The sequence below is a fragment of the Pecten maximus genome, chromosome 12 (genome assembly GCF_902652985.1).
Source record: "Pecten maximus chromosome 12, xPecMax1.1, whole genome shotgun sequence".
Classification (NCBI taxonomy): Eukaryota; Metazoa; Mollusca; class Bivalvia; order Pectinida; family Pectinidae; genus Pecten; species Pecten maximus.
The window spans coordinates 23,008,336-23,080,424 of NC_047026.1; the positions used below are offsets into that span (position 1 = coordinate 23,008,336).

Consider the following 72,089-nt stretch of genomic DNA (forward strand, 5'->3'; position numbering starts at 1 on the left):
ACCAAGCTTCACTGGGGAGAAAAAAGAAAACATAAATCTTACGTAGCAACAAGAAATAATTTTATATTATACAGAAATTAACAAGAAACCGCTTTTAAACATGATAATGAATTATCATTGTTCATTAAAATGACAGATTTAATATAAACAGTATTTCATTCATAATTTAACATTAACTTTATAACAACACATAATACAGTACGAAAGAATAGGATCTGGAAACAAGCTATAGTAACTTCTATAAATCCGTTTCCTGACACTATCTTATTTACTTTGGATGGACTCGACAATCTTAGGATCTATTACAACATTCTTATAATTAAATATACTGTAACAGAATTTATAATTAAAGTAACAATGTGATGGTAGTCTCGCTGCACGGGTAGTTTTAAGTAACATAGCGACCCCATACTGAAGGAACTACTTTATGAGGATAAAAATAAAAAGCGCTGTCACGTTTTGACAAGGTAACGAAAAGCAAATTTGAAATTTAATAAATTCATGTGAAAATGCACCATGTAATGCCCTGGAAAAGTTATAGCTACCACTTTGAACACAATCATAACCAGAAATTACTATTACTTCTAAATGCATATGCAAGGTGATTTTTCATGAATAATTATTGTATACATAGTATTATTATCGGAGTAGTATGAAAGAAGAACTTTTGAAAGCCATTATTTAGACTTATTTAAAGTCTAGACTGTACTACCGAAGGGCAGTTTACGTTCCCAGGTGGACATCGCCCACGTCATAAAATAAAACAAGTATCAAATTATACAGATATATTTTGCCCCCAGACGTCCATTCCCTGGGCTTCATTTGATAGTCTAGTGTCCGGCTTGAATAGTCCCTTTAAAAGACTTTATTTGAGGGTGTGCCGCATAATAGTGATATTTTGTCTTACTCAAAATGTATAATTATTCCCCTACAGTAGACATCAGGCGCCATAGTGATTACTTCTGCAGGAAAGAAGTAGTACTTTGTGTAAAGTGGGTCGAGTTGGTCTCGCCCCTGTTTAAAGTCCATTGTTCAGAGGTCAGTGGCTAGATATTCGGACACTTTTCAATGGGTATTTGTTAAGAATATTCTTGGGACTCAATTGTGGTTTTCGCGCGCTAAAGTCATTCATTTGACATCTCCACAACTGATAAATAGTTTTTTCCACTCCCATCGACCCAAGAATGTTTTTTTTCTCTGAGTGATTGTTTTTTCGTTCAGTATTACTACTTGCTAAAGTAATTTTGTATAGATTATATATATATAAGTATGGCATTTGTTTAATATCTATATTCAGATGGATTTATTATCATATTTAAATTCATGATTAAAGTCATTAAACTAAAGTCATTGTGTCATAAGGATTATCTATTTATTATAATTTATGGAAGATATTTATATATTTATGACTTGTACTTATTTGGCAATATGATATAGGTTATGGGAATTGGTCATAGCAGAGACTTGTATACAAGTCTCTGGTCATAGGCCTAATTTATTTGTTGCATGTATTAGTACTTTTTCGTTGTAAGTGTGTAACTTGATTGTGTGTGCTTTGTATATGTGATTGTAATATTTTATTTTATTGTAGATTGTGATTGTGATATGCTAAAGAGGTGTGTTGAGTACATAATGAATTATCGCATGTGCATTGTCATGTTTATTTGTAATGAATTCAGCCAAAAACATTTCTCATTTGTTTGTGTCTTGTTGCGGTGGTCAGTGTAATTTCGAAAGCAAGCGAGACTACTGTGTAGTATTGATAGGCCCAGGCAAGATCAATCTTTAATTTGTACTTTATTTAAAGTAATCAGATAATGTAATTAGCGTCGGCGGTGACCACTTTTAATGAACTATTAGTGAAATATAACGATAAATCTTGTGTAATCTTTCTAACCGTTCAAAATGGCCAGATATCAACACGTGACGATGCTAACCTTTACAAATCTTGAAGGAGACAATTTGTATAACATCGTTACAAATCCTGTCATAATGTCCATAATTATGATAAAATGATAATTTGATGCTTGTGTATCACATGCCCTTGACTACATATATACATTCTGTCAAGTCACGCACTTGAGTACTCCTTATATGTAAATACCGGTATACTCCAAATGGCTAATCCCTGATCCTAGTCCATTACTTTCTTGCTTTAATCAAACATCAGTTTGTACCTTCTAATCGACTGACTCAATACAAAATCCTTTTGTACCTTTTACAGTTTGAGTCGTAAATCAAGTGACACATGAGTGATGTTTGATAGCAAATACTGATGAGAAATTAGTACTAAGTTCAACCTTGATGATTATCTTATGAAAATCAAATTGTAAACAATGCTAATTAAAAATCCGGCAGAACGATTTCCTCCAAAACACCCAAAACAACATAAAAAACCACCTCAAAACTTCCTAAAAAGCATCCTATCCAAGCACCACGAAAGGAAAATATTAAGATGAGCAAAAAGGTAACTTTGTACCCACGGCTTTTCAGCAGCTGATGTAGACCTAGCGGCTTTAGTTAATACATGGGAGATAACCCCTTACATAATGTAACAATCAACTATAAATCTAATAACATACCATTTTTTATTTTGTTAAAGCTGATAAAAAAGAACTAGTTGTGTTTATTTGGCCTGAGAACTCTATGCCGTAGCTATGACTTTCAGATCTATATTAAAGAGTTATCTTCCGTACATATCGTATTACTATTGACAACGGTACATCCTAAATGAATGTGCTCAATTTATCGTTCAAAAAAACTATTATATCGATTTCTTATTTCCTATGTGGTATTTTGGGTAAAAAGTTCTGTCCTCATAACATAATTCTTGTACATGTAATAACTAAGGGAGAAGCAATATCAGAGATAAACCATTACAACAGAACCGTAATGTTAATAGATAGAAATAAATATGACAGACTTGAACACATATTGTACAGGTCCTCATTTGTAATCATCTCGCTGGATAAATCCTATCATCAGGAGGAACCGCTCACACACAAACTTTGTGAGGGCGACTTCATTCCTGCCAGCCTTCCTGCTGAGTCTGTAGGCCTCCAGAATGATAGCTACAAACACGGACAATAGAATATACTGGACTATGAACGCAAACATGAGGAAAAATACGGGTCCAAGCAAAGAGTGAGCCTCCTCGATATTTGCGTAGTCTGAAACGCCAACAAGGAAATGAGTTAGGGTTATAATGCTGCTTCCAATATCTTTGTAGTCTTCAAGCCAGTAACCAAACGTTAAGTTAGCAAATAAGGAAAATGCAAAAAAACAAATGAAAAATAGGAATCCAAAACTAAGCAGACTTCCCTTTGCACTGGCCAATGTTTGCATAATGATAGTTGTCTTTGGGTTGAAGCGGAACAGTTTGAAAACTTTCAGAATAACTACCATAACAAGTGTCGCCAATACATACGTCAAAACAAAGTCCCAAAATACAGCAGTGTAGAAACTGGTGAATTTGTTGGGTCCGTTTCTTTCATAGTCTGCCAAAACACTGTCAACTGTAACAAGCCTCTGAAAAAATAAGCCTATACTGCAATATCCTAGTGCAATTATTGTAATTTCGAAATAACTCCATGTGTCTGAAAAATATTCAGCTTTACGCAATCTTTTAAATTTTTTAACTTCAAAATAAGTGAAGCCTATAAGGTACAGTATGAAGAGCGACTCGCATGCAGCCACAAACTTACCCAAGTCAGTATCATAGTGATTCAGTTTTGAGGAGAAAAACTGATAATAAGTCATGATATTGCCTACATTAGATAGTTCGAATAAGATCACTGCTACTGTTAATACATCAACATTTGGGTTGTAGCATGTGAACTCCAAGAAAATAACTCTGGTGTACTCGTCAATCCAGTGGTCGGAAATAAGGTTATCGAGTGTAATGTTTGCATCATTTCTATCATGTGGCAGTTCTGTAACATAGCCTCCACCTGAATACGAAGCTAATCTCCCAACAAAAGGAATTGTTTTTAGTTCCCATGACGACTGATACTTCCAAGAGCTACTGAGAGTACTATTGGCTTCAGACAGTGGCCAATCCCACGACTTGTTAAATGATCCCCACTCTTCGTCACTGGTTGAAAATGGTACCTTGCATTCTAAGTTAGGGAAAAGTTCGGTAAAAGTATGAGTGTTAACTCTGGAGCACGGAGAGTCTAAAAGAAAAGGAGAAAAATACATTATTTAAGGTATTAGTTTACGCTCACTGTATATTCCTACACTTCGAAATCAAAGACCACTCCCCTCATAATATATGCATATACAACAATTGCAATAGAAGGTAAGCTATTGTCAACGAACATAGGTCATCAAATCTAATTCAGTGATGATATAAAACAATACGAAATTTGCGAGTTCTGAGGTATCACCCCTGAGATTTAACCCATTTTGTTGGGGGATGTAGCGCACCAAAGCAGGATGAAGGGCTAGAACTCATTGCTGTGATGATGTCGGCACATTTCTACTGTTTGCCGGGGTGCAATCCGGCCCCCAGAAATCTTATTAAATTCTTCAAATATCCAGGAAGGGAAGGTGCAAAATTTGTGATTTCACTTCCAAACAAGAAAAATATGAATATTCAGAGAAAGTGGACCTCGCTGACCGCGACTGGCCCCTGAATAAAATCTGGCAAATTGCTCGATATTCTGTGGACGGGAAACAAACCGAGACAAGTCGCGACCCAACAATATTCCTTTACAATTAACTAGAGATTGACACGTACACGGTACTTCGGAATCTTTCTTATTTGCTCATTGTTTAGTAATGTTTTGTGTACAAATACTTATTGATATTGTTTAGTTCTCTGTACGTAAAAAGGAATGTATAACTGAGATGTGTTACGCAACAAGCTTATATGTTTACTTCTACTGTGATCCTGCAGTATGCATTCACAGTATATTATATTGTTCTGGCCCTAGCTGCCAAGTGGCAAATTGGTATCTATTTCCTTATTTGAAATCTCGCAATGGCAGACTAAATAGGAAATTGCGTATTTGTAGAAACTGAAGAAAGAACAAATGGTTTCATGACATTTAAGAAGATGTTACAGTTAACAAATATTGTTTGTAAAAATTGTTTGTAATAAATAGATATGAAGTATGTTAAGTTCATCATCATGCACATGAGAATAAAACACAAAAGATAGAGATTATCCAGTAAATAATTAACATTTTCCTGACTCGAAATTAATACATTCAGGAAATTTCAGAAAAGGGTTCATATTCGGGGTGCATTTATTTATGTTATTTACAACGATTCATATGAGAATGGTTCAGGTAATTAATGGTAGTTGATTAATTTGTAACACACTTGTTATATCTATGAAATTATAGTGATAAGAAAATTGATAAAATCAGTATTAAATGTACTTTCCTTTATATATCATTCTAACATCTTAGGTCCCTTTCTTTTTTCATTACTACTCCCCTAGATGTCCCACCATTTCGGACCCTGCTAGCATTATGGACGAGTCCTAGAAGCCAGAGTGGATATGTAGCTATATGGTGCTGTTCTTTTTTCAGACAGATATGAGTGTTCAACATTTAACGAACTTTTAATATTGATAAAACATTTAATTGTTATAAGTAGGGGGCATCCGTGTCGCAAATTCAGTAAAAACTATATTTCAAAATTCGTCAAAAATTCTACTATGACGCAATTAAACAGCTTGATCAACTTTCATATGTCATGGTAAACCTTGGGCCTTGCAGCTATTGACATGTAATTTGTCAAGTTGTTTGTAAGTTTCATGAAAATATGCGAAAAATGTATGTTTAAGGGGGACACAATTAGCTCATCTAGCTGTATCGCATAAAATGCACAAAATAGCAATGGTTTTGCTCACAAGTGTATATTAATAGCCCACAAAAGGAGCATTGGTTTAACAAGATTTGACTTTGTAATACATACATATATTGAGCGGGCTGAAGTAAGCAGCGGATTCGTTATTCGTTACTGGGTATTCGAATAACGAATCCGCTAGCAGCGGATTTGGGATTCAGTTTTTTTTATGTTTAAATGATATTTCTTTTTATCGACATTTTGACGTTTGGATTCAAATAACGAATCCGTTGCAGCAGTGGATTGGGGATTCAGTTACGTATTAGTATTTTTTCTTATAATATATTTTTAGGGATTCGAATAACTAATCCGCTGCAGCAGCGGATTGGGGATTCGAATAACGAATCCGTTGCCGATATTGGATTCAGTTTTTTATGTTTAAATGATTTTTCTTTTTATTGACATTTCGATTCAAATAACGAATCCGCTGCAGGAGTGGATTGGGGATTCAGTTACATATTAGTCATTTTTCTTATAATTTATGATTGGGGATTCGGATAACGAATCCGCTGCAGTGGATTGGGGATTCGAATAACCAATCCGATTCAGTTTCTTATGTCCAATTGCTATTTTATACCCCCGCCATGAGGAGGATACCTAACAGTCTTCAGTAATACCAATTATATTTCACGAGTGTGGCTAATTTTTTGATATTTTTGAAAAAATATTAGCAACACGAGTGAAATATATTTGGTATTACTGAAGATACTGTTAGATATTATGTTTATTTCATTTTATAGCAAAATATACCGCGGCAGCTCAATCTCTCCCAGAATTCATTACGGTCCCTTGTCAACGGCTCACAAATGTACGCCAAATTGTGACGTTATATATAGCGTCATATAATATCAAATCTTAATTTTCCGAATTGCGTTTGTAAGCAGTGTTCTGATTGGTCATATCAGAAGAAGTGATATTTTTCACTAATAAAACATATCAGAAAATGTGATATATTTCACTAGTGAAAAATATCACTTTTGTAGAATGAATTATTCTCGATATTTCACTGGTAAAAATGTAATGAATAGTGTTACCCGTGTACGTCCCGTCCCGTCCCACTTAAATATAGAACTAGCATATCTATAAAACTACCAATGTGATTGTTATCAAACTTGCAGCGGATTTGTTATTCGAATCCCCAATCCGCGGATTCATTATTCGAATCCCCAATAACGAATAACGAATCTGCTGCTAACTTCCGCCCGCTCATATGTTGTTCAAGGTCATTCATTTGAACAAACTTGGTAGTCCTTTATCCCAGCATGCTACAGACCCAATATCAACTCCCTTGGTCCTTTAGTTATTGAGAAGACGTTTAAAGATTTTAGTACATTTAATCCCTGTGGCTATGCATGAAAGTCAAAGTAATTCATTTACGAAAAATGTTTAACCGAGTTTGGGAAAAAAGATGCATATTTCTGTAAAAGACCCCAAACTCACCAGTTAAACAATCTAGCTGTCTTAAAAACGATTTTCTTACTGTTAGCAGAGGTCTTAAGGTATGATACAGCAGCATTTGTATTTCAGAGTCAGTACAAAGTATTTAAATACCTACATAAAGTCAAATCCGTACAAATGCTCCTTTCGTGTGCTATAGACACTTGTTAGCATAACAGCATGGCTACTTTTAGGTTGGATCATTTGTGACTTAGAATTATTCCATGCTATATCTTACCACTAAGTAAGTCTATAGAAGAAAGTATTCACAGCAAATCATTTGTAATTTTACGAAACTACAGGTCAAAAAAATTTGGTTTCTTACATGACTATTTTTGTGCAAATTTATAGATATTTATTCGTGCTTCAACACTATTCTCTTACAAAGATGACCCTTAATTCGTTGAAAAGACATGTATAGTTACAAATTTTGTTTGTAAATGACTATAATCGGCAGCTAATAATAAATGCTGCGATCTAGGAATGTACTGGGTATTTTAAATGGTGTATAGTAATATTACGTTTTCAATCCTTATGGTTTATTTTCACAGCTATCTATAAACTCTGTATCTGTGCAGGGTAAAACCTGTCTGATCATTAAATTTAAAATTATTTATAACATATTTCTGTCTTTCTGCATTACACTTTTCATATAAAACACTTAAAGTGATAGCAGGTCTCCCTCATGATCTATAAACAAGTTTTGACCTTTCACATGACTAATCACTTTTACATATCCAATCATAACTCCCTAGATGAGGTTTTGTTGATTATGATGGTTGTCTACTCACTCTTCTCGATTCGTTTCTGTCGCAGTCTGACAGTTCCTATCAGGTAACTGACATCGTTGGCCAATCTGCCCGTGTCACTGTACAGCATTGGGACAGCGGTAGTCTGGAGGTACTTCCACATATCCTCAACCTTCTTTACCTGTAAATATTAGACCGTGTTACACAGTTATGCTGAAACGTGTGTTACACAGTTATGCTGAAACGTTTGGTTTGAACATTGTCATCAGACAAAACCCGTTTTCTAACCACAACTGTTAATAAGTGGCTTGTGCAGCAAATTTTTTTAGTTTATGAAGAGAAGCATGTGGTTTTGAAAGTTCACTTCGATTTGGATTCAAAATTAAGCCATTCTTTCCAGTCATATTACACAAATATCATTAGTTACCGTTGTTATACAAAAGTCAAGAAGATTTTTCACATAACAGTGAGATGTCCAAGGTCATTAATTTGAACAAGCTTCATTATACTTTATCACGGCATGCTATTGGCTCAATAGTAAACTCTAAACCTCATTTATTGAGAACTCATGTGAAGGATGATGATAAGTTGCATGCCTCCTGGTGTAATGTGTCAATTGATAATTGAGTAAGTGCAATATATCTATATATACTCACTTCAGCAAGTGTGACTGGTGTGTATTTTCCGTACACTAACATATCCTCTGTATTTTTTGTTGAGCCATAGTTGGTTTCCACATCCTGATGACCATGTACTATGAATAGGACGATGGCCACAAAAGTGAAGTACATGATCATCTCCCTAATGATTGTAGTGATTCGCTCCTCAAGCTGGAGTCTTTCTCTGATTGCTTGGAGAGCCTTTTGTGCATGGCTGGCCGTATCGCCTGCTTTACTGGTGCTATTGAGGACAGTGCTATCCCCTTCCTCCTCAGCAGCTCTGATTGGCTGTTATCCTTGCCTAGTTTTGGAACATATAGTAGAAATCTGATACAAAATTGATCAAGCATTATCCGATTCCAATTACACAATTTAGTGTTTTCCCTTGTTCATACAAGTTACAAAGACACTAAAAAAGAGGCTACTTGGTTCTGTATCTTTCACAAGACTACTAATCCAATCTTTATAAGAAGAAATGTCTTTCTTGAAAGATGTTATATCATTGTTTAAGAGCAGACTTTCGAATTTGGTCTAGGTGATTTTTGATATACGTATCCTCTATATACATATTAAATACAACATATCATGAGCCTATGTCTCTTTGTTATTCAAAAGAAATTGTGTAAAGGAAATACAATTCTACACTACAGAGTCGTTAGACTCATCCGCTATGGGAAATTTTGTTCATTTGGTGAGGACATTCATGAATTAGGTATACAAAATGTACAGATCTTGGTAATCTGGCTTTAAATATGAGATAAACATTTTCAATTGGGAATGGGGTCCATTATTTATCAGCTCCAAAAGTCCTCAAAGTTGGTCTAGATAATTAATTTGATTTAACTTATGAGCCATTCATCCTAGTACAATACTTTTACTCTATGCATTTTGGTAATTACTTTGGTAATTCAGTAGAGTTAGCTTTAAGTATTTTCATACATTTTACCATGGTGGCCTTAAAAAAGTTAAAGGTAATAATTCATTTTAACAAACCTGATATTCTTCATCCATGTTTACACTTGGATAGTTGTTATAAAGATGGAAGGAACAAGTTTACTTATATGATGAAAGAAAGACCTTTCAGATAACTAAGCAACATTGTGGAGATTATACTGAGAGATGAATGGCTGAATTAAATTCTACTGGCTCAGGGGAACACATCTGCCCAGCTATATTTATATGCATTAATTATCAAACACTCCAGATTGTATCCTGACTAAATATTTGAAATTTCTTCATTAAAATGTGCAGCAGGTATACATCTGTCATTACGCCTATTGTGACAATTCATGGATATGGACATTTCAGTTGCAAAGTCCAAAACTAGCTTGTGTGGCTATGTGGTTTAATGTCCTGTCCGGAATAAAGCAACGCCAGCTGTATCCCCACTGAATGTTACACTATGCTCCAAGATTTCTAGAGTAAACAGACATATAAGGAGTGATTGTGCAAGTTATTTTTTAAAAACATCTTGGTATCTTGAACAATACCTTATGTCCTATATATTGTGTATAATTACCTAATACCATATTGTCCCTTTGGCTCAGAACTTCAAATTCAACTGGTTTCTTGAATATGAAGGCGAGAAGAACTGCAATGAGGAACACTTTGAGGGGCTCAGTGACAAAGGCACTCTGAAAGAATGCTGTAAAGAATGACACAAGCCATTCAATGGACGCCTGGTAGCCATACATCAGACCATATAACATGACAAAGTAGGAAGATATCAGAGTAGTGGACACAACCAATGTCCAGGCAATGTAAACCACCCACCAAGGAAACCTGCAACAATCAAACATCCAGATAAATATCAATATAAGAGTCTATATGTATAGTAAGTAAATAATAAATGTGTTAAACGATTGTTCAAAACTCCTTTACACAGAAGGCATAGTGGATGCAACAATTCTTCCTTGCATTAAACTTTTGAAACTGGTTACACAGTCAAATTTAAGTCGGTTAAAATAAGTACAATGTTTATTTACAACATCAATAGAATTTCAGCAATTCAGCAGTTATTGCCTGGAGATGGAATTTAAAAATTGATCTCTGCGACCCTCATTATTTTGTTTATGTATTCAACCGCTGTGACACTTTGGGCTATAGCAAAAGCTTAAGATGATGATGTAGACATACCGGAAAGGCTGTGTTTTGCTGCTGCTTTTTGATTTACTTTTGTCTGTACTTGTACTTGTATGAGGTTCGATTAGTTGGTCCTCTTCGTCAGGGCAGTTGATCTGAGAGTTTTTCCATCTGGAAGGTCTGGGGTTAAGTCTAGTGAACAATTGCATGATGATGAAGTTGACTGGGAACATGATGAGTCCACTTTCTATGCCGATGACGATGTCAGACAGAGAAAAGGTAATACCACTTGTGCTGACCTGGTCTGCAGGATCATCTGTGGGCACCCCATGGAACATCAAACTGGCAAGCATAGTTGTAAGGAGGAGGGACAGAGCACAGGATAATCGCTGAACGCGAGTAAAAGGGCTGGAAATACACATCCCCATAGATTATTAAATAAAACTCATTACAAGGTAATATACTGACTATGTGACCGTTAGTTCCTCAAAATTGGGTGAAATCAGTTACACAGTGTTTATAGCAGTATTGCCCTTGACCCGATACCATGCTTCATATGTAGTACCCCTTACATGTAACTTCTCTCCAGGCATGTATAGCCAGGCAGTATGACCAAATACAGGTTTCTACGCTACGACAGAGACTGAACTTGTGTACCAAGTTTCATCAAAATTCAGAGAAAATAAGTACTACTTCAAATAAAAGTTGTCTTCAGATGGGCAGACACCCTGATTACAGACTATATTATTAATGGATATCACACCAAACTATGATAATTAGATGATGACATTTATACATTGTGTTGGTTTGAAGCTACCAATGTTACCAATGTCAATAAATATTAAACAAAAACCTGTAAGCTGGACATGAGATGATACTAATCCAAAGGTGGTTATTCTGTAAGTCTTTACTAGACTTGAGACCAAACTGATACAGCGAGTTCTGGACAAGGTCCTCTTGAGTGAGTGACTGAATCTCTGCCTTGATCTGCCCAATCCCTCTATCAATGGCCAGCCAGTTGTTGTACAGAAAATACCATATCTTTTCTGCTTGTAGATCTCTGATTACGATCTGTTTTAAGAACCTTGATAATATAAAATAGATTTTAAAGTTTCCTTTCGTCTTATCCTTGATTCTCTTTTCTGTTTGTAAGATATATTTTTTAGGAACTACCAGTACATATACAAGTTCATCAATGAGGGATATTATTGTGTCCGTGCTACCCAAATCTAAACACTGCAGGATTTTAGTGATTTCAAGTATATCTATATAGTTTTATGATAATCTTAAAAAAAAAAGAATGATGAGAGCAAAATACTAGTTACAGTTAGTAGATTATTGACACATCAGAGAGGGTCATGTATTGTGTCTGTTTCTAATTATGAGCTTAATGGACTATTACATTGCAATTGACAGTGATTAATATATCTATATCTGTTGTGATCTAAATATTACAACATATACATTAGCTTGATATTATGAAACTTAATTGATTGAGGGCTTCATGGGGTTTATTTTACACATTTTTATTTCACAAATAGTCAAGTGCATTTTTTACCCTTTAAGCCTGAACAATGACCAGTTTGAACACCCAAATTTGATAAAAGCAACCGTGTCCTTTGGAACCCCTATTACATATTTTATCTGCATTTCACAGCAAAAGACGATGTGAAATTTCAGAATGTTTTGTCTACGAATTATGAAATAAAGAGGAAATGAAAGTATTGACGGATGGACTGAAGGATGGAAAGACGCATGGACAACCCGATTAGTATCGGGCACCTGACATGCTTGGCATGAATTAATGAAGACCAACACTGTGATCAGCGGCAGATATTTACTATTGAACTAGTTCACAGCATTTTACATTTAAGCGATCTTGTATTTTACGTATCATAATGGAGGTAAGGTTTAACCTTTAAAATCTATCAGTGGACATCAATTATACCTACCATGCAGGACTTTCACCAGCATTGTCATGCCATATAACAATTCTTTGTAATTCTCCAAGGCTTTTTGGTGTAGTGAGCACAAACCAATCCTCTGCCCCTGTCTGGAAGTGTCGAGCGATGCCGTCGGACAACAAGTGTTTTGAACTGTAACCTTGGTCACCACAGAGATACATGTACACATTAGCTGTGGTGCCTGCATGTCTCCACCAGCCAGTGACCAGTCCCACCATGTACATATACTTGTCTTCAGCACAGTTATCCTCCAGTACACTTACACCTCCCTAAACCAATACATGTATATTTAAGGTTAATTACAATCAGAAAATCTTTTCTTATCAAAACAAGAGCCCATTGGCCTTAACAAAGTTTTTGATATATATATTTTAGCATATTTGACCCCTGTGACCTGAATGAAGGTCAAGTTCATCCATTTGAAGATACTTGGTAGCCCTTTATCCCAGCATGCTACAGACCTAAAATTGGGTCTGTTTAACTTTTGGTTACAAGAAGATGTCATTTAAATATTTGAGCATATTTGACCCCTGTGACCTTGAATGAAGGTCAAGGTCATCCATTTGAACAACCTGGTAGCCCTTCATCCCAGCATAATACAGACTTGATATTGGGTCTCTGGGTCTTTTGGTTATCAAAATGAAGTCGTTTAAAGATTTGAGCATATTTGAACCCTGTGACCTTGAATGGAGGTCAAAGTCATCCATTTGAATAAACTTGGTAGTCCTTCATCCCATGCTACAGACCCAATATCAGGTATCTTGACCTGTTTGTAATTTGAGAAGAAGTTGAAAATGTAAAATGTCGAACCCCCCCCCCCCCCCCCCCCCCCCCGTTCCCCCGCCCTCCTTCTTCATTGTCATTGAAAGTAATTAAGATTTGACATTTAACATTCATCAATGATAATCAAAATATAATCATGTTTAGATGTGTTTGTTGATATTGTGTGAGTATGAACTAAATCCATCCACTGGTTCGTGAGATATTTTGTATAGAAGACCCCAATTTGGTAATTGGGATGTATTATAACAACCATAGTAGGAGGAAGAACATGATGTACTTTTCTACTGAATGACCAACTGTAGTAAAGACAACACAGGACTTACCTTCATGCTGTCCACCCGATCCTTGCGGCGTGCCCACACCAGCATAATAAGGTAGATACCCCACACTATCACCACGGTCATCACAACCACTGGATTGTCAAAGAAAGACAGGAAAAGAGCAGCATCAGCTATAGGATCAACCAGGTTAGGCACGATGAAGAAACCTGAAGCGAAAGCTGTCAAATGGTTGCAGACACAAGCCATTGCCTTCAGATCTTTTAGAGAGGAAATCTGTAAAGAAAATTAAAGCACCATATGTAACCAAGTTTTGGTTTGATATTGCTCGACGTCCTGGTATGGTCATTTAACGTCGGCCTTCACTGTGTGAATGAAGTATGTGTTTTCCCCACAGCGTCAAACCAGACATATGGAACCTGTTTGGAAAAAAGGGAGTAATCCCAATTTAGTTTCCTCTTACGATCACACATTAAATAGGAACAGCAATTCTGACACCCTAACACGGGTCCCACCAACAGTACAAAATTCACCTCACATTGTTTATTACTTTACCTCACCCAAGAATTAGAGGTCAGGTTCACCAACAGGAATCTATGTTCCAATGACTGATAGAAAATACTGCAAAATAGTGTAATGTTTGTATATAGATAGTAGTAACAGATAACTTTGGAAACATTACATGTATTTTATTTTTGTATTATCTAGGAAACATTTCCAATCAAAGAAATGCTTCTTTGCTGGTCACAGTTACAGTGGTTGCACACACAAAGAATTATAAAAAAAAAAAAAATGTTTTAGTAGTCAAATAGTTGGAACAAACAACTCATTTCAGTGATTCCCAATAATATTTTGGGCATTCTACAAATTTAGTAATGTTTAAAAAAAATATGCTAAACATAAACCAATTACAAGTTAAGGTTTAGGAAATAAGGTAAAATCTATAACCTATATCTATAAATAACAAATTAATGTTTTTCTTATAGGCGAATCAGATTGGCTTGTGTTAGGCATTTTCTTGTTACCAGTTATATTTCCTTTATGCTTGTAAAATATACAATAAACTCTTTTGTGATTTTATAAATACCATTCAATGACACATTTGAAGGAGGGCAAATAATTCCACTGATTACATATACATGGACTAAAAGCATTGAAATATCTGCAGTAATATATTTGATGCAATGTTGACATCAAATAATATGTTCCAATGATTTAGAGAATTTTTCAAAAGGTCAAATTGAAATCTCCAATTATCATAAAAGGTTGTTTACCTAAACACAGTTTCTCAGAAAGTCTATCAGTTCTGACGTTTGTGTAACGGTTGAAGATGTGATGGGGGAAGGAAGAATCATTTGATATGGTCGCATGAATGGCTTCAGTAGTACACTTTTAATTTCACTTGTGCATATATGGGCATTATTAAAACAGGATTGTGGAATCAAATCTTTTGAGTAGATAGCTAATCCGAAGTGTGAATGTGAGTTTGTAGAAGTTGATGAATCGAAGCTGTGTAAGCTGAAGTTTGGTGAAAGATCGTCCTCATTGAGGTCAGTTGATTGAAGTTTTGCTTCAGCAAATATTACCATGTCAGAAGTTGAGTAAATGGGGTATGGTAAAATATCTTGATATGCTTGTGTAGAGATTGTACATTCTTGAAATCCATAGAAAGTAGATGGCACCAATATACCTTTGCAAACAAACATATGAGACAAAGACTGCTTGATAAAACTAATTCCGTATTATTAATAAGAAGATACCACTTTTAACTGGTTTTGCTCCATGGGTAGAGGGAGTCATTGTAGTCTTTCCATTGTATTTAGCAAGTACTTTTAATGGATTTTTCATTCAACTGTCTGATTAAGAGGTAAACAATTTAATTTACCCTACTGAGAGCAAATATATGTCCTGTGAAATCCAGTACTTTAGTTTCCATTGTATCCCCTTGACATTGGTGCCTGTTTTGACAGATGCAAAACACAATGGAAATTGTTCCCACATGACTAGTGTTCATTTATACTTGTTAACCTTAAATGGTCCAATATCTGTGATAGTGATCATGTGCAAGGCTCCATTTGCCAAATCATCATCTACATTGTGGTTGATTTCATATTCTATCCTAATGTAATGAATAAACGGTTTAAGAGTTATTTTAGTATTATATAACGTTTACCTGTATTTGTACTAAGAGTGTATTACCTGTCGTACGCGTGTTACTTGTATAGGATCATGGCGTATTATGTGGGTTAGCACACGTGTATATATATACCGCTGACCAGACTCGCGCCTCGCTCTCTCGAGCATCGGATCTGGTGCCAGATAGTATATACAGGTGAGAGCGGGTACTGGGGAGCTGATAAGCGAGACGCTCGGTGAGGTGAGGATACCCGGTTGACTGTGACAGTGCAGTGGGCACGGGTTGTCGGAGTCGCCAGGGAGTTGTAGAGTTTGGAGTATGCCAGGAGTTACGGTTGGCCATCCTCACAGCACCGAGTGTCGTCTGTTATGGCTATAAAGCCAGGCACGTGTACCACCGTTTGCCCTCATAATACGCCGTGTTCCACATTATTGCCATGTCCTTTGTAAATTCCACATGATTGTCCTTTGCAATAAACGATTCGTTGAGCGCAGTGCTTGTCCAGTTGTCTGTTCATGAATGTTAATAGTTATGCCAGGGACCTAGAAACAAGAGGAACAGCAAGGGCAGAGAGGTAAGAACCGTTACACCTAGTAATGCAGATATGAGTTCTTTACAAAGACACAATGTTTAATTGTGTCCAGTGAAATAAATAGCTTTATTTTCTCCTTAGTTTCCTTAGGGACATCCCATAGAACCACACCCATAGCCACTGATGTTATCCTCATAAGTCCATATTTGATGTCACATATCAGGCTGATGTTGCTATCTACTAAAGCATTTTTTAGGCAGATGTGAGGTGCATCTACAGGATATGATGGATCTGACATTTTGCAAAATTTTCTTCATGAGTAGAAGCTGTATGTAATCCTGTGTATACTTTCTTTCTCTGAGACGATTCCAAAGTTGGGAAAACATTTACTATCCTTCTGGCGCATACTCTGTGAGAGTTTAAACATTCTTAAATTGTCTTTTCAAAGACTGACGGCTAACAGTCCATAATGATGTAAAAAATCTTGAAATATCCAGCTGTCAAAAACAGGCTTTTATCTCATGAAAATCTCCAGCCACTAACACTGAAACTCCACCGAATATTTTGAAGATCTTTTTATTTGCTATATAGCTTCAGGTCTTTGAATGAGAACATTTTATTTGCTACTATGAATATTTAATCAATGACGAGAAGGTGAACATGTTGAAGTTGGCATCGAAGTGTGTTGAGTATACCATTTGTTATTAATGGAGAATAATCTACATATCCTTAATGGGCTGGTGTTCTTAGCAAGGTGTTTGTTTATTAATTCGACATGCTACTGAATTAGGGTTGCTGTAGGAACCAAAGTTGGGGAATCGTTGTTAAGCTTGATATTATGGTTTCACTAGGGTACGTTTTCCTCAGCTTCCCCAGTTAGAAATGCGTATATTGAAATCGTTTTGGTTGTCATACATGTAAAATGACGAAAAGTCCTGAAATACTATCTCTGTTCACTATTAAGATTCTAACTAAATTATTATATTCTTCATCAGGTATATCTTTCATGATAAGTTCCACTTTATTGGAGTTTGCAACGGTCACTATTTGTAACATAAGAGTATGATTTTATATCATCAGTTGATGATGCTTAATCCTGACGATAAGAACGATCTTTCACCCCTTCATGTTCGTCCTGTCTCCTAGTTGTTTGTACTAAAGTAGCCCACCTTATCCCAACAGACATCCAAGTCTACTTCCTGCATTGTTTCTGCATATTCAATCGCTGAATCCAACTTCATTGACTTATAAATGTACTCTTCCATCCTTTCTTGTGTTTGGGAGTCTGTGTCCGTCAATTTTATGAACTGTTTTAGTGTTAAATATGTCTCACTTTTTAATATAATGGTTTTCTTCTTGTCACCAATGATACAACTTTGTATGTTGCACAAAAGTCTGCTAAACACACATATGCCAGTCGAGTTATGTCAGCATACATCTGTAAAATACTGGTTTCTGCAATGTCTGGTGAGACATTTAATATACTTACGCTTTAGGCAGGGTTTTTTTTTCGTTCGATGACTCATATTGATAAAAATTACCTGTCAAGATGATTGCATTTGAGGTATTTGTAAAATGAAATAAACTGCTTCTTGAGCTTCACCTTATACATGGTTGAGAAACTTTTGTCCAATTTTGTCAAACTCCGATATGCTGGGGGATCCTCTCAGCCTTTGATTTTTTATTCTTTATCTTTGTGGATGATGTTTTGAATTTGAAGGTTTTCTTTGGACTTGTACATATGCTGTTTTGTTTCGATGTCCCTTAACTTTTCTTAAACCAACACCAGATTTATCCAATTTATATATATTTTCGACATAAAGTTTTCTATAATCGATGAAAAGTATTGGAATATGACCAGCAGCTCGTCGGTCATATCCTTTAATCTCAGGTTGACATATTTCACTGTATGATGCGCTAGCTGTTGCTTGTTTGCTCTGGCCACAAAAGATTGCTGGAAACGACTGCTCCTCGCAATATTCATCTAAAAAGGGTTTTGTGTGCAAATGTGAAAACTGATTTGTCTTCGAACATCCTGTGATTGTACCAATGTGTCTAGTGATCTGGGTTGATTTTGAGCTGGTTTCATCCCACTGATCTGCCACTTGGTCATCTTCTTCTGGAGTATCTTCTGATGTTATGGATGTGGGACCAGTATTCATTAAGAATTACTCCTGCTTCTTTATATACATGTAAATCACTGTTGTCCACAATGATTTTTGGACTTATTCAGTCTAATAGCCTGAAACCCTACATGGTGTTTATATGAAATCGTAATTCTGAATCAGTAAAAAGTACTTTTTTATTTTTTTTATTTTTCGGAATAGATAATGTTTCAAAGTAAAAGTTGACAAGACACGTGAGTTAAAACTGCATGTCCTATTTGGACATTAATATATGGTGAACGTACCTCACAGCCGTCAGTTGCCCACTGCTCTGTTAGGTTGTTGTAGTAGCCACAAATGGTGTTGTAGGTCCCGATACTGACAGAGACATTAGTCGTTATCAAAGATACATCTGTTTGATTTCCTTGGATAATCTGTCCTTCTTTAACTGCTATCCTCAAAAACAGCTTTTCGAATCCGTTCAGAATAAGCATGTCAGCACTGCCCTCTACAATACATCATACCAAACATGTCACCACTACCCTCTATTATACATCATACCAAACATGTCATCACTTCCCTCTACAATACATCATATCCAACATGTCACCACTACCCTCTACAATAACATACCCAACATGTCACCACTACTCTCTACAATAACATACCCAACATGTCACCACTACCCTCTACAATAACATACCCAACATGTCACCACTACCCTCTACAATACATCATACCCAACATGTCACCACTACCCTCTATTATACATCATACCCAACATGTCACCACTACCCTCTACAATACCTCATACCCAACATGTCACCACTACCCTCTACAATACATCATACCCAACATGTCACCACTACCCTCTACAATAACATACCCAACATGTCACCACTACTCTCTACAATAACATACCCAACATGTCACCACTACCCTCTACAATAACATACCCAACATGTCACCACTACCCTCTACAATACATCATACCCAACATGTCACCACTACCCTCTACAATACATCATATCCAACATGTCATCACTACCCTCTACAATACCTCATACCCAACATGTCACCACTACCCTCTACAATAACATACCCAACATGTCACCACTGCCCTCTATTATACATCATACCCAACATGTCACCACTATACCCTCTACAATGCATCATACCCAACATGTCACCACTACCCTCTACAATAATTATAACATACCCAACATGTCAGTACTGCCCTCTACAATAACATACCCAACATGTCAGTACTGCCCTCTACAATAACATATCAAACATGTCACCACTACCCTCTACAATACATCATACCAAACATGTCACCACTACCCTCTATTATACATCATACCCAGCATGTCACCACTACCCTCTACAATGCATCATACCCAACATGTCAGTACTGCCCTCTACAATAACATATCAAACATGTCACCACTACCCTCTACAATAACATATCAAACATGTCACCACTACCCTCTATTATACATCATACCCAGCATGTCACCACTACCCTCTACAATGCATCATACCCAGCATGTCACCACTACCCTCTACAATAACATACCCAACATGTCAGTACTGCCCTCTACAATAACATACCCAACATGTCAGTACTGCCCTCTACAATAACATATCAAACATGTCACCACTACCCTCTACAATACATCATACCAAACATGTCACCACTACCCTCTATTATACATCATACCCAGCATGTCACCACTACCCTCTACAATGCATCATACCCAACATGTCAGTACTGCCCTCTACAATAACATATCAAACATGTCACCACTACCCTCTACAATAACATATCAAACATGTCACCACTACCCTCTATTATACATCATACCCAGCATGTCACCACTACCCTCTATTATACATCATACCCAGCATGTCACCACTACCCTCTACAATGCATCATACCCAGCATGTCACCACTACCCTCTACAATGCATCATACCCAACATGTCAGTACTGCCCTCTACAATAACATACCCAACATGTCAGTACTGCCCCCTGCAATACATCATATCCTACATTACCATTAACCTAACCTAGTTATTCAGTGGTATAGGAATCGTTAACTACCCTGGTTATATATATTCAGTGGTTTAGGGACAGTTAAATACCCTAGTCCAACCCTAATTGTTCTGCGGTACAGAGATCGCTAACTTCTATTCAGTTGTAATGATAGAGGTTACACAATAAGTGACTGTTGGATATGGAATTGATTTCACACGAGTAGGTTATTTTTTAAAAGTTAGAAAAGACACGAGCTTTAGCGAGTGATATGGAATTGATTTCACACGAGTAAGTTATTTTTTAAAATAACTTACTCGTGTGAAATCAATTCCATATCCAACAATCACAAGTCGTGTGACCTGTTTCTACCACAATAATATCGGCTTGAATCAAAGGGAAACATGGCCGAGTATAATTTCGCATATATGCAAATAAAGTGTACCGGTGACATCCGTGACCTGATGATGTGATGTCATTCGATTATTGACGACATCAATAACAATTGCAGCTTGGGTCAAAGTTCGAGTTCTTGACCAATCAAAAGAGCGAAAGGTCATATACCACTAGTGGTATATAATATAATAATATTTATCAGACAGTCAGCACATTTATACAATGGCTTGAGAGTGGAATAACACAGCGTATTGTGGTAGAAGGATTGTTAACCAACCCTGATTGTTCTGCGGTACAGAGATCGCTAACCAGATTCCATAGTCATTCAGTGGTATAGGGATTGTTAACCAACCCCGATTGTTCTGCGGTACAGAGATGGCTAACCTTCCATAGTCATTCAGTGGTATAGGGATTGTTAACCAACCCTAGTTATTCTACAGTACAGAGATCGCTAACCTTCCATAGTCATTCAGTGGTATAGGGATTGTTAACCAACCCTAGTTATTCTACAGTACAGAGATCGCTAACCTTCCTAGTCATTAAGTTGTATAGGGGTTGTTAACCAACCCTGATTGTTCTGCGGTACAGAGATGGCTAACCTTCCATAGTCATTCAGTTGTATAGGGGTTGTTAACCAACCCTAGTTATTCTACAGTACAGAGATCACTAACCTATCATAGTTATTCAGTTGTATTAGAATCATTAACTGTAACCTTAGTTATTCATTGTATTGGGAACGTTAACCTACCAGAGTTATTCAGTGGCATAGGCATGCCATTTTGCTGTACTGTTCCTGGAGATAGTGTTTCATTTTCTGTGGAATTGTACACCATTAGTGTCAGGTCCAACTTCTCTGCCTTGATGTACACCAATAAGGACATTTGCGGATCATTGTCTTCAATGCTGACCTTCAGGATGTTGCTAGAGATGACTTGACCAGTTTTTGTTTCATATGTAAATTCCAGAGTAATCGGTTTTAAATTCTGTTCTGTTGAATAAGATAGTATTCTAATGTTATTTAAAAAGCATAATCACAAAAAAGCATTAATATTAGATATTGCAGCCGTTTTCCAACATCTCAGAGGTTTTCAATTGTTAACTGGTTTATAACGTCTGTAAACATTCAACATGAACAAGAGCCAAATTGACTTGTCACATCTATGTAGATATATTGAAAAATTGCAAAAAAGAGTTGAATCAAAATGCCTCTCAAAGAAACACATACAAATATGTACAGACTATACAAACCTATCATGTATAAGCTAACATAACTGTAAGGATTTGGAAAGAAACAGTGCGAGTTATCAACAAGAGGCCCAGAGGGCGTGCATAGCTCACCTGGATATTTCATAAGCTAACAAAAACAAAAGATTTTGGAAGGACCAGTAATGAGCTAACAAAACATAAAGGATATAGGAAGGACCAGTGTTAGATAACAAAACTTTACAAGGATTTGGGAAGGATCACCATCAGCTAACAAAACTGTAAGGATTTGGGAAGGACCAGTGTAAGCTAACAAAACTGTAAGATTTGAGAAAGACCAGTGTAAGCTAACAAAACTGTAAGGATTTGGGAAGGACCAGTGTAAGCTAACAAAACTGTAAGGATTTGGGAAGGACCAGTGTAAGCTAACAAAACTGTAAGATTTGAGAAGGACCTGTGTGAGCTAACAAAACTGTTAAGATTTGGGATGATGGATATGAATGTGATTATACTTTTACCCATTAAGGCTTTAAGTTGATAAACAAGGAAATTACATGATTCCCATTGACATTAATTTCAAAACTATGTAAGTGTACCTTCAACTTCAAATATGACAGTCACAGGATCAGACATACTGGTGAGAGTCATAGCCTGCAGTTGTTCATCTTTGACGACTATGTCTACCACTGAGGAAGTAATTTTTTCAGCAGTCTGGTCCCAGCTATACAAGTTGTCCTTGGTTATCACAATCTTATAATACCAATGCAATAAAAAAATACAGATAATAATTAATAATAATAATTTGTCAGTTCTAGATGAGCAATAGTCATATTTTATGATTTGAATTTGAATAAGTTTTGATGATTGCATTAAGCAGAAATGAATGGATATTTTTTTCATATCAGCAAAAAACTAAAGCTGTCACCGAGGGGGTGACAAGTATACCCCCCGCTTTTACATGATTGGTTTGGAATCTTTATGAAGCTGCCTATTTATGGTACTAAAACCAAATAAAACATATTCTATGTTTGGGTAAGAACTAAGTGAATGCAGAGCCGAACAAAATTTTGCTCGTTTTTAGAGACGACCCTATTAGAACTGGTAATTCGGCAAAATCGACAAAGTTATGACACATTTTGTATGAAAAAGGGACATAACTCTGTTACAAAGGGTTAAAGTGGCATAATTTGTTTAAAAGGACTACTTAGGGGAAATCACAACACCATATGGTCTTTTAACTATATATACACCAATTTTGTGAAAACTGAGGAAATGCATAACTGGACAAAATTATAACCATTTTTCAAATAAAGGGGCATAACTATGAAAAAAGCATTTTTTCGGAAAAAAGCATTTACTGGAGGCACAAATTAAGCACATGCAGTTGTTCAACTGTGTAAAAAGTTTCAAGAAAATCCATTGAAAACAAAGCAAATGCATAATCGGACAAGCTAGTAACCATTTTTTACATAAAGGGGCATAACTCTGTAAAAAGGGTTTTTTCGGAAGAAGCCGTTATTGGAGACACAACTTCATGCCATTCTTCAATTCTGCAGAAAGTTTCAAGAAAATCCATCAAAAACTAAATGAATGCATAGCCGGACAAAATTATGACACATTTTGTATGAAAAAGGGGCATAACTCTGTTAAAAAGGGTTAAAGTGGCATAATTTGTTTAAAAGGATTACTTGAGGGAAATCACAACACCATATGGTCATTTAACTATACACCAATTTTGTGAAAACTGAGGAAATGCATAACTGGACAAAACTAGCTAACCGGGTCCTTACAATGTATACACAAGCTTTGACATCATATATGTAATAAACAGCTGACAATTAATAATAATACGTTAACGTAATCAGCCTTGCATCATAATGCATAATGACCATTTAAGTCTTTCAAAATCGTCCATGGTAACTACAAAACTTTAATGTGGTATAGGTTTTGCACATCTAAGAATATATAAGGGTTATTGTCATTGAGGTTTTTTGAAATCGAAGCAGTAGTTTAGGATGAGTACTGGTACATTATTGCGTCTACAAACTCGCCCCAAAAAATTAGTTTTGTGCCCTGGTTACCATGGTAACCAAAAAATTACGACGTGATATAGATTACGCACATCTGCAATGTATAAGGATTATTGTCATGAAGTTTCGTTGAAATCGGATCAGTAGTTTAGGAGGAGTAGCCGGTACATCGTTGTGTCTACAGACGGCCAGACGGCCAGACAACCTGATTCCAGTATACCCCCCCTAACTTCATTGCGGGGGGTATAATGAATATTCTAATTAGGGCTGTTCCAGGAAAACATATATGGGACGGGGGAAAGTCATTTGAATAAATTACATGTGGTGGGGTGCGTTCAAATTAAAATCACATCTATATATAGGTTGGAGGGGTTTGAAATAAATTGATTCTGTTGATGGGTGTATTTGTAGCATTTTTTACATTAAAATTACTTCTATACCAGGGTACGTATACTGTTCACAAACAAGAGGCCCATGGGCCTTAATGGTCATCTGACTCTAAATTAAAGACCCTTATACTATTGTAGTATGCATTCTCTGTAGCAGGTATAGTGGCACTTTGGGCCTGGTGGCCATCTTGGAATTTGGATCAACCCGAAAAATAACAAAACTTGATCAAAACTATCTCAGGATCATTTCTGGTAAGTTAGAGCTGAATCCCACAGGTGGAATTTGAGAAGAAGTTTTAAATAGGTGTTGTTAAGGAAAACCATGATTGCGCAATCATATTACAAAATGGCCATCGTGGCTGCCATGTTTAAGTTTTTTAGAAGCCGAAAAATAACAACACTTTGTTGATTCTCTTTCCTTAACATCCTCACCAATTTCCAGCTCAATGGCACCAGTGGAACTGGAGAAGAAGTTTAAAATGTGTTTTTCAATATGGCTGCCATTGCGGCCATCTTGGATTTCTGACCGACCTGAAAAATAACAACACTTGGTCAAGACCATCTCAGGATCATTTCTGGTAAGTTAGAGCTGAATCCCACTGATGGAATTTGAGAAGTTTGAAATAGGTGTTGTTCAGAAGAACCATGATTGCGCAATCATGTTACAAAATGGCCGCCGTGGCTGCCATGTCAAAGTTTTTACGAAGCCGAAAAATAACAACACTTTGTTGGGTCTCCTTCCTTAACATCCTCACCAATTTCCAGCCCAATGGCATGAGTGGGACTGGAGAAGTTTAAAATGTGTTTTTCAAGATGGTTGCCATGGCGGCCATCTTGGATTTCTGACCGACCTGAAAAAAAACATCACTTCCTCAGGCCATCCCAGGATCATTTCAGGAAAGTTTCAGCTCAATCTCACCAGTGGAACTTGAGAAGAAGTTTCAAATGTGTTTTCAAAATGGCAGTTGTGGCGGCCATCTTGGATTTCAGACGGACCCGAAAAATAACAACACTTGGTCAAGACCATCCCAGCATCATTTCAGGCAAGTTTCAGCTCAATCCCACTGGTGGAACTTGAGAAGAAGTTTGAAATGTGAAAAGTTTACGCACGGCGGACAGCGCACGACGACGGACGGAACATGATGACTATAGGTCATCCTGACCCTTTCGGGTCAGATGACCTAAAAAGTGGGTATGTGGGAGGTCATCAAAATTTGAAATCGCTTCAATAGGTGGGTCCTCTAATTTCATAGTGCCTTCCCCCCGTCCCATATGTGATCCTGGAGCAGCCCTTATCTCATTTTTTAATATCAGGTGACAATATTAGGAACACCATGATATATACAGTCTGACCAGAATGACCTGTAGTGTTGAATTTTGATTAGCATATTGATAGCAGAGTCGATAATCATATACAATGTATGGAAATACGTGCATTGCATTTGTGAGTATATATGCAACAGTTTTAAATGATCATATTGACTAATCAGTCGTGTTGGCTAAGTGGTACATTACTGAAGTACTGGTGATAGTGTTATGGGTTCGAATCCCATAGTTTTTTTTCCCCATTATAAGATATTTTTTTATTTGCATGTTGTTTAACATGTGTCAGTGCATATTTGTTTGTATTTTTACATTTGATTTTTTCAATTCTACATTCAATTAATGTCACACTTCTCATGACTATTCGACTAAACCATTGACATATCAGACAATGTTCAATGAGATAACCAAACGACTGATAATATTCGGTTTTACAAATTTTGATAATCAAAATATATAGATATACTTCCATCAGTGAACAATAAACCGCGCGTCCGCGGTAGTGTTTGATATCCTTAAGTTTCCAATGTCATTTGATATATATATACTGATCGACAACTGCATCTGTTGTATTTTCTCATTTTACCTGTGTGTATATATAGGCACATATGTGACACACAGATCAGACTCAGTAAAGCTTAACTATACTGCATAATTTTGTAAGGCCTTCCACTGTTCCCTCCCCAAATCGCTTTTATGTTAATTTGTGAATAATTTGAATTCAATATGCAATATCACATTGCATGGACAGACTATTTTGCAGCCAAGTTACTCAACAATGTACGTTTTGTACTTGATGCACCGAAACATCATTTCACAGGTTGACATACCTATGCACAAATAGCATCGTCTACTTTGAATATTACATGAAAAGGTCAACATGACATGAATGTCTTTCTTGTCGGACTATATCATGGTAGTGTATCATGCCCTGAAATGCTGATTAGACAGTTTGACTTAAGCTTTATTATACTGACTCAAGCCCACTTACTACTCTCTTTAGAAATCCTCAAAGTATAATCTAGTGCCATTTACATTGTAAAGTTACACTGCAATAAAATCTAGAAATCCTTTGAGAGTAACATTTATATTAATTTAGTTAGTGGTTATATTGAACAATTCCTCAGATAGGATTCAGTCTTACCTGTGTATAAACAGAGGAATTATCTCCCCCTGGCAATGATTGCCTCAGAACATGAGTAGCAGGCAGGAGAAGACCAATGCTGGAGTTGTCGGCAAGGACACTGAGGGTGACGTTTGTTTCTGTGCTGTTGTCTGCAGACATTTCCTGGACTCTGACGGACATGGCTGATGTCTGGACAATCACAGGTTCATCGGTTATCGTGTCTGTGAGAATATCCACAATTTTCTCTACTGTCGATATCATCTGCAAGGTATTCTTCTTCACCTGACAACACAGTGACACTCAAAATTAAGCTATTAATTTATTTGTTACAAACTGCAACTGTGACTGTTAAAGATGTATAGGAAAGTTAAGTCACTAGTTGATGAGATATCTTGAACACTTAAATCTTTTCGATTCAAAGTGGTAAATTAATAAGTGTGACCTTTGACATTTCAGTCTCATCCAATGACAACCAGTATATCATAGTCAGGTGAATAAAAACATGTAGAGCTGATATATACTACATAAACTTAATCTGCTGAGGGTTTATTTCAGAAATGCTTTGGACAGTTATTGTGTGAACTTTGACCTGAATCTGCAGACAGATGGCAGACAACGCGCTACACTTCAGGTAAATGGGTAACGAAACAATTCTACACCTTCACTAACCTTTTCTAATTGTTCTTTCTTTGACTCAGGTGTTACCTGATCTGTGGTTGTTGTGTTTATTTTCTTTATCACATTGCCTCTGTCCTTTATTACCGTCAGAAGATTTCCCATTGAGCCGAGTAAATTCCTGTGTTTTCAAAGCATTTTTAGCATGGGAAAGATATATAATTCATTTCAGAGAAAGTATGAAATTATGTCTTTCCTAATATCATAATAACTTCAACAAGATAACAATACAATTTTTTTAATTTGAGTCTCCTACTAAACGTGAAATCTTTTGACAAGAATACACAGATAATGAATTGTCTTGGAAGTAATTCTACAAATTGATTATTTGACTGTTCACGTACCACCTTCAAATGTCAGTTGATGGTATTAATGTGAATGAATTCAGAAATATTATTTATATATAGTAATTAAGTGATATCAGAAGTTCAATGCAATTGAACCCCAAGTAACGTGAACCTATATAATTGTAACCTGGGTATATATTATATATTCAGGTCATGGGGTCACCAGTAGGTGTAGTAATACATGTATCGTGAGCATGTGAGCGTGCAATTGGCTAAACCACCCCATTCTTCTTTTCCCGCCACCTGTCCAACATTTACCTGTACAGGACACTATCACTCTTGCGATACCTGCCCAGGTGAATGGACATGAGATCATTAATACTCGCAGGATCCCTGGTAAAGTTACTCACTCTTATTTTCCTCTAACATATTTTATCTATTTATGATCAATTGTAAGATAATGTGTGTGAGAGGAATGTTAGTAAGAGTGTAATCGTGATCATTATATTGTTTTAGGTCTCTGGCCGGAGAATAAAAGAATCTTAACAAACCGAATACTTGTCATCGTTGTATTGGTTACATAATGGCCCAAGTTCAAGTGTTCAGGCCCACACACTTTTTTTCTTTGATGTAGGTCAATGATCAAAATACAGGTCATATTGACCTGCATTTGGAACAGGGCACACGTACCCCTTTACCTAGATGAACCCACGAACAAGCTATGAAGTTCCAGTGACAAGTAGTATATAGGAGGTAGAGCCTATAGACAAATTTTTACTCTGATATAAGTCAAAGGTCAAAGTGAAGGTCAGAGTGACCTACTTTACCCATTGCCTAAGAATGAAGTTCGAGTGACAAGTAAAGTAGGATCTGAACAAGTGGTTTTATTGTAAGGTCAAAGTGATCTACTTTTGGTTCATGACACACCGACCTCATAATAATAATATGCATGTAGGAGGCTTACTTTGATGTAGACCTTGTCCCCGAAGGATCAGTATTTTTGACATCATTTAGTATCTCAGCCAGATTTCCATATACTGCAACAGTTGACTCCTAAAACATAATATGATGAAATCTTTGTAAAAGTTCAAGGAGTAGTAGTGTGCAGCCAGCCGGGATCGAACCCGCGACCCTCGGCTTACTGGTCCACCGCTCTACCCACTGAGCTAAAGGGAAATTCCCCCTAACCGGAAGCTAGAAGGCGACCATACAACTATGTACAGTATCTACAATTAAAACCCGGCTTGCTATACTACTCCCTCCTTCAAACGTGTTCGCCCCCAAACACACCAACCCATTGGTTCTCTCTCCAAGGAAGCCTCTTGCTTTCACTTGTAGTGGTCTGCGGCACCAATGTAAAAGTTCAAGGAGTAGTAGTGTGCAGCCAGCCGGGATCGAACCCACGACCCTTGGCTTACTGGTCCGCCGCTCTACCGACTGAGCTAAAGGGAAATTCCCCCTAGCCTGAAGCTAGAAGGCGACCATACAACTATGTAGTGTATCAACAATTAAAACCCGGCCTGCTACATCTTTATAGGAAAAGAAGACATTGCAAAATATAATAGATTATGATCATCAGCATGTATCTTTTATCTGATATAGTTTTTTAGAGCAATGTGTTAGCAATTCTGATGTTATATATCAAACCTCCTTTAATAATCTTCTTATTTTAAATAAAAAGGATACTTTGTTACAAAGGCATGAATGGTATTTAAGTCACTCTGCTCTGAATTGATACTAGTTTTGAAACCATAATACAATTTGGAAGTCCTCCAATGAGTTACAGTACATGTTCTATACATAATACACCATCTCTACTTTATTTATTAAATTAATGTAGGCATTCATTCTCTCTGGCTATAGGGAGTGTATATGGAGGGTTATGGTGAGTTGAAAACTAATATGTCTAGTTTGTCTTACAATTGCTTTATCTTGCTATGACCTTAATCAAGGCTACATTGGAGACCATTCAATGGGAACAATGTTCTTTGTTAAAAGATTGCTCCAATAGAATTTCACAACATTTGGTCACCAAAGGTGTCTGTTACAACTGGAAGATCAACACTACTCATATCAGAAACCATAACCAATTCACCCTAATGCAGTCATTCCAAAATCACAGCAACCTTTAGCCTTGATGATGTTTATCTGCTCAAAATTTAACATGTACTCTGGACCAAGGGGATCAAACCACTTACATTCTGCGTAATAAAGATCCTTTTCTTCACCTAAGGGTTTTTTCATTGATCAATTTTTTGAGGAGTAAATCTTTACAGGTCTGTAGACATTGATTCCTTGAGAGTCTTTGTCCAGACTGGTCTGAAAGCAACTTCAGACCACATGGTCCTTTTTTATTGCTGGGGTCTAATTGTTTGGACCACATGTAATAAATGGAAGTGACCCAGTACTTCTTAAGGTATAATGTCAAAATAATAACACCTACATGTAGATTACTGATCAGTGAGGGCCCTACAATGTGTCTATATATACCTGAACTTAAAGGTGCTACACCTTCGACAGATAGTATTTTTTTATCAATTAAAAACATGAATAGACTCATATGTATTTTTCTTCAGGAATAAAAGTTACACACTTGACATCATTACCACCCTCGGAAAGTTTCATCTTCTTATTTATCTTTAAAATTAAAAAAATTAAAATAATTAATTGCGTCCCAAAGAAATTCCATTTCGCTCTGCCTCCATATTGAATGATATACTGATTGCGCATGCGCTGAAAACAGAAAGTAGGAACCACATGGCGAAGTGAGCAAGAGGCAACATGTGTTAGCCTAACATCTCCAGAAAAAAGGAAGCATAAATTAGATTATGAAAAGAGAACGAAGAAAGGGAGGGATTTCAATCGGAGACTGAACAGACCCGTGGAATTATAAACGACAATGGAATAGAAATGACACAGGTGAGTTTTCGTTAGAGAGGCAAGTGTGTAACGTACACACATACATGTACGTAGTGTAATGTTCGGTCTTTTGTCATCTTTACTGAAAACTCTAAGCATATGATGAGATTGAATCGATGGTTAGGATTTCTTTTGTGATATATAATGATTGCAGATTCACTTGTTATAGTTCACCAGCTTAAACTTGTTTATAAATCACACCTGTATCAATCCAGTGAAAAGGGGCCGAAGGGGTAAAGCTAAGAAAGCGTTTCGGTTCGTGTGCAACAACAGACACATGATCGTGATTTTATGCAACGGATAATATTGAAATGTTTATTTAGTTTTTATATGCTATTTGCATTAAAACCTCGTAATTAAAAGTTGTAGTTAAGTAAAGCAACAGGCAATATACATAGTTGTTCCAGCTGAATAAAAATAAGTCCACCATATTTGTTTTCTTCTGTATGTAAATCTCTTCCCAGAATGCACTGCGATCAAGGTCAAGTGTATGCAAAGTAGATTATAATGTTCAAAAGTTTGAATCTTCTTGGCTTCATTCCGACAATTTTTGACGTTATAAAATTATTTTTTTTATTTGTAGGTCTTAAATATACGATTTACTAATTCGTACGTACGATTTACTAATCCGTACGTATGATTTACTAATTCCAGAGACATATATAGAGAGATAAGTAACATCGCTATTTTCCTGTACAAGTGGTGTCTCCCTTTATTTGTGACCACCCAAGCATATCCCTTATCGAGAGCGCCCTGTCCCCTATCAAACACACGCGAGCACAGGTAAATCGGGCTTTGCGCATGTGTGTATCAATGTTCTGGAACTTATTTGACATGTTCTGGTTAATCCGCCATTACGTCAGACCAAAACATCGTCAATTTTAAACGCACACAAAAAGCACATCGTTTTATTTAGGCCACTACAAAAGTTACTACATTATCCAAAAACTATCATACTTATGGGATATGGTCTTGTTTATCATGCACATTGTTGTCATTTATCCGTATTTTCGAAAACCCCATAGGTAAATTGGACATTCCCGCTGATCTTCCCTGTGGTGTACTTGACTTTCATACTCAAAAACGAACACTTTGACAGCAAATTGTGATATATTTCATGTTGATGACACTTCTGCACTTTGATATTAATGAAATTAAAGCACATCATTGGATCTTGGTGATGATTTCAAATAAAAATTATCGATAATTATGTGTCTGGTTTTCAAGTTTTCTCCATTATGGCATCAGGAGAAGACTAAACAGAGCGACCGCAAGGGATTGTGGGAAGGTCAGGGGCCACCACGTAGACATATTAAAGGGCAAATAGAGAGCTGCCAATCTCTCTATATATGTCTCTGCTAATTCGTACATACGAATAAGTAAATCGTACATACGAATTAGTAATCCGTACGTATTGATTAGTAAATCGTACGTACAAATAAGTAATCCGTACGTACGAATTAGTAAATCGTACTTACAAATTAGTAAATCGTACGTACAAATTAGTAATCCGTACGTACGAATTAGTAAATCATACGTACAATTTAATTTTTTTTCATAGTGGCCCTAATACGCTTTCGTATAAATAGGCATATATATATCGACTAAATGTCATTTATTGTCAAAATAATAACACTCTGTCGGAGGTGTAGCATCTTTAACACAAGTCATGTATACAAATTACACTATGACCTAGACCTTAACATCAGGTCAGACTGACAGATTACTTGGAAACCTTAAGTACATGTACACGCTACCATAAAAGCCAAGGAAACACATAATACATTTTTTACAGTAAAATATGGAGCTAATACCTGTGAACACTTATTTCTATCTAAAGTAAGTGTTACCTTGACCTTTAACCTTCAAAGCTGAATAGCAATTTCAAGCAAGCACTTTAAGAAAGAAGCATTGTATAAGTATCAGTTTGGTTGGTAAAAGCAAACTCAAGTTATTGCATGGAAACTGATTTTCAATATTTAGCAACACTTTCAATAAAAAAGCACTGTTTGAAGTTTGAGTTTGATTGACCCAAAGGAAACTCATATGTTATTGCAAGGAAATTGATTTTCTATTTATAGTAACAGTGACCTTAACTTTTGACCTTTCAAACTGTAAATCGCTTCTAAGCAAACACTTTAAGTTTGGAAGTACTGAAATAAGTTTGTGCTTCAATAAGTACTTTCAATAAGAAAGATCTGTATGAAGTTTGAGTTTGATCATCTCAAAGGAAACTCAAGTTTTGATACCAATAGAGGTACATTATGTAAGTAGGTGGTTTTTGACTGAAAATCTCTTGCTTAGTCAGTGGTAATCAATGTTAGATCGGTCATTCCAACAGGTAAACTACACAAAACTTATACCTCCTGTTTCTCTGTCACCTCCTCTTTGACCTGCATTAGAGAATCCAGTGCTTGGGTCACTTGGCTTACTTCATCAAAGCTAGGTGCTATTTCAACACTTAGCAGAGACTGGGTCAACGACTCTCGTATCTGACAAGAAAATGAAACAAATACAAAAGTTTCAGAATAGAAAAAGATGCAGTTTTTGGAAATTTTTCATCATTGTTTCCTTATAATCTGTAATTGTTATAAAATATTTTTACCATGTAAAGAGGATATTGAATGGTTTCCCATTTAATATAACAGATATTTCACGAGTATGACAGAATATCGATATTTTCATTAATGCAAAGCACGAGTGATACCAGTCATACCAGTGAAATACATGTTATATTAAACGAGAAACCATTCAATTTTCTTTTCATTACAATTCATATGCTTAAAAACAAAATTAATATCATCAAATAATTAAAAGTGTCCAAAGTGCGGGAATCAGTAATGATGTAATCTCTTGGTGACATTACTCCACGTCAACTTGACGGCACCATTTTGAAAGGTTAATGCAATTTAAGTTTTTTCTACTATTATCAGAGAATCTGTGAATGAATAGTTAACGCAAAGCAAGTTTTTGGTCAAAAACTAGTCTGAATGTTTCAAAATACAGCAAAATAACCAATATATCTATCTTTTACAAGACAAGTTGAGTTGTCTCGTTCATATGGCATAGTTCGCGGTACAAGTTAGTTTAGGTAGGTTTTATTGAACTTTCGCCATAAATCTTGGAGAGCTGCTGGCTCCAGTTTATTAACTGATGTGTCTAATTTACAATATTTTGGACATTTTATTCATTGTGAACATTGTTCTGCTGATATGTTTATATTGAATGCAGTTTCAGCTGCATATTGATTTGTTGAATATTGATTTCAATGATTTGGCATCTTTATTAACAGGGAGCTGGCACCCAGAATCTGTTAAATATTGATGATTTGTAAACTATTGATTAACGGGGAGTTGTCATCCATGAACCGTTGATTGATTTGATTAATTGATTTGTCATTGAATTTTCATTGAATTTGCTTTATAATTAACGGGGAGCTGTCACCCAGAAACCGTTAATTATCATTGTTTGTATTGATTTGTGGCATGTCATTTATACCCATGCTGGGACGACTGCCAATTCTAGTAAAGTTGTGACTAATAAATCCAGTCAAACCTATTTTATGTCTTTGTTTTGCATTCATATTTTATAACCAATATATCTATCTTCGCTTCGACTGCGGAAATCGGCAAGTTTCAATGAGGTGAATGCAAACGTTTGCTCTGATTGGTCAAAAACGTAAAACTTATATTTTCACTGCAAAACGTATATTTTCACTGCTCATCCATGCAGTGAAAATATAAGTTTTATTAGTTTGATAAATGTTTTATATTTCACTGTCAACAAGAGGCCCATGGGGCCTTAACGGCCACCTGAGATTTGAAATATTTCAGTTTATTTAATTGACCATTTTTGAAGTTTTAGTCAATTTGGCCCTTTTTAGCCCCGCCCATCAGCCCCTGGGGGTCAGTCAGGGCCAACATGTGCATGCCATCAAACTGTCATCCCATGCTGACAATGTTTACAAAATTAGAATGAATTCCAATAGAAATAAAATAAATTAAAGTCAAAAATGTGATTTCCCTATATAAACTATAGTAAAGTTTAGCCCCTCCCCAGGGGCAAACGTGAAACCCCTGGGTCATGAAATTTACAATTTTGGTAAAGCACCTGAAGACCCTTCCATCTATGAAGAGTGTTTGATTCCAGCCTATCTGAGAGTAAAGGAGAAGATTTTTGAAGTTTTAGTTTATTTGGCCCTTTTTAGCCCCACCCATCAGCCCCTGGGGGTCAGTCAGGGCCAACATGTGCATGCCATCAAACTGTCATCCCATGCTGACAATGCTTACAAAATTAGAATGAATTCCAATAGAAATAAAATAAATTAAAGTCAAAAATGTGATTTCCCTATATAAACTATAATAAAGTTTAGCCCCACCCCAGGGGCAAACGTGAAACCCCTGGGTCATGAAATTTACAATTTTGGTAAAGCACCTTAAGACCCTTCCATCTATGAAGAGTGTTTGATTCCAGCATATCTGAGAGTAGAGAAGAAGATTTTTGAAGTTTTAGTCAATTTGACCCTTTTTGTCCCCGCCCCTCAGGCCCCTGGGGGATGGGGACCATATAATTTACAACATTGGTTGACCTTTAGCCATAGAAGCTTCCTGCCAAATTTCATAGAATTTGGTTTGTGGGTTTTGGAGAAGAAGTTGAAAATGTGAATTGTTTACGGACGCACGACGGACGACGCACGACGGACGACGACAGACAAAAGGGGATTAGAATAGGTCACTTGAGACTTTGTCTCAGGTGACCTAAAAATGCAATAAATGGAATTAATTTCCTCTCAAGCAATATAATTATACCTGTGTCCTTAATTGTAGTCTTTCTGCAGCTTCAGTTTGATTAGTGTAGTTTGTGGTCGTGTCCTCGTTGATAATATTCCCTAAGGCTCCGATGGTGTGTAGTGTCAGTTCAGAGATTTCTGCATTGTCTACAATTGTAGCATTAATTTTCAACATGTGTGATAAATATTAAACAATATCACCATGATCGGTAACTTTTTTGTGTTATTTCAGCACAGTATTCTGGCATCAAAGTCACATCATAAGGACAGGTTGCAATGACAGTGTTCAATATGTACATGTATATAGATGCAGGAAAACTAGCTTTAAATATTTCTCAATTTTAAGCCTTGTCTCTTAAAACCAACAGCTGAATAGGCAGTGTACTAGGTAATATATACACCCCACTCTGCATAAAAGAAAAAATATTTAATTTTTTGATCAGCAGTTAACAAGTCACCTTGGAAACTCAGCATATCTAACTCAACTTGTAGATCTGGTATACCTGTATCTCCCTCGATAAAAGTCTTTTGTACAAAATAGAGGACATCCAATTCTGTGCCTGAAGTTTCGTATGGTAATACCTGTAAAAAGTTGTAGACAAAAATATATTTTCACATTCATGTATTATGTATGTACTTTGTACTTCAATCAAAGCAAACTATGTTGTGAAATGACATGCTTTTACAATCTGTTAAGGAATTGGTCTATAGAGATGACAAATAGTCCAAGGATGGAATCATATTATCGATAAAATTCACCTTGACCTTAAATTATTTCTAACATGTACATAAATTAGTCCAAGAAGCTTGATGAAAATCGGTCATGACAAAGATGTACTGTTACTAAGGATTGGAACAATATTTGTGCACCAATCCAATGCTAAGGTTGTGACATACTGAAGATGTAGTTTATGATTGCATATAAAAAAAATATGGAAATGCTAACATGTAGTTTATAATTGTTCTTTCAAATTTGCAGGTTAAGAAACTGCAACAAAAAGCAATGGTAACTATGAAATCCTGCAAGTTTAAAAGAGATCCTTTGTCATGAGACAGGAGACCTATATATAGTTGTACAAATTGTTGAACAATTACAATGTACTTGATCCATCAAGTTTAGACTATCATTTAAATGTAACAAAATATACCACAATTTGTATAAAGCAAAAGCTCTCTTTCTTAGATAATTACCTGTATTTATCCAATAATGAGAATACGTCGGGTAATTATCATTGTTATTAACTCGTCTGGTAATTATCATTGTTATTAACTCGGAATCAAAGTTCATGTGATGGCCCTTAGACTTATTACAGGATGACCATATGGTAACTTTAATAGTTTAATGGCCTAATAATAGACTAAAGCCTTTTATATGTCAGTTTGCTTAACCTGGACAGAAATGCTGACTTCTGCAGTCGCCTCATATACATCCTTGGCTCTAAACACCAGAGAAGCTGTGTTGTTCTCTCCCAGTCCTTTACCAAGATAAAAGGTAGTTGTTGTCGTATCATTCCCTTCATACAGAAGAGACTCTGAAATGTACATCATTAATGTATAAAAAACATCTTTTTTACACTGCACTCCTAGAATAACCCTCACACCTCCCAACAGGACAGCAAGCTCTGTTTACTCAGAGAAAATGACTGTTGGTGGGTAACTTCTTAAAGAAAATCAAAGATGGCGAGAGGCTTGAAAAATTTGATCTGTCCCCTGTGGGGTTTGCATGCTGAAACAGGGGTCAGTTGTCACGTGGTACAGAACTGACCAATGAGCATGTGTTCCAAAAATAAGTTCCGATGAATAGAATGACCAATGAAATCGTGTTACAATTGTAAATACCGGGAAATTCAAAATATATTAAACTGCATCAAGTATATACGTTTGTGAAAAAAGTCGTCTATTGCTAGACTTTTATTTTCATCATTGCATCAGTGATTACCTTTGCACTATTGATGACCTTCACCTTACAATCAAATTATATCAATGAAAATGTTCAACATTGGACACAAAATATTAATACAGTAACACATGGCAACAGACTTAATAACTGTATGTACACAAATTCATTTTAACATTGAATTATACTGAACTATATGTGCATGTATTGTGATAGCTACATTGCCAGCAATATGAAGTGTTGGAATCATAAAACACCCTCTACTTAAGAACTGAATTTGCAAAAAATGATTCCAAGTATTGATCATTTCAATTTCTGTAGATCACAAATTAATCCCGAGACATGCAGGGATAGAATTGACTAGCCAAAATATTTCAGCTTACAAAATCATCTGATACATGTACCCTAGCTGCCTTTTGATTATTCAATTCTAGATATAACAAAAAGGCCCAATAGGCTTCCTTCTAATACAATTTTGAGCTTGAAATAGGTCATTTTTTCATTTAAGATATCATGTAAAGTAGGCTAGATTTATTTATTTAAATAAGTTGTGAAGTCATTTATTTCAGCATGCTACGTGTACAATATCAGACATCTGGGTTTCTTGCTTATTGACATGAAGTTGTTTAAAGAGTTTAGGATATTGACCCCTGTGAACTTGAATGAAGGTCAATGTCATTCGATCCATTCATTTGAACAAACTTAGTAGCCCTTCACCCTCTCATGTTACAAACCCAATCTCAGATCTCTTGGTCTCTTGGTCATTGAGAAAAAGTCATTTAAAGATTACAGTCTTTTTGACCTCTTTGACCTTGAATGTAGGTCAAGGTATTTAATTTGAATAAACTTGGTAGCCCTTCACCACAGCATGCTACAGGTCCAATATCAGACATTAGTTCACTTGCCATTTAGGCAGCAGGTGAGCTAAAAAAAAAAAAAAATAAAAATAAGAGGAATGAAATAGCATCTATAGGCAAAAGGTAGATGATAAACAACACATACTGTACCTGTTTGTTGTCTGTAATAGAGTTTGTAAGTCAATGGAGGATCTAGGTCTGTAAACTCACTACAGATCACTGTGAAGTTGGTCACCAAGGCAATTCCACTTTGAGGACTGACCTCACATCCGGAGGTACTGACTGGAGGCTGGTTAATGCTTTCTTTGTACTCGGTTAGAGAGGGGTATACCTGTCATAATATTAGCTGTTATTATAATAATCAACTAGAACAATGACATGGGGGTCAATACCATCACAATGCATATGACTTGGCTAGAACACTGGCGTATGTCAGCATCAAAGGCCCCATTACTGGCGTATACCCGCTTGCTGATGTCTCAATAATTAACAAACAGAGGGAGCTCAGAGAATCTTGGTAATTTGGTAGAAATACAAGACTATACAGAGTAACCAGATGATCTTGTCCAATCAGGTCAGTTGAATTCTTTTTTTAAGTTTATCCATTTTTCCATACATGCTATCACAATACAATTAATTCTTAACAGTTAAATTTAAGATATCCTGGTCCTTTGAAAAGGAACCTGAATGTTTAACTGATAAGGAAAGACCCTATATGGCATATTATCTAAAAATCACAGCCCATCACCATGTAAAAAATCAGAAATTATGGCCTTCGGAACTCACAATAGCTCTTTAGAAAGTGTTGATACAATATTGTAGATGTATACATGGATTCCATTATAAATACAAGACAGCTAATTGAGCATAACATTAAATCACCCTTTGCTTTAACATACATATAACTCATTATATAATGGAATATAGCTGTATATAAAGTACCATGACTGATTTTATGATATTGATATGTATTTTTTGATTAACATATAGACTAAGTAGCATCGAAATGATTCCGTGGTCATTTTGACAGTTGAGCTAAGAAAGAAATAAAGCATACCTAACAAACCTCATCAAGTACATCACTGACTTATATTAATACTTATCTAAACTTAATTTAATTAAAATGAATTAGGAGATGAAAATGCAACAAGCATGCTAAAGCAATATATGTCCCTTAATTACCAGCCCCTGCTCAAAATAGTAAGTGACTTTGACTTAAGCTAAAAAAAAAACTGAAACTTGAACTTGATCTGTAGCTACTCATTCTGAAGTTACAAATTAATTTTCACCAACATACCTTGAAGCATTAAGCTGAGAAAATTGTGAAAAACTTAGTGGATGGACTGACAGACGACAGACAGACAGAGACATACAGACAGACAGAAGGGGAGGAAACCTATAATCCCCCCAGTGTACTAATGACCAGATCGTGAATTGAACTGGAACCTCTGAACTCAAGACGGAACACTCAAAGCAGCCTTAAACTAGTCCAGTTCAGTTCCATTTTACACTCCTCCCTCCTTCAACAATTATATTTTAAGACCTAGCAGACAAACACAAAACCCTCTACCACCATACAAGGGTATATAGGAAAGGAATAATGCCACAACCAGGCTATGATTCAATTCCAGGAACTCCTAACTCTAGAAACCTGACGATCTAGCCAGTTGAGTTAACAGGCTTTGGCTCAGTCCTAGTTCTACTACAAGAAAAATAATTATCTAGCTCCCATAACTATATGCTACATACCTGTACCAGGATACTTAATGATACAGTGCCATTAAATATGTCAGTGACTTGGACTGTGATGTTGGAATGGTAATCTGCTTGGCTGAATCCTATTGGTAATGTGACATCTGAGAAAATGCCAGTGTTTCCTTCCCCCAACACTAAAACAAAACATAACTAGCTTGAAAATACCAAAGTGATGTAAACAAAATGAATAATGGGTCTGCATCACTTGACTGTTATGATAACTGATCTAATTACTTAACTATAAAGTGGGTATCAAGTGAAACTCAGAAATTGGATCTTTCTCTTAGAATTTACTTTTCTATTCTATATGATAATTGGGTTAAGAGGACTAAAATTTAGTCTAGTCAATACATAATTGTTAATCTAGGTAGATTGTTACTACATGTACATGATGTATGTGACAGACAGCTAGAGCTATAACAAATCAACAAGGGCCTCAGACATGTGGCTATAATATTAGTATCTTCTATAATCATCAAGAAGCCCTCTACTCATATCACTGAGGTTGATATTTTGCATATGGACTTAAAAAACAGTTGCAATTTAGGAAGCAAAATGTTCATTAAACATGTATTATCATGGAAATCGTGTTCATTCTTCCATCTCCCCATATCTCCTCAGCAGATGGGAATTTATTATCCACACTGTCCTTGACCTTCAAACCTGAATGACTTTGATCCAATTACCTTAATATTTTTACATGTACCTTGACCTTTGGACCAAAATTACCTTTGACATTTGGTACAGTGATTTTGATCTTAGGTCAGTTGTCTTCTTGTTTAATTTTGACCAACTTTGCTTCATAATGTTATAACAAAATGTTTGTCAAAAAAAGTTACAAAATTTTATAATGCTGTAACCCTTGACTGAGTGACGTTGACCTATCTGACCTAGTAACCTAAGACTGACCTTAAGTAATTTGACTCCTTATTTGATTCGGACCAACTATAATTTGCTTGATGTATATTTTCCCATATTGTAATAGTCCACAAGTATCTTCTCTTTACACTTTCAAACATGAGTTGTTCCCCTTTAACACGCTGTTATATATACAGTTTGCGTATGTAAGTGTGTGTGAAAGTTGTCTTTGTTTCTTTCTGTATCATGTGATTACTTTATGTGGAAAATCTGAATAAAATTGTCAAAAGTTAAAAAAAAACCTTTAATTTGCTTTATAATGTCATTACAAAAATTTTCATAAGTGAAAAGATTTACACACAAAATTTGCCAAACTGACCTAGTGACCATGACATTTTGTCAGTTGACTCATTATTCAATTCCAACCAACTTTGCTTCAGAATGTCATAACCAAATTTGCACAGGAATAACCCAGTGACCCTGACCTCTTTGAGTTGGTGACCTTGACCTTTAGTCAGTTGAGTCACTTTGTTTCATTCAAGCCAGCTTCGCTAAATCAAGTCATAACAAAATGTTTCTCAATGAAAAGGTATCTCAATGAAAAGTTACACAATTTGAACTTAACCTTTTGGCTTATCGATCTTGATCTTTGACCTTGATTCTTGACCCTAGTATATATGTATTTATCTTAACCACATCTCATGTAAATCAGTCAATAATTACATCATCCACAAATAAATTTTCTGGACATACAGACAAACACATTGCTTATAGGGCTACCATAGTTCTCAGATTTTGTTTGAATTCTAATAAACTTACCTGTTTCATCTCTGATCAGTTTATAAGTCAATGGAGAGTCATTGTCATAGAAACCAGTACAGGTTATGTTGAACTTGGTCATATCATAGAAGCCTCTAGTTGGACTGAAGTCACATGACCCAATTAATGGTAAATCATTTGTTACAACATTCAACAGATCAACAGAGCCGTTCAATTCCAACCCATCTGCAAGTGCTACCACATCTGGCAACAGAATTGAATAAAAAAAAAAGTATTACACATGTACAATGTTGACAATTTTGTTTTGCTTGTTGCATGTACTAAAAAAATAATATTCCATTTGTACATTTTGTCTAGATTTACTTGGCTTCCCATATACATCAGAAATAAAAGTCATTCATCCAAAAATGTACAGGTATTTTTGTTAAGCTGCAATGTTATTGTCACACATTTGAGTGACGATCTTCCAAAGTTTACTTATTTGAAAATATGCACATAGCTTATTCCAATTTAATAAGTAGCAACATTTTCTGTTACAAAAGTCACATAATGAATCCATAGTCACTGGTAACTGAGAGGAGGGAAGATCACAATGGTGAAACATCAAGTCATATGTTACCGAGGGGCAAATTTTAAGTCATGGTAGTGAAACATCTTATCATATGTTACCAAGAGGAGGGAATGTCACAGTGGTGAAATATCTAGTCACTATAGTTTTTGAGAAGATCGAGGGAAAGTCACAGTGGAGAAATAAATATCTAGTCACCTACATATATGTAAGTTACTCAGAGAGGTGGAAAGGTCACTGTGGTGTAACATCTACCCTCAGCAAAAATAGTCATATATTATTAAGAGGAAGGAAGGTCACGCACAAAGGTGAAATATCTAGTAACTGTATAGTTTCTGAGAGAAAGAGGGTCACAGTGCATAGTTAAACATCTAGTAATTTGTTACTGAGAGGAGGCAAGGTCATAGTGGTTAAACATTTAGTCATATGTTACTGAGAGGAGGGAAGGTCACAGTGGTGAAACATCTAGTCATATGATATTTAGAAGAGGAAAGGTTAAACTGGTGAAACATCTAGTCATATGTTAATGTGAGGAGGGAAGGTCACAGTGCTGAAATATCTAGTCATATGTTACTGAGAGAAGAGAACGTCACAGTGGTGAAACATCTAGTTATAATATGTTACTGGGAGGAGGAAAGGTCACAGTGGTTAAACATCTAGTCATATGTTACTGAGAGGAGAGAACGTCACAGTGGATAAACATCTAGTCATATGTTATTGAGAAGAGAAAAGATCACAGTGGTTAAACATCTAGTCATATGTTACTGAGAAGAGAAAAGGTCACGTTGGTTAAACATCTAGTCATATGTTACTGAGAGGAGAGAAAGTCACAGTGGTTAAACATTTAGTCATATGTTACTGAGAGGAGAGAACGTCACAGTGGTTAAACATCTAGTCATATGTTATTGTGAGGAGGGAAGGTCACAGTGGTTAAACATCTAGTCATATGTTACTGAGAGGAGAGAACGTCACAGTGGTTTAACATCTAGTCATATGTTACTGAGAAGAGAAAAGGTCACATTGGTTAAACATCTAGTCATATGTTACTGAGAAGAGAAAAGGTCACAGTGGTTAAACATCTAGTCATATTTTACTGAGAAGAGAAAAGGTCACAGTGGTTAAACATCTAGTCATATGTTACTGAGAAGAGAAAAGGTCACAGTGGTTAAAGATCTAGTCATATGATATTTAGAGGAGGAAAGGTCACAGTGCTTAAACATCTAGTCATATGTTACTGAGAGGAAGGAAGGTCACAGTGGTTAAACATCTAGTCATATGTTACTGAGAGGAGAGAACGTCACAGTGGATAAACATTTAGTCATATGTTACTGAGAGGAGAGAAAGTCACAGTGGTTAAACATTTAGTCATATGTTACTGAGAAGAGAAAAGGTCACAGTGGTTAAACATCTAGTCATATGTTACTGAGAGGAGAGAACGTCACAGTGGATAAACATCTAGTCATATGTTACTGAGAGGAGAGAACGTCACAGTGGATAAACATCTAGTCATATGTTACTGAGAGGAGAAAAGGTCACAGTGGTTAAACATCTAGTCGTATTTTACTGAGAGGAGAAAAGGTCACAGTGGTTAAACATCTAGTCATATGTTACTGAGAAGAGAAAAGGTCACAGTGGTTAAACATCTAGTCATATTTTACTGAGAAGAGAAAAGGTCACAGTGGTTAAACATCTAGTCATATGTTACTGAGAAGAGAAAAGGTCACAGTGGTTAAACATCTAGTCGTATGATATTTAGAGGAGGAAAGGTCACAGTGCTTAAACATCTAGTCATATGTTACTGAGAGGAGGGAACGTCACAGTGATTAAACATCTAGTCATTTGTTACTGAGAAGAGAAAAGGTCACAGTGGTTAAACATCTATAGTCATATGTTACTGAGAGGAGAGAACGTCACAGTGGTGACACATCTAGTCATATGTTACTGAGAGGAGGGAAGGTCACAGTGGTGAAACATCTAGTCATATGATATTTAGAGGAGGAAAGGTCACAGTGGTTAAACATCTAGTCATATGTTACTGAGAGGAGAGAAAGTCACAGTGGATAAACATCTAGTCATATGTTACTGAGAGGAGAGAACGTCACAGTGGTTAAACATCTAGTCATATGATATTTAGAGGAGGAAAGGTCACAGTGGTTAAACATCTAGTCATATGTTACTGAGAGGAGAGAACGTCACAGTGGTGACACATCTAGTCATATGTTACTGAGAGGAGGAAAGGTCACAGTGGTTAAACATCTAGTCATATGTTACTGAGAGGAGAGAAAGTCACAGTGCCGAAATATCTAGCCATGTGCATATGTTACTGAGAGGAGAGAATGTCACAGTGGTGAAACTTCTAGTCATATGATATTTAGAGGAGGAAAGGTCACAGTGGTGAAACATCTAGTCATATGTTACTGAGAGGAGGGAACGTCACAGTGGTGAAACATTTAGTCATATGTTACTGAGAGGAGGAAAGGTCACAGTGGTTAAACATCTAGTTATAATATGTTACTGAGAGGAGGGAAGGTCACAGTGGTGAAACATCTATTCATCAACTGAGAGGAAAGGTCTCTGTGATGCAATGGAGGTAAACATATTGCAGTCAATGTATTACGCATATATACAAGTTTTAAACTCACTTTCAGGGAAAATGTTTACCTATAAGCAGTTTTATTGATTGTTAGAGTTAATGTGACAACCATATTATTCCTGTAAAAAGCCTATATAGGGGTCAATACATTAACTTTGACTCAAATTATGGACATGTTTATTACAGGACAATGAAATAGCATTTCTTTTAGCATTTTTTCTGAACTGTATAGTAAGTATGACTTCGCTAATATATCGCCATAAAAATATGGAAGCTTTAAGTCTTACATTCGACATGAATACTGTAGCTTGTGTTGATGTCTAACAGGCTGTTGTCCACTAGTAGTGAAGAATCAGTAGTGTTCTTCTGAAGGATAACCTGGCCACCTCGGTACAGTTCCCACCCAAAACGCATATTTGACCATGGGTGGAAGAATTCTTGGTCTTGTGTCTGATTCAGGGACACCTCCCAGTCATAATCGGGCACAAGCTTATTCCCACAGTTACTCATACATCTGCCAAGAAAAAAAACCATTCTCAGTCACATGCATATACCACAATAAACAATAATCTCTCATACAAGTCATACCCATAAATAGTCTACCAGGGACTAACCATAATGGTGCCTTCAGTTCCCCTACAGCTTTTGCCTATAAAAAGTATCACAAACATACGTTTAGGACACACAACCTTAATTAGCTTTAAGCCTCAGGTGAGCTGTGTAAACTTTATCTATTTTACAACAATTGCAAAACAAGTCATAATAACTTATATTTTTTTCTTTGCAGACCCTGATGGAAGTTGGTACACATGGGGTCTTACTATGGGAAGAAACCAGAGTACTCAGAGAAAAACATACATGGTTAGGCACCTGGTGATCCTATACCCCCTTTTCTCTACGATTGGGGAATCAAACCTCGGCCGCCTAGGTGAAAGGCAAGTCCATTACCACTGTACCACCCAACCTCCCTCAACTGAGGTGTCAGAGCTAATTTTTCAGTTTAGTAGAAAAGATTACATATTTACTGGATCGAAGTACTTATATATATAGTAATCAACAAAGGATTTTCTCCCTAGACATTGTGCATTTATTAATAATTTATAAAATAGAAAATTTTGGATTTTTATGCTATTAACCTATAAGCACAAAATGTTATTCATCAACTGTTATTAACATATTAGCTAAATCATTCTAAAGTTAAAAGATTTAGAAGTATTGTACAGTTTTTTTCTATTGACAACAAGGACAAAAATTTTGTTTCATTTTAGATAGGTTAATAGCATTTTCTACTTCACATTTTTCTAATTTTTAATAATGTTATCAATACCTCGTTATTTGATAGTGACCATGCATCTCCATATGTGACACCTTGCAACTATGATATAATAATTAACCTAAACCATTACAATGATGTGTGTTTCAGATTTAAATTTTTAGAAAAGTAAAAAAATAACAGTATTATCCAATATGAAAATAGAGACATCATCTGTGCCAAATAAAATTACCAAAAAACATAAGGCTCTGGTTAATAGATTGGTTTTGTTTATAGCCAAGATATCCAATCAATTTTACCTGTTATATGTGACTTTAGTCCTGGAATTTCAAGATTACTAAAATATTATACATGACTTCGGACATGACAAGCTTGTTGACCAAAGAAGACAAACAACTAAACCCATAGATTGAATTGAAATTGGCCGTTTATTTATTAAACGACAATTGAAACAAACTTGCAATACAAGTTGATATTCATAAAATCAACCATATGAATCGAACTTTGGTCCAAGGTGGGGATACAAAACCGCCACCTTAAACTAAAAACTTAAGTTACAACAAAATACTCATATGTGTGAAACTTAGATGTAAAGGTAGTTACAAAAATTGACCACATACAATATCCAGAAATTCAATGATATAATCATGTTGACATAAAATGTTCAAAATTGATACAGGTAACATAGTATAACAAAAGGAGGATGCTGGGGAGGAGGCGGGTAGATAAATTCCAACCTTAAAATGATGTAAACACAAACTGACCTTGACTTGTGTCCATTAGTGATGCAGTCTGTTTCAGTGGCTGGGTAGCTACTGTTACCGTGTAATAGGTATATATAGTAAAATCACTGCGCGTGACCTTTCACCTCCATAACCCTGCGCCCTCACTCTGTTATGAAACCCTTTGATAGGGACTATAACAAGCATTTAATATATGCTACATAATTCAAGATGTATTTTAATTTACTCCTTAGCATGTATAAATGATATTAAAATTGCATTTTAATTGTTTATTATACATGACTTCGGACATGACAAGCTTGTTGACCAAAGAAGACAAACAACTAAACCCATAGATTGAATTGAAATTGGCCGTTTATTTATTAAACGACAATTGAAACAAACTTGCAATACAAGTTGATATTCATAAAATCAACCATATGAATCGAACTTTGGTCCAAGGTGGGGATACAAAACCGCCACAATGGTATCTGATTATCCTAATGATCAGGAACCATAACCCACCCGAAGTCGTGTCCGAATTAATGTATAATATAATAATTCATATGTGATGCATGAGTTATAAACTGCTGATATACATTTAAAACAGATGCTCAACGCATCACCATAAAGAAAACAGTTACATGTCATACATATATGCATAGTTAAGCTTCCAAGCATTTGAGGTAACGCTGCATCTATAAGAGATCCACAGCAAAAGTTAAATGATATGATGATAAAAGTCTGATATCCAGGCACTTACAAAACGCCTGCATTCCACACACAAAAATTAAGATACAAATAATGTATTTTCAAGCATTTAAACACAACAATAAGAGTTTGTGACAAAGAAAAGGTATGGAAACATGGGAATGGTATAAGCACACCAATCCCAAGATATTATCACAAATTAGGACAGTGTTATATTCAACACCGGAAAACGTTATGAGTAATCAAACTAAAAGGGGTAAACCCCAAACATGTATACACTGAATTGTCCAAATTAGTTTCTCCAATACAAAGAAACACCATGTATTCAGCATCCAGTCGCCCATTCGTAAAATTAAAGATAACTGGTATATATATGTACATGACTAGATCCAGAAACCTCGACCCTATGCCCAGGTTATCTGGATATCAATAACACATCAACGCCGAAAAACGTTATGAGTAATCAAACTAAAAGGGGGTAAACCCCAAACATGTATACAATGAATTGTCCAAATTAGTTTCTCCAATACAAAGAAACACCATGTATTCAGCATCCAGTCGCCCATCCGTAAAATTAAGGATAACTGGTATATATAAGTACACGACTAGATCCAGAAACCTCGACCCTATGCCCAGGTTATCTGGATATCAATAACACAAATTATTGAAAGACATACAATATTTAATCAGGTGTACAGATTATTTATGACTTTTAATATACATACATCAATCAAGAAGAAGAATCAACCTCGACCCTATGCCCAGGTTGGTATCCACTTCAACTGATATTATGAGTACTATGAAATGAAAACAATCGCATGTAGATTGCCATTCAAATTTAGCAAGAATGCAGTAGGATTTGGTAAGTTATTGACAGAAATTCTGTACCAAGTTTATATAACCTAGAACACATAAAAATTGTACAGTTTGAACAATATAACATAGAAACACATAAAAAATGTACAGATTGAACAGACTCCTAACAACCTCGACCCTATGCCCAGGTTGAGCTAAACTAGTCCAGACCAAACCCAACAGTGAAGTGAATGGATGTCTTAAAGATTGAAATGTTTAGCTACAGCTTGCTGTGAAAGCAACCGTTAGTATAACGGGGTTGGTATGTCATAAAGAGTAGGGAGCCGTATATAGCGTTTGAAAGCCAACGACTTCCACCTGCCCATTTGTTGTATTTCCTCATCTGGAACCCCCGTCGCTGCAGCTGTGCTGGCAGCCCCAATACGGAAACTATGACTGGTATACTGGTTTGGCTGAAAGCCTGCCTGTATCAGGGAGTTTCTGAGACATAAACTGAAGTGTTGGTAAGATACTGGGATATTTCCTGGGAATGTGAATAATGGACCTGGTAAGACACCCCTTAATTGAATGTATTGGTACAAAGCTGTGACTGGGCAGGTGGAAAGTTCCTGACTCCTAGCATGAATTGCTAGGGTGACGGGACGAATATTGTAATGACCCTTAAATGACCTAAACGTCAACTCTAGAGTGGAAGGTCTTGAGCCAGCCAAAATGATCTTGGCATCGTCAAATTGTAAGACATGCGAAGTAGATTTGTTTATAGTGATTTCGCCTACGCGTAAAAAGGCATGAAATGCTAACAGATACATTGCTTTTAGCATGCATGCTTGATAATGTGACGAAGCTATGTGAGGTAAGGAATGAACTAGTTTGTTCAGTATGTTTGGTGTAATGGGTAGTCGTGTATCTGGACGATAAGAACCCCTCTGAATACTAGTCAATATTTTCTTTACAATGAATGATTGAGTTGGGTCCGGGTGACCGGCTAAGCGGTTGATGTAACCGATAGCTGCTGTATAAGTCGACACTGTAGCTGCTGCCATTTTTTGCTGAGACAAATGCGCAATAAAGTAGACCAAAGTGCCTACTGTAGTGGGCAAGCATGTTTGTAAATGAAAATCCCTGTTTACAAATTGATGTAAGGCCTGGAAAGCACGTCTATACAGTGCTTGTGTTTGAGGAGCGATAGCATCCTTCAAAAGGCTCTGAACATGCGTTGTCAGATGGTCAACAGATTGTCCGGTATGGGTGTTGCCTCGTTGTCCATTTGCGGGGCCAATAGCCGAAAACTGTCTACCTGTAAACGAGACAGATGATCAGCTAACACATTTCGTTTCCCCATGATATGCTCTGCACGAAACATGAAATTTAATTGTAGTGATTTAACCACAAGCTTCCGTACTAATTTCATTATAGTTGAATCTTTGCTGGTATGTGATGTCAACACTGCGACAACTGCAGAGTTATCACAATGAAAAAGTACACACTTATTCTGAAGATAATTCCCCCAAAGCTGGACAGCAAGGACTATAGGAAAAAGTTCTTTAATTGTTATGTGAAAAGACTCAAAATCTTTTGACCATTTTCTGAAAAACCACTTTGTTCCCAAAACCGCTCCAAAACCTATTCCACTAGCATCTGTATAGAAATGTAAACGTGCCGATGACTCCCATATATCCGACAGGAACAAGGTGACCCCATTATAGGATTGTATGAAATGTAGCCAAGCTCTGATATCGGCTTTGGCTTCTCTGTTTAGTCTGACGTGGTGATTGGGTTTTGTCAAGCCTCTTGTTAGATCTATCAATCTACGTAAAAATGGACGACCAGGAGTTATCACACTACAAGCAAAATTCAGCAAGCCTATCAACGATTGTAGTTCACGAAGTGTTACTTTTGCTTTTTGCTGAAAACTGGCTAACAGATTGCGTATTTTCACTAGCTTATCGTTCGGTAACCTAGCTTGCATTCGGATACTATCTAGTTCAATCCCAAGGAATGTTATGGTAGTGCATGGTAATACAGTTTTACTATGTTTAATTGGAATACAGACCTGTTTGCACAGATTTAGAAAATTTTCTAAATCTGTCTGACATTTATTTGAGTTTTTGGGAGCAACAAACAGAAAATCATCCAAAACATGGGTAACACCTGCTGTCTGTAATTTATTTTGTAAAACCCAATGCAGAGCTGTACTAAATTCTTCAAACAAACGACATGATATAGAACAACCCATAGGGAGAACCTTGTCATAATAATAATGCTCTCCGACTTTCATTCCTAAAAGATTGTGATCTTGTGGATGAATAGGAATAATGCGAAATGCATTCTCAATATCTGTTTTTGCCATAAGAGCACCCTTCCCAAAATACTTAATCAGGCCAATTGCATCTGAAACGGTTTGATATTTAACTGAAACATCCTCAGGGGCAATACCGTCATTGATCGAAGAACCGTCTGGAAAGGAGAGATGGTGAATTAACCGGAACTCATTTGGCTCTTTTTTAGGGACAAGACCTAATGGGGAAATCTGTAAATTTTTAAAGGGTGCACTGATAAACGGACCAGCAATTCTCCCCATTGATATTTCATGTGAAATTTTTCGGCGGAGCACCTCAATGTTATCTTTTGCAGATTTTAAGTTGACAGATTCCCGATACTGTCTAAGCCCCCGATATTGCAGTTTAAAACCAACTTTGAAACCGTCTTGTAAAAATTGAACTTTACCAAAGTCGTAGCCTCTTAAATATGGAAACAAAATTTCAAATTTGACTGGTGTTGGTAAGTAATTTCCTGATTGTTTGTAATTTATGCTATCTGATTTACGATTTATTTGAGGATTGGGAGGGTGCTGGTTTTGCCCCTGCCCCTTGTGAATCATTCTTTTTACATTGTTGCAAGCTGTGTTGTCCTCCACATTTGGGACATGTGTGTGCGAATTTGCATTGTGCCCCCCGGGAACATGATCCAGTCTTGAGGAAGTCCCAACATTTACCCTTTGGGAATTTGTTGGGTTTGTTACCTGGAAAGGGCTGCTGGGCATTCCCTTTCTGAGATGACCTTAAACCTATCCCTAGAGCATGCATATACAGCTCATTATTGAGCTCATCCCAAGGCATGACGGAGTTGACCTGTAGCCACTTCCGAAAGTTAGTATCGTAAAACATAGCAGCAGCAAATCCCGAGCGTCTGGCTAATGTCTGAATTGTATCAGCATACTTCATGAGATTGACAGTTTTGGATGGGTGAGCCTGAATATATACCGAAACAAAAACATGAAATGCTTGCACCCATTGTTCAATACTTTTAATTTGAAAGGTTTTTGTGTTGGGGACTAACGAAATATTATCCCCATTCAATTGAATACGGAACTGATCGGGATGCGATGATGTCGATAATAATGATCCGAATTCAATGAATTCGTGACTCATTATTTTTGCTTTTACTTTAGCATCAATATGTACGTCAAGGGGTCGGGAAATGCTGCTGTACGATTTTGGAACACTTGCAATACCTGTCAAGCTATTAACTACATGATTGATGGGCGACTGGATGGAATTGTCATACGTCGATGATCCTGTTTGTGGGCCCGTTGCTGTTTGCAATGCTGATCCAGCTGCCGCTGCTGGTGTTGTTGAGAAGGCAGATCCTACTGCCGCTGCTGGTGCATTAATAGGCAGGTTATCCTGGCCTGCCATCACTGCTATTGGGTCTGTGACTAACCCAGACTGCCTCTGCTGACTTGAGTGGGGCATTGTTTGGTCAGAAGATGCATTAGTTGAACCCAAAGTGGGTTGCTGAATAGCGATGCCCTTCGCTATCATCTGAGACAAAAGTTCAGCAGCAATGTCCTTTGTTGATGGAAAATTGGGTGCTGCTACAACAGCTGCCGCAGTAACATTTGCTGCTGTTGTTACGTCAGTGACATTCCTCCCTGACTGGGTATGTGGCCTAGATATAATGCTATGGTTAACCGCCGCCCTTCTGCGAGATCTCCGGATAGGTCCGGTGGAGCCTGAAAATGAAATCGAAGGAACGAACTATGTCCTCAAAACAATATAAACACGTAACCGATGTTTGTGCCACAGGAAATGTTGTTCAACCGAACACAAGGCCCTGCACAACAATTAATATGCACAATATAAAGCAAAAGTTGTTCAACCGGACACAAGGTCCTGCACAACAATTAACTATGCACAATATCAACAATGTTGTTCAACCGGACACAAGGTCCTGCACAACAATTAACTATGCACAATATCAACAAAATGTTGTTCAACCGGACACAAGGTCCTGCACAACAATTAACTATTCACAATATCAACAACAAGTTGTTCAACCGGACACAAGGTCCTGCACAACAATTCATTATGCACAATATAAACCAAAATGTTGTTCAACCGGACACAAGGTCCTGCACAACATAAACAAATGTTGTTCAACCGGACAGAAAGTCATGCACAACAATTAATGATGCACAATATAAACAAAAAGTTGATCAACTAGACACAAGGTACTAAACCGTATGAACTTTGATCATAGTTATTTAAACCTGATAATAACCCAGGGCAGCATATTGTCATCACGTTATTTGATTAGGAGTAATACATTTTCTACTTAAGCTCATGTTACCCAATATTACAAGTTTAAAGCTCGAGTAACATATACAATCTAATGTAGCTTTTGCCATACGACAATGTGTTAATTATTAACAAGCTAATAATCACTAGTTATATGATAGATATCATTCATAAGTGCACGACAATGTCCTCTGATGTAAAGTGACCACGTTCTTTAATTAGGCCTAATTCTGCACAATTCAACGTAATACCGTTTCCGTGAATGAACTAAACAAATCGGTTAGTAGGGTCATGACCTATTTTAACTAGCAAGCTGAGTATAAACCGATATATAATTAATAAACTAATCCAAATACAAACAGACTAACAAATGATACCGACTTATCCATAAACATGTCTGCTCTCTTAAGTCAATTCTGAACGGTACAGAAGCGATCTAGTTTCTAATGTAATTTGTACACAAAGAACGGCCCTGGGCGGAAGTAAACAACATCTCGCACATGCGCGAAATAGACCGTAGTACTACCAACCTTATATGGAAAGGTCACGAGGGTCAGAGTTGCTGCCTTTAGCCAATCGTATGCCCTGCAGGATTGCCCCACGCACAGAGTACTTGAACTTGCGAAGGCCCGCGGGTGAAAGATGTACGCCATCTTTGTTTAAGCAAACAAAGGCTGCGGTCTTCAGACCCTTGTGTCTCCAATAAAAACATCCTTCCGACTGATCACACATTAATTTGATGTTACTGTTAACGAAGTCTACACCTCTGTTATACAAACTAACCGCTATCGATCTTGTCTTAGCACGATAAAAAAGTTGCATTATTCCAACGTGGGTTACACCGAATCCCGCGCGAAGCCACTGAGCTATGGAAAGTAAGTCACTTGCTAAACGATCCTTAATATCCTCGTGATCCACAGAATCCAAATCATTACCACCGATTTGCAACAGTACAACTTTAGGGTGGATTTCAGAAATTGAGGTAGACATAGATGAGATGTCGCGAACCCGACTGCCCCCTTTTCCTACACAATGGACGCGAACCGAGTCAAGGTCGAAACCTAAATTTGACCATGAACCTGTCAAATCATCTCGTAACCTTCTCACAAAGCTATGACCCAGAATCAATACATCAACGGAATCCATTGCATAAGAACAAATAGTAGATAAATTCCAACCTTAAAATGATGTAAACACAAACTGACCTTGACTTGTGTCCATTAGTGATGCAGTCTGTTTCAGTGGCTGGGTAGCTACTGTTACCGTGTAATAGGTATATATAGTAAAATCACTGCGCGTGACCTTTCACCTCCATAACCCTGCGCCCTCACTCTGTTATGAAACCCTTTGATAGGGACTATAACAAGCATTTAATATATGCTACATAATTCAAGATGTATTTTAATTTACTCCTTAGCATGTATAAATGATATTAAAATTGCATTTTAATTGTTTATTACTTTACCATAACAAGAGGCCCATGGGCCTTAACAGTCACCTGAATTTTGATATATTTTGGTAGATTTGATTCCTGTGACCTTTAATATTAGGTCAATGTGTTCACTCCAGTATGTTACAGGCAAAACATATCGTTTCTATGTGTGCTGGTCCTCCAGAAGAAGTTTAAAGGATTTTTCAGCATATTTCAGCCTGTTGGCCGTAAATGAAGGTCAAGATCATGCTCATTCATCTGAACAATCGTTATAGCCCTTTACCCAAGCATGCTATAAGCCCAATATCAGGTTTCTAATATAGGCTTCGTGGTAAATACCCCTGTGACATTGAATGAAGGTCAAGGTCATTCATTGGCATTCAATGGAACAATCTTGATAGCCCTTCATCCAAGCATGCTATAGGCTTAACATCAGATATTTAGGACGTTTGATTAATCAGAAGAAGTTGTTGAAAGATTTAAGCATATTTGACCCCCATGACCTTGAATGAAGGTCAAGGTCATTCATGCTATATGCCTAATATCAGGTCTCTATATATGCCTTTTGGTTATTGAAAAGTAGTCGAAAATGTAAATTGTTTACAAACGGACAATGGACGCCGCACAATGATGGACAAAAGACAATTAGAAAAGGTCACTTGAGACATTTCTCAGGTGACCTACAAATTAGAATTTACTTATTAAATAAGTTGTACATGTAGGCAGTGAAAAGAGAGATTACATTAATTCAAACTCTGGTTGGACATCGTTGCTGACGAAAATGTGGCGCTTGGCTTTTCCATCAAGTCGTTCTGCAGCACTCACAGTCACTTCAAATGTATAATGGCTATTCACCTTTAAAGACCTGGCACCAAGTGTATAAACTGAACCTAGATCAAAGACAAATTTAAACCAATGAACAATTTTACAACATTTGAATATTCTTCTCTTTTAATATCAATATAATCTTGTATTTCCATTGGAAATGAAACAAAAAATAATTAAAATATTGGTATCAAAGGACAAAATTAATGCTTTTAAAACCTTTGCTATTCCAGTGAAATATATATCCTACAAGAAGACTCCAGAAAAAAGGAAATTCTATGCATAGTGGCTGGAGACAATGCAGTTATTTGTAATGAGACTGTGTTTAAATTGACCCCTTTTATGGGTGGTACCCATTGGACAAACATGGAGTCCTGACCTGCTGGGTAGATATTTTACTGGAAGAGCCCTTTCAGACATTTTAAAGAAAACATTGATGGACAGTGGACAGGTAATGACAGCGATGCTGCACATTACATAAAGATGCCCAATCTTTGAACCTCTTCACTGTAAGGTTTTGCATTTTTGTTCTTTTTCTTAGTCATAATCATATCTTCTGTCTTTACCTGCATGGGGAATAGTGATATTGTCACTTCCAATAGTTACTCCAACGATTGAACAGGGTAGTATATTATCCATCACACAGGTCCAAACAAACCTACAAAAGTATTCATGAATATCATTGATGATCAACACTAAAGTTCAAACAATAACCTACTGAAATATTCCTTAATCTAACAGCTAGATCACTCAGGTCCATTGTACATTAATCTACAGAAGTATTCATTCATCACACATGTCCACACATTAACCTACAGATGTATTCATTCATCACATAGGTCTACACATTAACCTACAGAAGTATTCATTCATCACACATGTCCATACATTATTATCTACAGAAGTATTCATTCATTACTCAGGTCGACACATTAACCTACAGAAGTATTCATTAGCCACAGTCAGGTCGACACATTAACCTACAGAAGTATTTATTCATCACACAGGTCCAATGTACAGTGTACATAAACCTACAGAAGTATTCATTAGCCACAGTCAGGTCGACACATTAACCTACAGAAGTATTTATTCATCACACAGGTCCACACATTAACCTACAGAAGTATTCATTCATCACACAGGTCCACACATTAACCTACAGAAGTATTCATTCATCACACAGGTCCACACATTAACCTACAGAAGTATTTATTCATCACACAGGTCCACACATTAACCTACAGAAGTATTCATTCATCACACAGGTCCACACATTAACCTACAGAAGTATTCATTCATCACACATGTCCATACATTATTATCTACAAATGTATTCATTCATCACATAGGTCTACACGTTAACCTACAGAAGTATCATTCATCACACAGGTCCACACATTAACCTACAGAAGTATTCATTCATCACACAGGTCTACACATTAACCTACAGAAGTATTCATTCATCACACAGGTCTACACGTTAACCTACATAAGTATCATTCATCACACAGGTCCACACATTAACCTACAGAAATATTCATTCATCACACATGTCCACACATTAACCTACAGAAGTATTCATTCATCACACAGGTCCACACATTAACCTACAGAAGTATTCATTCATCACACAGGTCCACACATTAACCTACAGAAGTATTCATTCATCACACATGTCCACACATTAACCTACAGAAGTATTCATTCATCACACAGGTCCATACATTATTATCTACAAATGTATTCATTCATCACACAGGTCTACACGTTAACCTACAGAAGTATCATTCATCACACAGGTCCACACATTAACCTACAGAAGTATTCATTCATCACACAGGTCTACACATTAACCTACAGAAGTATTCATTCATCACACATGTCCACACATTAACCTACAGAAGTATTCATTCATCACACAGGTCTACACGTTAACCTACATAAGTATCATTCATCACACAGGTCCACACATTAACCTACAGAAATATTCATTCATCACACATGTCCACACATTAACCTACAGATGTATTCATTCATCACACATGTCCACACATTAACCTACAGAAGTATTCATTCATCACACATGTCCACACATTAACCTACAGAAGTATTCATTCATCACACAGGTCCACACATTAACCTACAGAAGTATTCATTCATCACACAGGTCCACACATTAACCTACAGAAGTATTCATTCATCACACATGTCCACACATTAACCTACAGAAGTATTCATTCATCACACAGGTCCACACATTAACCTACAGAAGTATTCATTCATCACACAGGTCCACACGTTAACCTACATAAGTATCATTCATCACACAGGTCCACACATTAACCTACAGAAATATTCATTCATCACACATGTCCACACATTAACCTACAGATGTATTCATTCATCACACATGTCCACACATTAACCTACAGAAGTATTCATTCATCACACATGTCCACACATTAACCTACAGAAGTATTCATTCATCACACAGGTCTACACGTTAACCTACAGAAGTATCATTCATCACACAGGTCCACACATTAACCTACAGAAGTATTCATTCATCACACAGGTCCACACGTTAACCTACAGAAGTATCATTCATCACACAGGTCCACACATTAACCTACAGAAGTATTCATTCATCACACAGGTCCACACGTTAACCTACATAAGTATCATTCATCACACAGGTCCACACATTAACCTACAGAAATATTCATTCATCACACATGTCCACACATTAACCTACAGATGTATTCATTCATCACACATGTCCACACATTAACCTACAGAAGTATTCATTCATCACACATGTCCACACATTAACCTACAGAAGTATTCATTCATCACACAGGTCCACACATTAACCTACAGAAGTATTCATTCATCACACAGGTCCACACATTAACCTACAGAAGTATTCATTCATCACACATGTCCACACATTAACCTACAGAAGTATTCATTCATCACACAGGTCCACACATTAACCTACAGAAGTATTCATTCATCACACATGTCCACACATTAACCTACAGAAGTATTCATTCATCACAAATGTCCACACATTAATCTACAGAAGTATTCATTCATCACACAGGTCCAATGTACAGTGTACATTAATTACCTACAGAAGTATTCATTCATCACACATGTCCATACATTATTACAATGTATCTACAGAAGTATTCATTCATTACTCAGGTCGACACATAAACCTACAGAAGTATTCATTCATCACACATATCCACACATTAACCTACAGAAGTATTCATTCATCACAAATGCCCACACATTAATCTACAGAAGTATTCATTCATCACACAGGTCCACACATTAACCTACAGAAGTATTCATTCATCACACATGTCTACACATTAACCTACAGAAGTATTCATTAGCCACAGTCAGGTTGACACATTAACCTACAGAAGTATTCATTCATCACACATGTCCACACATTAACCTACAGAAGTATTCATTCATCACACACAGGTCCACACATTAACGTATGTATTAAGTAATTAATACAATATTAATAAGATAGGATGGGGTAAATGTTTGTCATGTCAGGCTGCCACAGTACATGCACCTGTTAGGTCATCCATGGGTCACCTTTCATCCTCTTCCTACTGCCTGCTTTGCCCAGCCAAGCATGGTAATTCAAGATGGGGGCAATGGGACCTTGGGGACCCCTCTGCTGGAGGAAGAGGATTCGTTTGGTTAACCAATCACCTCATAGGCTCAGCAGTTTTCAGCCAATAGCAGCCAAGCAGAGGGGTGAAGTATATGTGCTCTGACCTGCCCAGTTACAGTCTCAAAAACACTATGTGAGTGTAAGGTCCAGATGCCAGCTCTGACCGGATATTGACTGTCCTGGCGGCAGAAATCCCCATCCCACCCATCCCTTATATCTTTGTGTTATCTTATTTTAGTGAGTAGTATCCTTTATTTTTGTAGTTAGTAGTTTGTAATTGTCTCTTAGCAGAAGACCAATATTTCGTAATTGTATTTTGTTACATAACATTACATAATCATTAAATATTGGTTATTTCTGGCCCAAACCTGTGTTTGAGTTTAATTTGTTTGTATTCTACAGTAAATCTGATTAATCTAGAGGAGTATTCATTCATCACACAGGTCTAAACTTTAACCTACAGAAGTATTCATTAGCCACACATGTCCACACATTAACCTAGTGAAGTATTCATTCATCACACTGGTCCAATTTAGCAATTTTCATACTTCATGTTAATGTAATTATACACCTTAAAATTTTCCCAGTTTTTATTTTTGGTACTTTTATAAGTAAATGGGACGTTCATGTATTTTACTAACTGGAAATTCGAGACAGTCAGAGTTCCTTCAGGATCAGAGGAGCTGGTATCAAGCACCAGGGCTTGACTATATGGATGTATTGAGTTAACTACGGGCCCCATGGAGGTTATCAGTCTGTTGTAAGTTATCTCAATGTAACCCTGAAACATAAGTTACAAAACATCAGAATGTACATGCAGCTCTAATATTTTGCATCAAATCATTAAATTCTAAGTTGGTTTGATGGAGGATGGATGCAAAATAATGAAAAACCTAGTAATTTTTGCTATTATGGATGACTGCATAGTTGTTAAATTTCACAGGGCTATAAAACTATGAATTCTTGTGCTTCTTTTAAAATATTCTGATCTGCTAACTTTCCATTTTATTTGGCAAGCTATATAGACAATGCAGTGTAAATGGAAATATATTGAAATCAAATCTCTCGCATATAAATGTAATACAATATTGTTTACATAATGAATCAATATACATGTACATAGTGTTTATATATAACATACATTAATTGTACTTACAGTATAGAGCAGAAAGCTATTCTCACGGCACATAGAGGGAAGCAACTCTCGGCACAATGCTGAAAGTTATTCTCATCACACATTGCTGCAGGCTATTCTCACAGCATATAGCAGAAAGCTATTCTCACAGCACATAGTAGAAAGCTATTCTCACAGCACATAGTAGAAAGCTATTCTCACAGCACATAGGGGCTATGGAAACCTTCTCCCTCAGCACATATCGGAAAGCTATATTCTCAAGGACTCACGTTACACAGTGGAAAGCTATTCTCACAGCACATAGCTGATAACTAGTCTCACAGCACATAGCAGAAAGCTATTCCCACAGCACATAGAGGAAAGATATTCATGACACATATAGAGGAAAACTATTCTCACACTCACAGCACAACGGAAAACTATTCTCACAGCACATATAGGGCTGCGGAAAGCTATTCTCACAGCACATAGCTGATAGCTAGTCTCACAGCACATAGCTGATATAGCTAGTCTCACAGCACATAGCTGATAGCTAGTCTCACAGCACATAGCTGATATAGCTAGTCTCACAGCACAGAGCTGATAGCTAGTCTCTCAGCACATAGCTGATATAGCTAGTCTCACAGCACATAGCTGATAGCTAGTCTCACAGCACAGAGCTGATAGCTAGTCTCACAGCACATAGCTGATATAAGTAGTCTCTCAGCACATAGCTGATATAGCTAGTCTCACAGCACATAGCTGATAGCTAGTCTCACAGCACATAGCTGATAGCTATTCCCACAGCACATAGAGGAAAGATATTCATGGCACATATAGAGGAAAACTATTCTCACACAAACAGCACAACGGAAAGCCATTCTCACAGCACATATAGGGCTGCGGAAAGCTATTCTCACAGCACATAGCTGATAGCTAGTCTCACAGCACATAGCTGATAGCTAGTCTCACAGCACATAGCTAGTCTCACAGCACATAGCTGATATAGCTAGTCTCACAGCACATAGCTGATATAGCTAGTCTCACAGCACATAGCTGAAAATTAGTCTCACGGCACATAGCAGAAAGCTATTATCACAGCACATAGAGGAAAGACATTCATGGCACATAGAGGAAAACTGTTCTCACACTCACATCACCTAAAGGAAAGCCATTCTCACAGCACATATCGAGACTGCGGAAAGCTTTTCTCACGGCACATAGCAGAAAGCTTTTCTCACGGCACATAGCAGAAAGCTATTCTCACAGCACATAGTGGAAAACTATTCTCACAGCACATAGTAGAAAGCAACTAATGTGATTAAATTAGCAAATTATTAAGCCAAAAGACAATGTAATTCATGATTATATATCAATAACTGTTAAATGCAGCTTAACTGCTAGTCTACAAATTAATGTTTTAAACATTATAACAAAAGGCCCATGGTCATCTGACAGACACTTGCAGAAGGGACACACCCCTCAATCCAGCATCATTACCATAAATTATCTATACACAGCCAGTTATGTTTCAGATCAAATCTAGTTTTTATCCATTTTGGCTTAAAGGACAAGCAGCATCTTAAAGCAAAATTTCAGCCAAGTTCCCAATGTCTCTCTGTCCCAATGGGTGGGACAAGCCTCATTTATATCAATTAGGGATTTCCCTTCCCCAATGATGTTTCATACTAAATACTGTTGTAATAAATTAAGGCGTTAATAAGGAGTAGCATTTTAAAGCAATATCTAATCTAAGTGCTCCTTTTGGGTGCCCCACCCTTCTTTCCTCAGGGCTCAGACCTGTCTCATTTATATAAATTATGATTGCTGTTCCCTTCAGATGTTTCAAACCAAATTTGGTTGTAATCAATAAAGGCATTAAGAAGGAGTACGATTTTAAAGCAAAAGTTTTGCTAAGTTCTCCTTTTGGGGCCTCGCCCCTCTGTCCCCAGGGGCCTCACAAGCCTCATTTATATAAATTGTGATTGCCATCCCCTTATAATGTTTCAAACCAAATTTGGATGTAATCCACCCAAGGGTTAAAGAGGAGTAGGGTTTTAAAGAAATAATTCTAAAGTTCTCACTTCGAGGCCCCGCCACTGTGGCCCCAGGGGACAGACCTGCCTCATTTAAATAAAATAAATGATTTTCCACACCAAATTTGGTTGTATTCCACCAAAGGGTTAAGGAGGAGTAGGATTTTAAAGCTAAAATTCACCAAAGTTTCCCTTTTTGGGCCCCGCCTCTCTGGCCCTAGGGGTCAGACCAGCTTCATTTATATAAGATATTAATGCCCTCCCCCAATGATGTTTCACACCAAATTTGGTTGTCATCTACCCAAAGGTTAAGATGGAGTAGGGTTTTTAATTAACCCTAGAGCTGCTATCCCCGTAAAATTACGCTTGCTGGTCGCATGAATTTGTCTTATTTTTTGTTTACATGTTTACAGTTTGATCAAGTGCTTATTTAAACGGTCAAATCCATAAAAAAAATGTTAAAAACTTGAACTCTCACACACTCAGTGTTACAGGGATGCATCTGAATAATTTAAAACAATAAAACAAGAAGCCCATGGGGCCTGTATCGCTCACCTGGTTGGATTAGACCAAATGTCAAAATAATGTTCATATTCAATTTGTTTTATTTGTAAAACTCTAACAATGCTATATATGGTTATAGTGTGGGAATCCGAACTGCTTTAAAGATTAATGAAGTCCAGACTCTCTAAGGTCTGAAAGACCTCAAGAATTGTTTATAGAACATGCATTCATCACTTTATGACTAGTAGCGATTTAAAGGAATTACCTCTATTTCACCTATTGGGCCCCGCCCCTTTGGCCCTTCGGGGGTCAGAGTCACCATTTATGTAAAATCTGTTCCCCTTCCCCTAAGGATGTTTCTGACCAAATTGGGTTCAAATCCATTCATAACTTTATGACTAGTAGCGATTCAAAGGAATTACCTCTATTTCCCCTATTGGGCCCTGCCCCTTTGGCCCCTTTGGGGTCAGAGTCTGTGAACTACATGTTTGTGTAGCCACTTGTAGATTTGTTGTTTGTGTGTATGTAGATGATGAGATGTATTGATGAATGATGATCGACGCCGTAGACTCTTCTTCATATTTATTATGTACAAGTTCTATACATATATGGCAGGTATTTTTACAATATAAGTCCAATGATAGAGAGTCGTAAGGTGTGTCTCCGCCCGGCCTACTGGCCGGAACTGTCCCGAGGACCAGTCACCTTTGGTCCTAAGGCTGTCTCTCTCCTAACTCGTCGCACTGCTTCTTTATATGCTAGGGACGATGTTAATTACATAATCCAAATCACTTAATACTTAGGTAAATATATAACTTGTGTCCAAATAGACAGAGTTCTTATGTAAATGGCATTGTATACCCAGGGGCAGTGTCCGTGTCAACAGGTAGTGGCCACGTTTACAAATATACTGCCCTTAGGACATACCGTGCCATCTGAATATCAATTCTCGCACTTTTAATAATTTTGATAAATTTCAAAATAAATCATTATACTTCAAGTCACTGTTTATGCAAAATCTGTTCCCCTTCCCCCAAGGATGTTTCAGACCATATTTCGTTCAAATCCATTCATAACTTAATAACTAGTAGCAATTTAAAGGAATTACCTCTATTTCACCTATTGGGCCCCGCCCCTTTGGCCCCTCGGGGGTCAGAGTCACCATTTATGCAAAATCTGTTCTCCTTCCCCCAAGGATGTTTCTGACCAAATTGGGTTCAAATCCATTCATAACTTTATGACTAGTAGCGATTCAAAGGAATTACCTCTATTTCACCTATTGGGCCCCGCCCCTTTGGCCCCTCGGGGGTCAGAGTCACCATTTATGCAAAATCTGTTCTCCTTCCCCAAAGGATGTTTCTGACCCAATTGGGTTCAAATCCATTCATAACTTAATAACTAGTAGCGATTTAGAGGAATTACCTCTACTTCACCTATTGGGCCCCGCCCCTTTGGTCCCTTTGGGGTCAGAGTCACCATTTATGCAAAATCTGTTCCCCTTTCCCCAAGAATGCTTCTGACCAAATTGGGTTCAAATCCATTCATAACTTTATGACTAGTAGCAATTTAAAGGAATTACCTCTATTTCCCCTATTGGGCCCTGCCCCTTTGGCCCCTCGGGGGTCAGAGTCACCATTTATGCAAAATCTGTTCCCATTCTACCAAGGATGTTTCTGGCCAAATTTGGTCAAAATCCATTAAGAACTTTTTGACTAGTAGCGATTTGAAGCAAATGTTGACTGACGGACGACGGACGGACGGACGCCACGCCATGGCATAAGCTCACCGGACCTTCGGTCCAGGTGAGCTAAAAATTGGAGTATAAAAATAAGTTAAATGTCAAAAAATTCAGCACTGGCAGGTACTGAGGATGAAACAATGCAGCAGCTCTAGGGTTATAAGTAAAACTTCACGATTTTAAAACAAAAGTTTTGCTAAGTTCCCCTTTTGGGGTCAGACCAGCCTCATTTATATAAAATATGATTGCCCTCCCCTAATAATGCTTCAAACCAAATTTGAAAGTAATCCACCCAAAGGTTAAGGAGGAGTAGCATTTTGAAATAAAAAGTCTTACGCACGGCGGACGACGACGAACAGAACACCATGGCTATATATATAGGTCATCCTGACCCTTTGGGTCAGATGACCTAAAAACTACTTATGCATTCTAGAGCCAATTTGTCCGGTTGCCACAACTATGCTCTGTCATATAATACACCTTGTACTATAAACTATCACTTTGTCTTGATAAGATACTTCCTCAATCACCTCTGATATACTTACATTTAAGGTTTTGGAGAATGTTATCCTTGATCCATCGATTCTTAACTCATTATTTGTTTTAACATTGATGATATTAAATCCAATTGGCAAAAAGTTGTAGCTAAGTGTAAAACCGACTGCCCATGTTGATATACCAGACCAGGGAGCGATTGTTACTTTTGTATTTCCTTCCATCCAACACTTGTCCACTCGATGATACCTCACAGACCAGGCATAATTGTATACCTGTCCAATAAAAAAATATTCATTCAACATAAAGACTGTAGTAAGGAGAATGCAATATGTTTCTTTAATTCAGTTTTTATTGTCCAGAAAGAAGTTATTTGATTCTAGCTTGTCTCTGCCTGAAGATCTGACTGCAGACCTTTGGCTCCCCATCCCCTCCAGGAGGGTGCAGCTCAAAATTTCCATGATATCAAAGTGTCATTTTAGGGTTATAATTCCAATCAGACTTTATGTATTTCTTAGAAGAAAAACAAGCAAATTCCTGGAATTTACAGGTATATCCCTTACTTGTTTGACATATTGTAGGCAAACATTTTTGAGGTTAGGAGTAAAAGTAGCAGTGTCAAATTGTTTGTTTGCCGGTAAGTTGTGATTCGTCACTACGGTATATGTCTAGTGGGTCGAGCCCCCTTAATATATTCGTTCGTCATGTAATTGTGAGTTGTATATCAGTGTGTATAGAATGTGTGATCTACGTATCGTGTGCGTTACGTGTGTACCTGTTTGTCTATGCATGTTATGACACGTGACCTGAGACTGACCAATAGTTTACTGCCACCGACTAAGGACAAGTGCCACCTGTATACCAAGGTGTACACGGGACAGACGGAGCAGGGAACGTTGGCGGTACGGGTCCTATCAGGCCAGAGTTTATATGATTAAAACCTTTGCACCAAAGCCGTGAGGTAAGTCTGTTTGATAGTTTTATAGTATTATTTGGGTTAAATTATTCTATATCAGCTAGTTAATATATCGTATTTATTAGTCAAATTGCACTGAAAAGTCAGTACAGTTAGTTTTTATAGGAAACTTGTTTATAGTATTTTCTAGTTTATTAGGCGATATTTGCCGCTACCAAATATGATGCATTGTAAAAAGTAAAGTTTAATTATAATCTATATTAATAATTAATTATATCCTTTATTTCTCTTATTTAATTTACGCTTCATATGTCGTGAATTAGGGGTACTCATATTCTTATAGGAGTTGTTTCCCGTTTCTTATATACAGGTATAGTCTCAGGTGCGTGTCCGGATGTGAAAGCGTGATTTTATTATGTTTGTTTTATGTATTTTACAGGGTAAATGTTCGATGGTTTTCATTAAATTGCCAAAGAAACCTACCCGAGTTCGAGTTTTATTGAAATATGGAGAAAAACGAGAACTGTTACATAAACATGTCATTATAGCTTGACAAAATGATAAATTCTGTTGAATTGTGGGAAAATGATTCAGGGAGTAGGAGTAATTGCATGGAAACGGCAGAAAACTAAATTTTTCATTGATCAAGGGGCTAAAACTCCATAAAAAAAGTCAGGCAAAAGTGGCAATTGACTCTGGCTTAGCCCTTTAAAGGCTTTAAACCATGTTACCAAGTTTGAAGAAAATCTGTTAACATTTGATGAAGTAATTGTATGGAGACAAAGTGCGACAGACAGATAGAAAGACGGACATTTATAACCCAAATTAATATCCCCGTTTCAGTGAAAACGTGTGATAAAAAAAAACAACATTTTCTTATTTTCCGTGACCTAACATCTGGCCAAGTCACTATAGAACAAAACCTTTTGACTAATTGAGCTAAATTCTGAAACTCTAAGAATGAAAATTAAGTCAATTGACTATATTGAGTTCTATAAACTACTTACCTGGCCACTGATACTGCCATAAGAACTCAGGCATGCATTATCAACGTTCCACTGGATGTGGTATGTAGTCATGATGCTGCGCTCTTTTTGGTAGGGTGCTAGGATATCAGTGCTAGTTTCAGTTATTGTGGCATTTTGGTAACAGTCAACTATTATTTGATGTTGTTGAGGATTGAAGGTAACGTTATGACTGTTGGTAACACCCAAGTTGTCCAGTATCACAGTAACAAGCCTAGTCTCGATAGAACACATATGTCGAACTTCAAACCAATGGGAAAAGCCAGTTACATTAAACGCAATTCCAAAGGCGCTTTGAATTTCCGGAGGTCCAGGCGAAACCGCTCGTGGGCCATCGGTTACATGACAAGGCTCTGCACTGCCAAACTTTATATAAACTTTTGATAGCACAGTATCATAGTTTTGCACCATGATGAGCATTGTCATTTCACGGTCAACAGCAACATCCAGTGCGTATGGTTCCAGAAGTATTTCATTTTCTGAAAGGCAGGTGTAAAAATTCAGTTTGTGCAGTGCAACAGGGTACATACTGATCTATTCAATCCAAATTCATTGCCTTATTAAACTTTCTCATTGAACTTTTCTCAAATGGAAAAACAACTTTTTATTCCTTTGTAATTTCAGTGTCATTTATGTGTAATTCTTTTTTTTCTCAAAACATTCCACCTGTTTGTGACACATATAATGCATTTAAGACTTGTATCAGTGCTGTGTATCAAAGAGTTGCTATTTCTATTTTCATTTCTTGGTGTAGTTATGTATACATTTACATGTATGGAATAATCAAATAGCATGTATTCAAGCTTGGTCACAGAGCATGATTCAGGGCTTTTCAAAGCTAAATGCAAATTCAAGGATTTTAAATGCCACATTGTTAAATTCAAGACTCTATATGCTCCATGTATAAAGATTCAGAAAGTTTAGATGAAAACTGTAGGAGGATTCTGTTTGGACGGGATTCCGTACATATATATAGTTCTAAGACATAAAAAAGGGGGCATAATTAACTGTCATAAAACCGGAGGGCTTGCATCGCTCTCCTGAATATTTCAGTGATTTTTGAAACCCCTCTCAGTACCATGCATGGAATTCAACAACTAATATTTTACCCCAGGTAGCTTAATTTGATACTGGTTCCAAAGATGATTCAAAGCTTAATAATTTAACTTTGCACTCCTATATTCTGCTCCTATGCCTCTTGGAAGCTAAACAAAATCCAATCAGGACTCAAAGTATTGCTTATATGAAATGTTGACAGATCCCAGATAACAGACACTATGCCATGTGATAAGCTCATCGGTCTTTCAGACCAGGTCTACTAAAAAGCTTTCATCCCAACAGAAAAAGGAATTGAATGTTTTTTCTCTGTTTGCCTTTTGAGCCCTGGCCTTATCCCAGCATGTTACATTTGTACTTGCCCAATACCACAAAGTACCATGCAGTGACGTTTTGGTTATTGAAAAGAAGTTGGTTTAAAAGGGAAAGACATGGTGCAGGATAAACACTGTACCACAGAATCTTATCTCACATTCTCTTCAATGAGCACATAATACTGCAAAAACAAACTAGCAATATCTAGCAATAAATATTCTTAAGTTGAAATGCCATTGTTCCTTTCAATACATTCTATTTTTAAATCTGATGAATAGCAGACATTTGATTAATCTACATTTTGACCGAAGAACACACTGCCATACTTATCATCTTTACCTCAGTTAGTTGCAAGTTCACCTACTTACCAATCTTGATCAAATCAGACAATAACCAAAACTAGAGGCCCAAGTGGAAATATTGTTCAAATGTCCATGTACAATGAAATTAAATAAAAAGGTTAAACTGATGAGTCCTGGCCAACCAGTGGAGCAAATTGCACATCAAAATGTTAAGCCAATCAGATGTTGTGCAATGATGACCATCATGGACAAGGAGTGCTTATACATTATGTGATGCCTATCATCTTGTAACAAGAGAGGGAAAATATTGGGACCTTTGAACATTCTTATCATCTGGGCTACCTGCATGGTTACAAGTAACTCAGTCCAGTTCTTCTGCTTTCCTCCCATCCTTCAACAAGGTCTTTGACCCCAAAAACACACACAAGACTCCATACCACTTATTTTGTAAGTTAGATGCCAATTGTAACAGAGAAGGAAAAATGCAATGACAACCTTAAGACCAGGACACAAACCTGGGACCTTGAACTCCAGTAAGATGCTCTTACCATTTGAGCTACATGGTCACTGCACCTTATGGCACTCAGCCCAGTCCAGCTCTGTTACATTATATTAAAGTCTTGGTTAAAATCATCCCCTTTAGATAAGAAAGAGTTTCTGGACATGTCCCAGCTTAACAGGGGCAAAATTCTGCCAAAATAGAAACTGAAAAGAAGCATACTTACTCTTTTCACAAGACTGTCCATTGTAACCAAGTACACATCCAGAGCTACAATGGCCACTGATAGGATCACAGTTTCCTCCATTACAGCCCACCTCACAAGTCTCCCCACAATTCTCACCCCAAGACCCTGCTGTACACACTGCAACAACAAGATTGAATTCCCTCAACACTATACTTGTTTGATACACATGAGTATTAGTGACATTGAGGGTATGACCAGCTCTTAGTGGTCCAGGGGGACAAAAATATGGGTTATTCATCCTTAATCTATAACTATATATTAATACATGTACCTTATCAATATGCTTTTTGTTGATCATTTATGTCATTTAATTCAGACACAGCTAGCTCCCCCTCCCCCACTTAGCCAAAATATTTCATCCTATCATGAGGGACTCGAGTTTGATTTTGAAGAGAAAACAAACAAAACTAAAAGAATATTGTTTTTTATTAATATTCTGTATTGTATTGTTATTCATGGTGTAATTAGTCTCAGCTATTTTTTTGCAATCAGGCTGCTGACAGGTAAATGGCCAATCCTCACAAAACAATAATAATATTCAAGGAAAAAGTCAAGGTCAAGGTCAAGGTCAGAAGTAAGCTCAAATATTCAAAATCACAAGGTTCATCAGTTGCACAATATCATTTGACCCAGTACTCTGGGGGAGAATAATGACAAGTAGCCTAAACATATTGTTGAAGTTATGTGATGTACAAGCGCTGCCTTGTCCTCTTCATTCCTGTGCCATAGGAAGTCTAAGAAGTACTCTGCTGACCAGGTAGGTTGTACCAAATCTGAAATTTTCAGAAACTGGGCATTTATGTGTTTTCAAAATAAAAAAAAAGAAACAAAAAAGTGAGGCGGGTAGATTATATAAATACACTGCATGGTTTCTTACCATGCTACAAGCTACAAGGTTTTGGATAGGAATTTAGTTGCTCTGCTATTATACACCTCACAACACAATGATCATAAAGTTCAAGGACACAAGTTCTTGTTAATTAAAGGTTCTTCAGTTGCACAACACCATGTGGCCCTGGGTTAACTCTGGAAGTGTACACATGTCAGCAGCCAAAGTTCAATATTTGATTTCATAAAATACTTGTCCATTAGCACTACTGACAAACAGAGTGGAAAATAGACAAAATATTAAAATTTTAGATGTGTTGTGCACAAACCATGGCCACACCCCATTGGGGTCAAGGAGCTGCACATCTGTAACTATATATATATAGCTGTGACCCAATATATTTTTAACAGGATATCATATATGGAGATAGTGGTCCACCACTTCTATCTTAAAAAATACTCTAACCCTCCCTGTAAAGTGTTTAAAGATGCACTTTATCATCACTTTGTATTGATGCTTGTATTTGAGATAATAAAATTAATATAGCCACCTTTTATAGCTTAATGCCTCCTTGCTGCATCACTGTTTAACAGAGGCCTACATGTTGTCAGTACAGCTACTAGATAACCTACATGTATATTTTCAGTGAGGACAATACTTGCGAAAATATTATCTTTACCCAAGGTAATCCTAAAATCCATCGTATAGGTCATAAACAACTTAGCTAGAGGCACCTTTCCTAAATCATTTCCTCCATAAGGAATCAACAGCATTTTTGGCATTGTAAAGGCTTTTCAACTGGTTGCATGATAATTGAACCACAAGCCACTGTATCCATACAGTATGATGATCTAATCCTAGCAGCTTCAGACCAGGGTTTGGACACTCTAGCCGCAGCCATACTACCACAGATAAATATCTTATAACGGAGAATGTTCCTGTAGAATCAGGAAAACTTATAGTTTACCATTGAAATATGTATGAAGTGCAACCAAACTAGAAGATTCTCCCTTTTCTTTCTCATTGACTAATCTTTTCAAGAATAGGCTATAGCCAATCTAACAGCCCTCCAGAAAAATTTGGAACTTCAATTAGTGGCCTCAGTTCTTAAGGAGTATATATCCAAATAATAAATGCGATCTACAATATGTTTTATGAAGAGATTCTTAAAGTCGTTTCATCTATATGTCTATATTTCTAAATCTTAAAGCAATACATGTCCCCTACCGGCCCCCTGCTATATAAATAGTAACAGTGACTTTGACCTTGACCTTGACTCAAAACTGATCTGCAACTACTCATACTGAACTTACATGCCAACTTTCACCCAAAGTCTACCTCTTATGAAGTAGGATGCTTCAACTCTTATTCTCTATTTTTGATATTTGTTTTGATATTAAATACTGACACATTTCTCCTAAAGCAGCATAAAACGTCATAAAGGGGTTGCAGTATGGTGTACTTGTAAAGCTATGGCTTGTGTTTCATTTTCAGCCTCCAATATCATATATACTGTACCTTTGTCAATAGCAATCATTACCTTCAGTCTGACTTCCAGTGTTAGTCTTTGTTTTCCATCGTCCACGATACCTGTGTCGAAATTTCTTCTTACGGTATCTTGCACAGAACAAATTAACACACAAAATTCAAAACGTGCTGTTATTGTATTCTAAAAGAAAATTAACATATGATCACCGCAACCACCTTAGTTCTTAGCCAAAAGTGGCTGGATAGTGGAGGAAACAGAGTTTTTGACAGGGTTATGTCCCCTGAATATTTCTGTAAACTGCATCTAGATATACATTTTAATTATATACTGTACTGTTGAATTAAAGAGAACTGTATATTATATAATGTTTTTGTTATTCTTTTGAAAGGACTAGG

At 36.8% G+C, this 72,089-nt stretch overlaps 1 protein-coding gene and 1 long non-coding RNA gene across 2 annotated transcripts; both read right to left on the bottom strand.

The window, feature by feature from the left end:
• Window positions 1-8,111: 8,111 nt before the first annotated feature.
• On the bottom strand, window positions 8,112-46,420 carry LOC117338942 (polycystic kidney disease protein 1-like 2). The gene is made up of 20 exons (XM_033900305.1): window positions 46,395-46,420; window positions 45,355-45,581; window positions 41,946-42,149; window positions 37,149-37,291; window positions 36,263-36,341; window positions 35,779-35,906; window positions 33,334-33,462; window positions 29,016-29,104; window positions 27,759-27,885; window positions 27,108-27,371; window positions 22,818-22,971; window positions 21,767-22,006; window positions 18,891-19,093; window positions 13,857-14,087; window positions 12,739-13,019; window positions 11,640-11,870; window positions 10,841-11,194; window positions 10,224-10,486; window positions 8,702-9,005; window positions 8,112-8,226 (listed from the first exon to the last, which is right to left on the bottom strand). The coding sequence occupies exons 1-19, from the start codon at window positions 46,418-46,420 to the stop codon at window positions 8,839-8,841; spliced, it is 3,540 nt and encodes a 1,179-aa protein (XP_033756196.1). The 3' UTR covers window positions 8,112-8,226; window positions 8,702-8,838.
• Window positions 46,421-46,749: 329 nt separating this feature from the next.
• LOC117339539 lies at window positions 46,750-48,107 on the bottom strand. Its single transcript, XR_004535226.1, has 2 exons — window positions 47,546-48,107; window positions 46,750-46,875 (listed from the first exon to the last, which is right to left on the bottom strand). It is a non-coding gene; the product is annotated as an uncharacterized LOC117339539 (long non-coding RNA).
• Between the last annotated feature and the right edge of the window lie 23,982 nt (window positions 48,108-72,089).

Excerpts from the sequence above, each read along its gene's own strand:
- LOC117338942 (XM_033900305.1), bottom strand. The coding sequence starts at position 46,420 with ATGCATGGTCACTATCAAATAACGAG. Across the intron at positions 14,088-18,890 it reads GGGCAACTGACGGCTGTGAG|ATTTCCTCTCTAAAAGATCT; the intron begins GTACGTTCACCA and ends TTTTCTTTACAG. Across the intron at positions 10,487-10,840 it reads AGCAAAACACAGCCTTTCCG|GTTTCCTTGGTGGGTGGTTT; the intron begins GTATGTCTACAT and ends TGATTGTTGCAG.